Source organism: Sitophilus oryzae, unplaced genomic scaffold, assembly GCF_002938485.1.
Source record: "Sitophilus oryzae breed Bouriz unplaced genomic scaffold, Soryzae_2.0 scaffold_1245_pilon_pilon, whole genome shotgun sequence".
Taxonomy (NCBI): Eukaryota; Metazoa; Arthropoda; class Insecta; order Coleoptera; family Curculionidae; genus Sitophilus; species Sitophilus oryzae.
This window is the reverse complement of record NW_022145888.1, coordinates 246,946-319,034: the sequence shown is the minus strand read 5'-3', so window position 1 is coordinate 319,034 and position 72,089 is coordinate 246,946. Positions and strand designations below refer to the sequence as shown.

At 34.1% G+C, this 72,089-nt stretch overlaps 1 protein-coding gene and 2 long non-coding RNA genes across 3 annotated transcripts; 1 reads left to right on the top strand and 2 right to left on the bottom strand.

Annotated features, from left to right (window-relative positions):
* Positions 1-32,155: 32,155 nt before the first annotated feature.
* LOC115874225 lies at positions 32,156-32,833 on the top strand. Its single transcript, XR_004048799.1, has 2 exons — positions 32,156-32,315; positions 32,437-32,833. It is a non-coding gene; the product is annotated as an uncharacterized LOC115874225 (long non-coding RNA).
* Positions 32,834-33,196: 363 nt separating this feature from the next.
* LOC115874226 lies at positions 33,197-34,040 on the bottom strand. The gene is made up of 2 exons (XR_004048800.1): positions 33,862-34,040; positions 33,197-33,386 (listed from the first exon to the last, which is right to left on the bottom strand). It is a non-coding gene; the product is annotated as an uncharacterized LOC115874226 (long non-coding RNA).
* A 24,767-nt stretch (positions 34,041-58,807) lies between these two features.
* Positions 58,808-59,755, bottom strand: LOC115874224. Its single transcript, XM_030889318.1, has one exon. The coding sequence runs from the start codon at positions 59,753-59,755 to the stop codon at positions 58,808-58,810; it is 948 nt and encodes a 315-aa protein (XP_030745178.1).
* Positions 59,756-72,089: the final 12,334 nt, after the last annotated feature.

Below are 72,089 nucleotides of genomic sequence, written 5' to 3'. Positions count from 1 at the left end.
AAATTTTACATTTTCTTCTGAAGAATAATGCAATTGTAAATTAGAAATTACCACGGATGCAGTTAATATTAATACGCCCAGCTTCTTGTTCTCTACTGAATTAATTAATATTCGTCCTTCCGAGCCACTTCCTTAGTCTAGCTAAGTTATTTCATCTAATGACATTAGAGCGGTGTTCCATAATAGGTGTAATTACACAAGCGTCCATATTGCTTTGGTTCTATAGCTTTTCGCAACCTAGAATCGCTTTGATAATCAGTTCGATACAGCTGAATTATCGGCACATAAACCATCGCTATCATATTTTAACCGTTCTGAAGAAAAAAATCTGTATTACTGTCTAATTAATAAAATACATAAAATATTCCACCTAACAAGTGTGGTAAATCAGGTTTTCTAACCTAACCTAACACAGCACACAGGAAAGAAAAGCGACCCTTAATTAAGCTTAACACTCTTACAGACTATAAAAGAACATTTTTAAGATTTTATTTAAGATTTAAGGTAGTCATTTTAACAGAACGTCAACGGTTTTTGTAGACATATCTGTTTTAAAACACTAAAGTGTTCTCGAATAGTTGAATTTGAATATTTTCAATAGTTTTTTTCTTTATTCTTTGTATTTTTTTATTTTAATTTTTCCGAAACGTTAAGCATTTTTTTGTTCGTTAGGCACATTTGTATATCTGTAAACCTAACTTCTGACAAAACATGGATTTCGTATTAGCTATGTTTTCTATATGATAATTCCACTTCAAATGCTCATCTATTACTATACCCAGATATTTAACCTTTGGTGCTGACTGGATATTGATAATAACATTATTGTACGTCATTGTAAGTGTCTTGAAATTTGGTAGATGTTTACTGTATGAACAGAATGACAAAAATTTAGTCTTTTCATAGTTAATTGTGAGTTTTTTATTGGTTAACCAGTTAACAATTTTTTTCAATTCAGTTTCTACCTTTTTATGTTATTTGTTCCAGTCCGTATCAGAAAAGAAAACCGCAGTATCGTCTGCAAAACTTATGACACTACCATCAACATCCATGTTCAACAAATTATTTACATAAATAGAAAAAAGGACCGAACCCAACACAGTGTCCTGCGGAACACCACAGGTTACCGGTAATTGTTCACTGCTACAATCACCAATCTGAACTATTTGCGTTCGGTTTTCAAGGTAACTCAAATAAATTTAGTGGAATACCTCTAATCCCGATTCTTTCCAAAGTTTCTAAAAGCAGCGAATGGTCTACTGTCTCAAAAGCCTTCGACACATCCAGGAAAACACAAAGTGCAGGTTTCCTTTCATCAACTGACTGGTATATCTGTTTTGTTAGACAATGTATTGCATCCTGTGTGCTTTTGTTATTTTGGAATCCAAATTGTCTATTGCTTATTATATTAAATTTCTCCAAATATTTTACCAATCTATCCTTAATGATCTTTTCAAATATTTTAGTGAACACATTTATTAAAGATATGGAACGATAATTTTCTAATTGATATTTATTCCCGCTCTTATATATTGGTGTTACCAGTGCCAATTTAAACTCTTGAGGAGTAATCCCACTTGAAAAATAACAATTAACCACATGCGCGAAAGGCTCCGAAATGAGGTGTATCATGGATTTTAAAGTTTTACATGTGATATGATCATATCCTGGTGCCTTTTCTGTTTTAAAGGTTTTAACAATTTCTTCAATGTCCATTTTATTAGTTGGATTTAAAAAAAAGGTATGCGATTTGGGTAAATGCTCAATAATAGGAAGTTCAGATTTAGAAATTTTTTCCGATAATTCTGTACCTATGGTGGAGAAATATTGATTAAAACTATTTGCTATGTCTTTGCTATTATTCATTAATTTACCAAATTTATTTCTAATTTCAAAAATATGTGATTTCTTTTTAGCTTCGGTTATTGACTTTACGGTATTCCATAAATTTTTGGCACTAGTTTTATTTTTATTTATTAATGACTGAAAATATTCTATCTTAGCTTGTTTTATTACTTTTCCTAATTTATTTTTATATGTGTTATACTCATCTTTGAAAAGCTCAGGATTTCTTTTAAATTTTTTGTAAAGTTGTTCCTTTTCTCTGATCGAAATTATAATTCCTTTAGATATCCAGTTGTTTCGTGGTATATTATTTTTATTGATTTTATTTATTACAGTATTTTATTAATATAACCTGAAATAGTACTAAGGAAGTCAGTCGATATAACTTGTGTATTAACATTATTAAGCAATTTCTGCCAAGAATGTCTCTCTATGATGATCGATGACATTTCCCATATAAATTTACATATAAAATGATAACGATCTTTATTTCATAGCCATTGCTGAGGCCCTTTTTTTCGATTCTACTGTAAAATCCTACTCAAAGTATGAAGGCCTGAATGTGCAGTCTCTTACTGTCGTCTGAATTAATTAATATTTGTCCTTCCGAGACACTTTCTTAGTCCAGTCAAGGCATTTGATGTAATAGCTTATAGCGAGGCCTCGTAATAACTGTAATTACACAAGTTCCCATATCGCTTTGCTCCTCAGGCCCTTCGTAACCTGTACCTACATGGCTAATCAGGCCGATATATCTGAATTGCCGATGCTCAAACCTCTGTTATTGTACAATACCGTTCTGCGCGAAAATTCCTGCATTGATGTCCAATTAATATATGACGTAAGTATTCCACCTAACAATTGTGTGGGCGGCTTCTCTTGGTCAAGTACTTATCGTTACCGTTAGGAACGGACACTGAATGAGTGGATATGGTCAGCGTAAATCGAATAGTTAACAATGTTAATAATTAACCGCAGTTACCTTTGCAATCAATCAAGAGGCTCGGTTATTGGGAGCTGGGTGAAATATATTTCATGTATTAGTTAAATTGTGTCTTGAAAATATTTGTAGTATGATCAATATTTTTGCGATAAATAATCCTGTATTTTCTGTTTTAAATACATCATTTGTAGTTTATAAATATTTTTATTTGAAACAATGCATTCGATTTTTATTTTTATTTTTTATGATTTACAAATACATACAACCCAAAATGTTCACCCTTCTACCACCAACCACTATTTTTTAATGTTTTTTTTTTAATTTTTATTACCTTACTCCTCCGAAACGGCTTTATTTCATTATTACTTCACTGTTAGGCTGTTCGAAACTGATCGTGGTATGAACAAGAAATTTGTAACTATAAACATAAAATCCATAACCTTAGTTCATATAATATATGATTTATTTAATTTAATAACGCCAAAATTATAATGAAAGAAGCGATAGCCTCTAAAAGGAAAATAAAAGAGGCGTTTTTAATTCATTCTAATAAAAATAAATATATTGCTCATGCATCTGTAGATATTAGTAATGCATGACAATAGCTTCTTCTGATTTTAAAGAACATAACATACGTAAAATTTAAAATAATCATACAGAAGGTTTGGGGCTTTTTGGTTTTACCTTATTAAGTAATTGTTATCAGGTAGTAATTGTTAATTTTGAAGTTTAACTTGGATATAATGTCATTTTAACAGAACGTCAACGGTTTCTTGTAGACGTATCTGTTTTAAAAAAGTAAAGTGTTTTCGAATAGTTAAATTTAAATATTTTAAATAGTTTTTTTCTTTATTCTTTATATTTTCGGTGCTTCCGACGATGGAAAGAGATTAACTTTCCGAAACGTTAAGCATTTTTTCTTTGTTAGGCAAATTTGGTATTGTAAACATAACTTCTGACGAGCAGTGTCCGTTTAGGTTTAACGCAGAAGTGTTTACAAAAAATAATTATTTTATTTTGTAGATTTTCTTGCAGTGCAGTGGCGAAATACCCATAAAGGATTTTTTCGGAGAGATGAATCCGCCACATAGGAATAGACATTTTTTATGATTACTTAGGTTGCAATAGGTATGCTTTACGGTCTTGATAAATCATCTACTCGTACTTAAGTTATGGTATACATTAACGTACTCTGTTCAGAGTTCTATAGTTATTCAAACTTCACCGATAACATTGTGTTCTTCGACACCCGATGCCTAGCCGATTGTACTGTATTGACCACGCAGTCGTCGCGTAATTGTTAGTCGAGAACTTTACTTACTCCGTGCGTTAATTGGCTAGCAATGTGTCACTCGTTTGTATGAATTTCCGCTCAGAGCGGCATTAATATGTTGGTGACAATCTCAATGTCGATAATTCAGATGTATCGGCCGGATTAGATGATTGCTCCTGTGCTACAGTGGTTCCGGACCAGAGAAATATGGTCAACTCACCTGTACAGGGTGGCTCGAATTCGATGATCATCATTGGGATTTCGGAAACCGTAAGAGATACAGGATCGGTTAAATGGAGGCAAAGTTGCGCAATTTGATGCTCAATAAAATGCCGTATTGCATTTTTATTTTTTTGCATAAAATATTCTGGTGATGGAATTTTCTGTACGAAACGTCGGCAAATATCAAAGCGACCATATATAGTGTTTTAAGAGTGATGAAAGGATTTAATTAAATTGAAAAAAAATCAGGTCCGTATTTAAAAAAATTAAGTTGATGATGGTCGCCAGAAGCCGAAACGTCAGAGTCAATATTTAATTACACAGAGTTATGGAGCAGAAAAAGTGGCCATGAAAATGTGTTTTTCATTTTAAGTTATCTTAACAAATAAAGCCAGGAAGCAATAGAAAACAAAATTGAAAATTCCGTTTTTTTTTCGGAATTTTTCAAAATGCGGCATTTTATTGAGCATCAAATTGCGCAACTTTGCCTCCATTTAACCGATCCTGTATCTCTTACGGTTTCCGAAATCCCAATGATGAGCGTGGAATTTAAGCTACCCTGTACAGGGTGATCTAAAATTAATATCAGTGTCTGCAGCCCAATTTTTATCAAAAACATGGCAGTGAAAACCGCACATCGATATCTGTTACCGTTTCGGAGTTATGGGGTGTTTTTCAAAAATGTGCATTTTTAACAGATCGCTGTAACTTTTTTGCTAAGGAAAATTTTGAATTTTAATGAAAACATTTCCAAAGCACCTTTTTATTGCTGTATAATATCAAGTATGCTATAGTTTTGGAAAGGTATTTTTAAATTATTTTCAATGAAAGTGTCCCATATAAAAAATCAAATTTTCTGTTGATAATTTTTAAAATATTAATTTTGAAAAAAATATACTTAAACCATTAAATTCTACGTAAAAAGGTATTTTGGAAATGTTTTCATAAAAATACAAAATTTTCCTTAGCAAAAAAGTTACAGCGATATGCTAAAGATGCTACGTATAGATAAGCAGTCTCAATTTGCAAACCATATCATAGAGAAGGAATAAAACTACTAAAAAAAATTGACGAAAAATTTCACATGTCTGTTATAAGATGATATAACCAGACAGGCAATATTATAAAGGTAATTTAGATTTTCACAAAGGTGAATTTAGTAATACGAAACTAAAATACAGACCCGGTTCACCATTAAAATCTCGTTAATGTAACAAAGTAAATGCGGAAAATGAAACAATATTCGAGGAATGTCTTCCAAACCTACTTAATCTCAAGTATGAAACGAATTTCTCCTAACAAAGACCTTTGTGGTATTTCTTACTCTGTTTTGTCTTCCTGTGTCTGTCACTTTCGCTATTATTTTCAATTTTGGAATTTTAGAATCGCTAATGTAGAGCTGTACAAAGACTAACTATATTAGTTAGTTAGTCTTTGTTATAATATTGATAACAGTAATTGTCATTCAGTTAAATATATATCTAATGAAACAAATAAATTTTATTTTTTATCAAAAATTTATGAAACGAGTATTAAAAATGAATTGTGAGATTAGATTTACTACTTAGAATACGGTTCGTTCAATTGACTCGTGGCCAGCACGGTGTTGTATTATTGTTCAAAGACGCGGCTTGAGAATAAACCAGGAGTAAACGCAAAACTTTTATTGAAAAACGGCAAACACTATAAAAAGAACTTACAACTACAGATTATTATCGTTTTCACGGAATATACACATAATGCAGCCATCAATATATATACAGCCATTACTCGCTGACGAGTATTCGCCACACATCAGAGGATGATTACACAAGGCGTTTTCTTTCGTGAGCTTTTCTGTGACTGAAAAGCCCAATACGTGATGTTATCTGCCTACCGCACACCGAACATTCAAAAATCTCATTGCTTTGTTGCCTCTTTACTTTTTGGTTGTCGCTGTTAACTGAGTTTACAATTCTTCTCCATTGAGTTCTATTGTGAGCTGCTTCTTCCCAATCATTCTGCATGTTAATCCCCTTTAAGTTTTCGTGGAAAATGTCCTTGTACCTTTTCAGTTGTCCAACCGGCCTCTTCTTACCGTCTACAAGCTCACCGTAAAGCAGAGATTTTGGTATGCGGTTTTCGTGCATTCTGCATACGTGACCAGCCCATCTTAAGCGGGATTTTGTAACCATGGCTTCAATACTCTCGCAGTTAGCTTTTTCAAGGACCGATACGTTTGAGACATGATGGAACCACCGGATTCTTAAGAGTTGTCTAAGGTGCCTCTGTTGCAACTTGTTTAATGCGTTCATGTGTGGGCGGTACGGCACCCAGGTTTCGCTCCCTTATAACATAGTGGGGATTATAATTGCTCGGTACACTGCAAGTTTCGTTTTTGTACTTAAGTCATGATTATAGAAAACCCTGTCTTTTAATTTCCAGAATGCTCTTGAGGCGCTGCTAATCCTGTGCTGAATTTCATGAGTCAATATTGGCTTTTTCCGAAATGAAACTGCCACCCAATTGTCCCAATTGTAGATAACCAGACAATTGACCTAATTGTCTGGTTATCTACCCACGGATTCATAAAATTTGAAAGAACGATTTGTAAAAAGAGTCGCAAGAATTGAATTGGATCGCTATGCGATCGTTCATTTTTACGGCTCGTTCGTTCAAAGAGTCGTGAGAATTGATTCATTGCTTACAATATGGCTCGTTCAATTGAATCGTGGCCAGCACGGATCCATAAATCGTGGCCAGCACGGATCCATAAAATTCGAACGATGAGTCGTACAATAGAGTCGTAAGAATTGAATCGAATCACAATCGGACTAAAAGACGAAATCGAGTTTTTATGCACCGTATTCAAATGTACGAATCGTCGAAGTCGATTCAATATGAAAAATTCAATCGTGTGATTCGATTCACTAAAAAGAATCGTAGTACCTATCACAACAGTGTTGCTTACTTTAAATTATTCTTTTTCTTTCCCTAACGCGTCGCTATTCTGATATGCTACAACGATAACGACGATACTACAATAATTGCAAACGGCGTGAAAACAGTAATTAAGTGAACAATAACTCCCGTTCACGGACGCCGAAAAAAGGACGTCGTAAATTGCCTGCGGACTGATTACCCTCCAAATAGTAGTGTAGATTGTTTTCTAGTCGTAAATATAATCGGGGCAAAAACCCATTAAGAATTGATTTATGCGCCACAATAGACAACAACAAGCCTTACCACATCTAATTTGGTTATTGCGTGCGCGAGAGCGGCAAAATATGGTCTGAACCGAGGGAAAATCACTTGTAATTATTGGTAAGAGAAGACGGGGTTTTGTTACTTGCCTTCCATTTAATCAATCGATTTGTTTGCCCTTTGACAGCCCGTCGATTTGCTTGTTTTTCTTTTATTTTCATTTAGGTTCTATTTTTCTTTCATAAAATACTGACTTTATTACTTTTTTTTTGACAAACTGTGTACAGGGTGCTACAAATTCGAGGTACGAGCATTGGTATCTCGGAAACCATAATAGATACGAATATGGTTAAATTTGAGCAAAGTTGCGCCTTGGGATGTTCACCAAGACGCCATCAAAAAAGTTAAAAATTTCAAGGATTGCTGAGTTTTTTGGAAAAAAAGATTTTATTTTTCAAATCAATTTTATTTTTATCCAAAAAAATCCTTATGGGTTTTTCGCCACTGCACTGCAAGAAAAATCTACAAAATAAAATAGTTATTTTTTGTAAACACTTCTGCGTTAAACCTAAACGGACGCTGCTTGTCAGAAGTTGTGTTTACAGTAATAAAAATTTGCCTAACAAAGAAAAAAATGCTTAACGTTTCGGAAAGTTTTCTCTTTCCGTCGTCGGAAGCAAAAAATATAAAGAATCAAGAAAAAAAACTATTTAAAATATTTAAATTGAACTATTCGAGAACACTTTACTTTTTAAAACAGATACGTCTACAAGAAATCGTTGACGTTCTGTTAAAATGACATTATATTAAGTTAAACTTCAAAATTGACAATTACTACCTGATAATTACTTAATAAGGTAAAACCAAAAAGCCCAAACTTTCTGTATGATTATTTTTAAATTTTACGTATGTTACGTTTATTTATGTAATGTTCTTTAAAATCAAAGAAGCGATTGCCATACATTACTAACATCTACAGATGCATGAGCAATAAATTTATTTTTATTAGATTGAATTAAAAAGCCTCTTTTATTTTTCTTTTAGAGGCTATCGCTTATTTCATTATAATTTTGGCGTTATTAAAATTTATTCTGTGCCCTGTGTCCCATGAATGCTGACAAATCTTAGATTTGTGAAAATGCCCCTTTCTTCAATAATCTTTATGTTCTTTAATTCCAATATTTAAGGGTCTAGATGTTTCCCCTAATGTAAAATTTATCGCATTCACATGGTATTTGGAATATTAGATTTTTTGTTTGTTGTTCTGTATTCATTGGTTTAGTATGTGATAAAATGGATTTAAGTGTATTTTGTGTTTTGAAAGATGTTTGTATGTTATATTGTTTTCCTATCCTTCTTATTTTTTCCGAAACGCCTCGTATGTATGGAATTGTAAGTTGTATATATTGTGTATTGTTATCTTTGTGTCTATGATTTGGGGTTTGTATTTCGTTTAATGTTTTGTCAATAAAATATGGTGGATAGTCATTTTTATTAATGTATTTTTATGTGGTTTATATCTTTGTTTAGTGAAATGTCATCTGTACATATTATTTTTGCCCTATCATATAAACTTTTTATAACACCTTTTTTTACACTTAGACTGTGATTAGATGTGAAATTTAAGTATCTATCTGTGTTTGTGGGTTTTCTGTAAACATCTAAAATTAGTTTATTTTGAAATTTTGTCACTAAAACATCAAGAAATGGCAAACGATTACCTCTCCTACTTCTAAAGTAAATTTTATGGTAGGTTCGCGAGAATTTATATATTCCAAAAAAATGTCTATTTCAGAAACGTTATGTTGCCATATTGCAAAAATATCATCAACATAACGCAGCCATATTACAGGCTTTTTTGAAAAACTATTTATTGTATTATTTTCAAAATCTTCCATAAAAATATTACTTAACAAAGGAGAGAGAGGTGATCCCATTGCCATACCGAAATCTTGTTAAAAAAATTAATTATTTAATTGGAAATAAGTAGTTTTAACACAAAGTGTCAACAATTCCAAAATACTATCTATGTTTAATTTTGTTCTATCTATTAAATGTGTATCTTGTTCTAATCTATCCCTAACTATTTTAAGTGATTTATCTACCGGCATGTTAGTGAAAAGACTAACAATGTCAAAACTAACCATTAAACTGTTAGGTGTTATATTAATTTTTGAACATTGAATTAGGAAAATCGGGCAAATTGAAAGATTCAAATAAATAATATCCAGGTCAGCAATTTAAAGATATTATTTTTATTTGTTTTTATTGTGAATTTGAAATCTCAGTGTACGATCTAATAATAAGCATAATATTAATCGTACTTATTCTGAATAAATAAACGCCACCAAGCGATCACGTCATATTAGAAAATAACACCAAAAATGAATTTATTAACCAAGGCATGTGTAGACATAAATCAATAGACAAAATGCTCAGAAGACATGGTTCTGATCGAAAAATAATGTTTTAGAAAAAATTGTTGACGAAATTGTTGCACAGAGTGTTTTAACGATAGGGTAAAAAAACAACCCTTCGATTAACATCGTATAATAAGCCAAATACTGAAATTTGTAAAAAAAACTTATTTTACGAATTAAACTTAATATATTTATATGCATTATACATGGTGTCCCAGAAATGAGTGCAGATATTTTAAGGGGTGGTAGATCTGGTCAAAATAAACATATTTTTCTTTACCATTTTTAAAATAAATTGAAAATAACCGAGTTATTTAACTTTGAAAATTTAAAAAAATAATCGCAACATTTTGAGAACCGCCGGCAGATATCGCCAACTACATCCAATTACCCGGATCAAGCCCGGATTTCAGTTAATTCGACGCACTGTGTTGCCATAAGGACAAGAAAGTATATGTTAAAAGTAAGTCATAAAATCGCAACACCTGAGGAGTTTGCAGAGATGCATTACATTTTTAAGATTGTGATATTATTACATAAAATAAATTAAAAGTTAAATGTTTAATAATGTGTTAAAAAAGTTAAATTAAAACACTTACCCAACATTAAAAAAGATACTTATGACAGATTGATGTAACTGTGACAGTTCTCTTTTTCGATATACACTTAACTAAAATACACTTCACTGTGCTGCTTTACTTGTACATGCTATTATAATAACTACTAAAATAACAGTCCCCATTTTTAACACATTATTTTCATATAGGCCTCATCACAATTTGAACCACTGATTTACAAAACACCTTGAAAAGCACACATTACTTTGAATACCTTTGTGAATGAATAAATGTTGAGAATTATTATCTCTTACCGCCACTTTCCGAACTACTTTCAATCTAAGAAAATACATGTTTCACTCAACAATTTTAAATACGTATTTTGTTTTTTCGCTATTTTTTCTAAGTTTTTCGACACTTCCATCAACAGCCCAACCGTCGCGTCGGCCAAGAGACCAGCGCATGACTGGTAACTGCTCCTTTGTCGCGCCGCCGTGTCGAGCTTGCGTCATGCGAGGTTGCCGTAGTTTCAACAATTTCAAATTCAAGACACTCGAAGAAATCAAATTCTTATTAAATTTTAAAAATAAAACAGAAAAACATGAAAGTAAACAAACAAAACACAAATGAATTCGTTATTGATAAGGTCACGAAAAAGAAATTTTTAAAATGTTTATCGTAATTCAGAATTCAATACATCGAAAACAGCCCGACGAATAATCAATTCATTTTTGTTTTGTTTGTTTCCTTTCATGTTTTTCTGTTTTATTTTTAAAATTTAATATGAATTTGATTGCTTCGAATGTCTTGAATTTGAAATTGTTGTAACTACGGCAACGTTGCTTAACATCGTCGTCTGACGCAAGCCCGCCACGACGGCGCGGCGACCGTCGACTCAAAGGACCAGTTCACACGCGGCGCTCTTGGCTGACGGTTAGACTGTCGATGGAATTGTCGAAATACATCGAAAAAATAGCGAAAAAACAAAATACCTATTTAAAATTGTTGAGTGAAACATGTATTTTCTTAGATTGAAAGTAGTTCGTAAAGTGGCGAAAAGAGACAATAATTCTCAACATTTATTCATTCAGAAAGGTATTCAAAGTAACGTGCGCTTTTCAAGGTGTTTTGTAAAACAGTTGTAAAACAAAACAAAAATGAATCGATTATTCGTTGGGCTGTTTTGTAAATTTCGTGAATTGAATTCTAAATTACGATAAACATTTTAGGAATTTCTTCTTTGTGACCTGATTGTGAATAATATGAACCATTTTATTAAATTTATTCCAAAATAAAGTTATTTTGCAGCATAACAAAGATTTTCGTAAACGTCATAAACGTAATGTTTTAATTAATTTTCGGTTAATTATTAATAATGAGCACTGATAAAAGATTAAATTTACCATTCCTAATTTTTTGAGTAGAATTTTGTCTATGAATTTATAAATGTAGAACTATATTCCTCCGAACTATGTAGAATGTCGATAACATAGGAGGTTGCAACACTGCAAGGTTTAGATACACCGTAAGGAAATCTCAGGTGGATAAACAAGTGGCACTAAAAAGTTTTATCAAATTTCCCTGAAAATGTCAAGAAAAATTTTAAATTTTCAACATTTTTTTTGCAAAAAACCTCATAGGCGTGTTTCTGGGGTTGAACTATACTACCAGTTAAAATATTTGCACTTATTTCTGGGACACCCTGTATAAGTAAAAAATGAAACGTTAGAAACAATGAAAATATTTATTTATTATAAATCTTAAACAGAGTTGACGGCTTCAAGGTAGTGGATAACTTCAGGAAATAGGCTAGCAATACCTTTTCTGTGAAATTCTCAACATATGTTTTTCTTTGACTCAAGCTTCAAAGTTGTTGTAGGTGGACTCGTATAAGTTTTTCGACTTCTCGGGCACTAACGTGCATAGCGCAGATCCAGCAGGTTGTTGAATATCCAAAAACTCGTCATTATCACTCATTTTTTCGCAGAACTTTAGGAAATATGGTGACATTTGAACCTGACAGAACTTTGTCATTAAACAATGCCTTAGAAACCGATTACCAGAACATTTTAAAAAATGTTTAAAAATAAATAATAATAATAGCATGAAAATCTCAAATTATCCGCTTTCACAAAAAATCTTGTATGAAATTCGTTGCGAAAGGAGCGTTTTAAGCACTCGTTGGACAATTTTGCGTCCCGTGCTTAAAACACATTCATTTCGCAACTTGTTACATAAATAGCTATATCATGCAACATTTTCCAACATGTCGAGCTGTCGAGATAAGGCAATAAGTAGTTATTTACAGTACAAGTATGTTTTGTTTATGAACATGATTACAAGAACAAGTGTGAACGATTAGAACGACGAGGTCCTAGACCGAGTCGTTCTAATCACACGAGTGTTGTAATCATGTTTAAACGAACCTGTCATGTACAACGTTTTATCTATAACCGAAAAATAAGAAAATGCTGTTTTAATTTTCGTTTATTAGTCGCCCACCTTTAACACCTTTAACTATGACATTTGTCACATTTTTTTAAATATAATTGTGACAGACAGACCTTAGACCTTTCAGTTAGACCTTCACTATTATCATCGTCATCGTTATCAGCAGCAGGAATTGTCTTCAAGAAGTGTAAAAAATGTGTTATTAATATTTATAATAATTAGTAGTAGAAATTTGTATCAAAAATTAATATATTTAGATATTCGTAGTTGTTTTTCATTATTATAAAAACTAGTTGTGTTATAGATTCATAACGCCAGTAGTTGTGTTATGAATCTCATAACGTAACTGAAATACTAAAAAAATAGCGATGTAAATACGTTATAACTAAACGGTTGTAGATAAAAACCTTAAGATTTTAATTTTTTTTAAACATGATTTAAATTTTACCAGTCTCAGCCATTTAGTTTAATAACAATCAACCAAATACATCATGCGGACTATTGTTGTTGTTTTATTTTTATTACTTGTATTTATATTTGTTGAGGTGAAATCCATTTTCTGGATTGGTTGTGTGTTTAATTTACACAACAATGCTATTAGGGATATTGCGTTAACGTTAAAAATGCTTCTAAAAGAGATATTTCACCACCGAATTAATAAGTGTGATGTTTTATGTCTGATCTATGTGTATTTTTTTGTAGAAAAAAAATCATTTTCATCATCACATACAGGGTGTCCCAGGCTGAGCTTGCATTAGAAGTTTCTGGAGAACTACAACATCTAGCTCGGAGATTTTTTGCACATCATAGTTTCAAAACGGGATCTATCGATTAAAAGTATTTTCAATATGGCGGCACTTCCGGAAATACCGGAAATTGACAGCAACTTATTGACATTTTCTCGCTAAATATCTTCCAATTTGACGAGATATACTATTATGTTAATCAGTTTGCATGGTACTTCTGCTAAAATGTATTTTGATATATTATTCATTATGTTTTTTTCTTCCAGGTAAGTCAGCCGGATACATTATCGTTTACTTCGCTGACATTACTGGCTTAGTAAGGCTTATTAGTGGCTGTAAGTATGATCCTCATTTAAGTTCTAAAGTGATTTACGAATATAATTTTAAAAAAAACTTTTATTATGTAAATTCACAGAAAAAAATGTGGACGTAAGATTTATTTATAAAAATAATTATAAATTAAGAGTTTGGAACACCCTCATCCGTTACAATTGACAACTCACGTCACTTACTCTTATAGCACATTTGTAATAATTCCACTGCCAATCCGTGGCATACTAGAAATTATAGAATACAAATACGATGAAAAATAATAATATATCAGAATAAAAGCATTTTTGAAAAAATGGATACTTAGGATATAAGAAGCGCATCATGTAATTTCAATAAAATCTAAAATAGTTTTTGCTGGAGCCAGCAATAACATGTTATTGCAGTATTACTGTGGCAAGTTCTACAATTATACGAAAGTTACACCGACTCTTACAGGTAATTTCATTTTTTAAATGCAACGAATCTCTAACAGGGCCCCATAACCGCAATCGGTTTCATAATTGTCTTATTGTAGGGACGAACGTTTAATATAAATCTAATGTGCGAAAACCAATATCATTTTATGGTTTCCAACGATTATAGAACTTCTTACAAAGTTTCGAAATTCGAAAAACGCCTAGAAAATTTTTCTAATCCAAACCAAGCCACTTAAATCGTATAATTATTGTTTTCAGCTTTCTTTATCTTCTAATTTACATCTTTGAATTGATTGATTTTTAGAGTAAACGGTCTATCTATTACAGCTATTACTTTTATTGTATTTATAGGTAATCAATCAACATAATCCATGATTTAGATATAAGCTTTTTTTATTGAAAAAGTAAAGTAAAGTAAAGATTTCAGTTAACGTCTCCTTTTTGCTGCCAGGGCTAATCTGGACGGGGCCTACTTTTGTTTACGCGGAATCCGAACCGCGGTCCTCGCCCATATCACGGTCAATGGCTTACCGACTTGGCAAGTGTCTAAATCGACTCTTACTCATGAGATATCCGATCTCATCCGGCCTAGAACCGGCGTGAATGAGCAGTGTCAATATATTTTACACTTTTGCCTTTTTTTGGACAACAGAACGATACAATCAGCACGATACAACAACACGATACACGATACACGATGGACAATAGCACGATATACGATTTATAATCTTAGTATTTGATATTTCAATAAAGCTTGAAATTAACACTTGATTTATACTTCAGATATTGGCTCTCTTAAATAAGTCAAAAAAATACCGAAGGTGTTTAAAAATCAAGTTCCAGTTTCAACAGGAACAAGGAACAACACAGCACAAGCTGCGCTAGAAGTAATTCTGAGCTTGCAATTAATCGATTGGCTCGTGAAGAATCTGATCGTTAAGGGTGCCCTAAGATTAAGGAAATTCAATCTGTGGAACCAGATCAACTACGGTCACTCGAGGATATTGCCAATGATAGGGAAAATCATGGCGGACACGAATTCACATCTGCTAGATCAGAAAACGGACTCTCCAAACATGATTTTGGAGAAAATATAAGGATTCGCATCCCGATAAGAGTAGAATGGGAAAGCAACCGAGTAATGAACACTCAAGAGATAGCACTCTACACAACTGCTTCCGTAATTTCAGGTAGCACAGGTATAGGCATCAGAGGAACTAGACGTCCGACGATCTGACGATCTTTAAGGCTATCGGATGGCTGTAATGTTCTACAAGCAGAGGTTTATGCTATAAAAAAAAATGTCAGTTGTATACGAGAGAAAATCGCTGATAGACCAATAGGAGATATCGTGATATACTCATGACTCGTGACTCGTGACATTTTCACCATGCAATCAGTTAGATCGAAAACTGTGATAGATTGCCAAGAAGCACTGTCCTGGCTGCGGTCAAGATGGGACCACAGTGAGGGATCAACAGGGTTCCAAACCCCAGCAACCTGACCTAACCTAACCTTAAATAATAACGCTAACATTTGCCTATAAAGTAATGTCGCTATCTTAATTTCCATGAAAATTGTATCTGGTTTTTCCTATGTAATCTTCAAATGGTCTAAAAATCAGCAGGAATTACCCATTATGCAGTAAAGACACTATTGTTGAATCATTGGTAGGTCTTTTGTGGGCATTTCACAAATAAAATCAATTGTCTCATCAAAAACTGAAAATGCAAAACAGATAGTAAGCTTTATAAATATCTATACAAATAACCACAATCACACACGGGCCACGGGTCATTCTGCCACCGAATTAGTAAGGGGTTTTGTTTTAATATATCGATAACATATTTTTCTAACAGAGAAAAATGCAATTACGCGGGCTACTCTCTTTTTTCCCCTGTATGGCAAGATAACTAAGCTGTAACATCTCTGGGACTATGCGTATATTGCTTTCTTTAATGGTGCCTCGAATAACGTTAACATTTGCCTACAAAGTTATGTCGCTATCTTAATTTCTATGAAATGTTTAATAAAATTTAAAAAAAAAATTATCTATACTAATATATAAAATCCTTAAGTGACTGACATACTGATTAATCACGATCCTGTTCAAACCACTCAACGTAAGAAGCTCAATTTTGGCATACAGGTTGATTCTAGGGTGTAGAGGTTCGATAAGAAGGGATTTTTTGAAATTCCAGTTCCAAGAGGGTGAAACCACCCCTCAAATCTTACAATATTTTTTATTTAAAAAACGGTCAAGTTTCCGAAAAAACGCTTAAACACGCATATTTTATTTTGTTTTTTTACATATTTTAAGATGTTTTAAAAATCAAATCAGGGTGTTTCGAAAAATCTGGCCTGATTAATCACGATCCTGCTTAAAGCGCTTGACGTAAAAAGCTGATTTTTGGAAAACAGATTGACTTTAGGGTGTAGAGGTTCGATAAGAAGGGATTTTTCAAAACTTGGATTCTAAGGGGGTGAAACTATCCCTCAAATATTAAAATATTTGGTGAGTTTTTCCGAAAAACTCTTAAACACGTATATTTTATTTTGTTGATTTACATATTTTAAGATTTTTTATAAATTTATACAGGGTGTTTCATAAAATATGACCATTGAGTAATCACGATTTTGCTTAAACTGCTTGACGTTTAAAGTTGATTTTTGGCAAACGGATTGACTGTGGGGTGTAGAGGGATTAGGAGGGGTTTCTCGAATCACAAGTTCCAAGAGGGTGAAAACGCCCCTCAAATATTCCAATATTTGTTATTTAAAAAACGGTTAGTCTTTCGGGGAAACGCTTGGACAAGCATAATTTATTTGGTTTTTTTACATATTTTGAAATTTTAAAAAAATCATACAGGGTGTTCCAAAAAGTTGGGTAATTTCTTAACCACGATTCTCTGCTTTAACTGATTGACGTAAAAAGCTTATTTTTGGCAAACGGATTTTTCGAATGTCAAATTCCAACGAGATGAAACTACCCCTCAAATATTACCAAGTTATATAATAATATCGCCATATTGTTTTTTCTTATGTTGATATAAATGTGAGAAAATTTTATCCAGTTTGTATGTTTTACCACCATTACAAATGATTAATTCGACGCGAACGAAGACGCTGGTACACGCTAGTTAAAGTATAAAGCTAGAATATTATACAGTACTATATTAACTCTAATTTTTTTGAAGTTTGTAAAAAGTATTCATAAAAAATATATATCCCTGAAATCCATCAATTTAATAGTTGTTATTAAGAAGTTTCACTTCAAATATGCGCACATAGTGCGCACACTGTTTTTTTTTTCTGAAAAAACAAGAAATTACATTGGAAAACACCCGGTCTAATAGGATTTCAAGTAGCTTTAAAAATTCCATAAAATTTGAAGTTCCAAATGTTAAAATCCCTTTTCCAATAAAAATCTTTATTGTAATTCTATCGCAATCGGTGGGTCGATGTAATTATCGAATAATTACGTAGAGATTTAATAACTCACAATTAAATCGAATTAGGGGGTAATTCCGTTTTTTAAATGCATCGAACCGGGACGAAAAACCGATAAAGAGCCGCGCCGCGTTTTATAATTGTCTCGCAACCGGGACGTGCTCGCCATTCGGGATGGTAAAATGGGCTTTTCACCGTCCCTAGGGCTGCTGAATGGAAAATATACCGTCGTCGTGTTGATATTTCTACGAAAAATATTACGTTTTGTAGACAATGTTGTCAATAGTCGAATTAAATGATGTTTGATAACATTAGAATACATTTATAATTTATTGATGGTATTGGACTAGATCTGTAGGGCAATCAAATTAGGGGGTTCACTTGGAAAAAAGTATTGGAAAGCTAATTATGGTCTTGATCTGTTCAGTTGACATGAAAGATACGTATCCTAGTTTTGTACGGTTGCTCGACCGCCGCTCAACTCAGGAGAGCCAAAAGATAAAAATTAAAAAAGGGGTAAAATTCCTGAACTTTTTTTTCAGATTTTCGCCTATAGTTCCGAAATGTTGCGTTCTAGCCAATATTTCATGAGTGCACATGACTTTAGTTTTATCGATGTTCAGCTTAAGGCCCACAGTCTCTTATGCCCAGGTATATGTGTTCAGCGTTTCCTGTAATTGCTGTAACGTATTTGCAACTAGAGCGCAGTCATCAGCGTATTGGAGTTCTGTGATGAATTTTATACGTGTTTTTGCCCTGGGTCTTTTTATGTTGAACAGACCGCCGTCATACCTGTATCTAACACCCATTCCTCTTTCCTGCAGTTTGCTCTCCACTATAATAGAGAGCCCTACCATGAATATGTTGAATAGGAAAGGAGCTAGGACAGATTCCTGCCTAACTCCTTTATTTGTCAGGAAGGGATCTCTCAGTGATCCATGATGTGACACTCTCGACTTGTTGTTGTTATGGAGGCTTTTGCATAATTGCCCTAATGCATCTCTGTTTACAGAGTCGAAGGCTTTCGTTAGGTCGATGAATGCAACATAAAGTTTACTCTGCTGTTCCTTTACTTTTTCCTGTAGCTGGCAGACGGAGAATATGGAATCAACGGTACCGCGGTTGGTGCGAAAGCCCGTTTGCTATTCTGGGAGGATTTTTTCTATATGTGGGTGAAGGCGGTTTGACATAATTTTTCCGAGAATTTTTCCTCCGCTAGTCAGTAGTTTAAATTCCTCTAAATTCCCCTAAATTCCTCCTTCCTAACCGCTTTCCCATATGACATCGAAGAGACCCTTAAGGTGACCAATAAGTTCTTTACTTGCACACTTATAGATTTCCGCTGGAATCGCGTCACAGGCAGCCGATTTGTTGTTTTTAAGTTGTTTTATTGTTTCTTGTTTTTAAGTCTCACCCAGGTTTCGCTTCCATATAACATGGTGGGGATTATTACTGCTCGATACACTGCAAGTTTCGTTTTTGTGCTCAAGTCATGATTGTAGAAAACCCTGTCTTTTAATTTCCAGAATGCTCTTGAGGCGCTGCTAATTCTGAATTTCAGAGTCGATATCCAGTGGTAGCTTTGAATTGAGGATCGCTGTCTATATGTAAAATAATATAGGAAATATCATAGATCGTCATTTTCAAGCTATGTGGACGCCGTTTTTTATGATGCGGTATATTGAACAAAGCGGTATATTGAGCTTGAAAATATATGAATTTTTTATTGTATTCATTCTTCGTGTCGGTCAGTACACTAAGGGTTGGCAAATGTTAGTCTTGGGTCGAGATTTCCGTATGTAAGAAGAGTACAATGCGTTTATAATGTACTGAACAAAGAGAGGACAGTAAACACGTTGTCAAACGTATGAAATAAACCGAGAAACTGCTTACATCGCCGTGCACATCGCTAAGAGACGTGGAAGGGGTATAGCAAATTTCTTGTAAAGATTGTATCAGAAATATGTTGGGCAAACTAGAAGATCAATATTAACTAGATTTAAAGAACATTTAGCTCAGATAAGATATGGTAGACCGGATAAATCTTGCGTTGCCCAACATATTGTTGATAATGAACATTGTATAGATCTTAATATTTTAAAATTAATTAAACAAGTCTCAAATTACAGGCAATTAGATGCATATGAAAGCATCAGAATTAATAAATGTAAAGATAGTATGAACAGAGTCAACGGTCCAATTCATTCAAGTTCTTTGTTCCTACTACCCTAGTGGCGGAAATCTAACTGTTACGCTCAGTTGGCTCTGACTCGGTTGGCTAGATTTTGCCACGCCCACTCGGTGCCCACTGAGCGAGTATATAAACGCTCAACTTGTAGATTGTACTTTAGTTTATAATCATCTGCTGATGATGCTAACATGGTTAGCGAAACGCACGTCCAGTGTAAAAGTAAAAGTGTTTTGGTGTATTGTGGTGATTTAGTGTTTTTATTTTGCTGTGTAACACCAAAGGTTCCAACCCTCAACTGTAATGAGAATACATTTATAAATTATTGATGGAATTGGACTAGATCTAGTCCTACAGTAAAAACTAAAGTTGGGCTATAACCTGAATTTAGAAAAAACTGCAATTTTTTTTTAAAAACTACAAAGAGAGAATTACATTTACTAACACACGGGGAATAAAGTAAGACTGAATTTATTTTGATTATCTGACATGAACATTTTTCTTACTACCTGTTACTTAATGCCATTACTCGCTGACGAGCATTTGACACGCATTAGAAGATGGGATTTTCCGGAGGTGTGCACATGATTTTAGTTTTATCGATGTTCAGTTTAAGGCCCAAAGTCTCGTATGCCCAGGTATATGTGTTCAGCATTTCCTGTAATTGCTGTAACGTATTTGCAACTAAAGCGCAGTCATCAGCGTATCGGAGTTCTGTGATGAATTTTATACGTGTTTTTGCCCTGAGTCTTTTTATGTTGAACAGACCGCCGCCGCCGTCATACCTGTATCAAACACCCATTCCTCTTTCCTGCAGTTTACTGTCCACTATAATAGAGAGCGCTGGGTACTCCGAACTTTTGCATAATTGCCTAAAGTGCATCTCTGTTTACAGAGTCGAAGGCTTTCATTAGATCGATGAATGCAACATAAAGTTTACTCTGCTGTTTCTTTACTTTTTTCTATAGTTGGCAGTCGGAGAATATGGAATCAACGGTATCGCGGTTGGTGCGAAAGCCCGTTTGTGATTCTGGGAGGATTTTTTTTATATGTGGGTGAAGGCGGTTTGACGTAATTTTTGCCAGAACTTTTCCTCCGATAGTCAGTAGTGAAATTCCTCGGTATAGTTTCCGCAATCTGATGCACTTCCTTTGTTCTGAAATATATTCACAATATTATATATATATATATATGTTCTGAAATATATTCACAAAGTCCTGAGGTACCTCTCCGCTGTCCCATATGACATCGAAGAGAGCCTTAAGGTGACCAATAAGTTCTTTGCTTGCACACTTATAGATTTCCGCTGGAATCGTGTCACAGCCAGCCGATTTGTTGTTTTTAAGTTGTTTTATTGTTTCTTATTTTTAAGTCTCACCCAGTTTTCGCTTCCATATAACATGGTGGGGATTATTACTGATCGATACACTGCAAGTTTCGTTTTTGTGCTCAAGTCATGATTGTAGAAAACCCTGTCTTTTAATTTTCAGAATGCTCTTGAGGCGCTGCTAATTCTGTGTTGAATTTCAGAGTCAATATTTGCCTTTTCCGAAATTGGCTCCAGTGATAGCTTTGAATTGGGGATCGCTATCTATATATAAAATGATATAGGAAATATCATAGATCGTAATTTTCAAGCTAAGTAGACGCCGTTTTTTTATGATGCGGTATATTGAACAAAGCGGTATATTGAGCCTGAAAATATATGAATTTTTTATTGTATTCGTTCTTCGTGTCGGTCAGTATACTAAGGGTTGGCAAATGTTAGTCTTGGGTCGAGATTTCCGTATGTAAGAAGAGTACAATGCGTTTATAATGTACTGAACAAAGAGAGGACAGTAAACACGTTGTCAAACGTATGAAATAAACCGAGAAACTGCTTACATCGCCGTGCACATCGCTAAGAGACGTGGAAGGGGTATAGCAGATTTGTCGCAGTGGACCGGTCGACCCAATCAATACCTCTGTCAGTACTTAAAGTTCTAGGGAAAGGTGTACGTCATGCGTTCAGCTTCACGATTTAATTACGTCTTGTGATACTTAATTTGTTTATTTATTAACGAGTCGTTGTAATTTTCGCTATGGCTTGAATTTTTTTAAGTGCAAGCTAGAAACACTTGCACAATATTTTTGGTAAAAATAAGTGGAGTTGAGTGGGTGTTCGATAGTGGCCGCGCTATTAGAACTCTGAATTCAAAAATCGATATCTCGAAATCTATTAGAAATAATAGATTGCAGTTTTTTCACGAACTTTGTTAATATTTCTGCTGTATTTTCTTTGTAGACCGTATGTTGAATATCTTTCCCAATAAAGAAATTAAACGATTGCTGAAAATTGCTATGTTCTAAAAGTAAATGGATGGATTGTTTACAATTTTTGAATGGAAAACACAACCTTATCGAATTTTTCTTATGTAAACATATTGTAAAATATCCGATCTTGAAAATAAAAAAAAGTTTTTATATCTAAAGTGGTTCTTGAGTTACCGAGTTACCGAGTTACTTGAGTTCTTCAGTTACAAATATAGAATCTATATTTATATTTTATGTGAATTATATGCACCAATTAGTATAAAAACCAAATACAAAAAAAACAGATTACCATATATTTTGCTCGAAACAATATAACTGACTGAGCCATTATAATTCTCCAAAGGAACGTGCTTTCCATTTGGATTACCAACCTTAATTTTACTTTTTTGGAAATGCTGCGAACGAAGAAAAACGATTGCTTTTTTTTAATGAAACTTAGGTTGGTGTGTAACGGCGTAAAGGTTCTTGTGACATGTAGGGATAAATTTATGGGTCTCTTTTCCTGCCCTTAACTTGGTTTCCTGACTTTCAGCAGGAAAAAAGGGAAAAAGGTAAAGATACTTTTGTTTTTTTTACCCACTTGATATATCTCATTTGATGGAGCATTATATCAGAATTAAGGGTTTTCTTTTTCGGTATATAAAAAGCTAGATATTTAATAATATTTTCTCGGTTTTTGGGAGGTTAATATTTTTTCCTTTCCGGAAGTGTACATCAAGTCTATTCGCGTCGAATTAATCATTTGTAATGGTGATGATAAAGCAAAGCAAGTATTTCCATTAACATACAAACTGGATAAAATTTTCTCACATTTATGTCAGCATGAGAAAAAACAATATGGCGATATTATTATATAACTTGGTAATATTTGATTGGATTGGTAGTTTCATCTCGTTGGAATTTGACTTTCGCAAAATCCGTTTGCCAAAAATAAGCTTTTTACGTCAAGCAGTTAAAGCAGAAATTACCCAACTTTTTGGAACACCCTATATGATTTTTTAAAAAATTTCAAAATATGTAAAAAAACCAAATAAATTATGCTCATCCAAGCGTTTTCCCGAAAGGCTAACCGTTTTTTAAATAACAAATATTGTAATATTTGAGGGGCATTTTCACCCGGAATTTCATCTCGAATTTTTTTTCTCGAATCTCAAATTCCGAACTTCATTTCGGAATTTGAGATTCGAGAAACCCCTCCTCATCAAACCTCTACTCCCCACAGTCAATCCGTTTGCCAAACATCAGCTTTAAACGTCAAGAAGCAGAATCGTGATTACTCAATGGTCATATTTTATGAAACACCCTGTATAAATTTATAAAAAATCTTGAAATATGTAAAACAACGAAATAAAATATACGTGTTTAAGAGTTTTTCCGAAAAACTCACCGGTTTTTAAATAAAAAATATTTTAATATTTGAGGGATAGTTTCACCCCCTTAGAATTCGAGTTTCGAAAAATCTCTTCTTATCGAACCTCTACACCCTAAAGTCAATCTGTTTTCCAAAAATCAGCTTTTTACGTCAAGCGCTTTAAGCAAGATCCTGATTAATCAGTGACCAGATTTTTCGAAACACCCTGTATACATTTTTAAAAAATCTTAAAATATGTAAAAAACAAAATAAATTATACGTGTTTAAGCGTTTTTTTCGGAAACTTGACCTTTTTTTAAATAAAAAATATTGTAATATTTGAGGGGTGGTTTCACCCTCTTGGAACTGGAATTTCGAAAAATCCCTTCTTATCGAACCTCTACACCCTATAATCAACCTGTATGCCAAAATTGAGCTTCTTACGTTGAGTGGTTTGAGCAGGATCGTGATTAATAAGTATGTCAGTCACTTAAGGATTTTATATATTAGTATAGATATAAAAAATATAAAAAATAAAATATAAAAAGCTATACCATCTGTTTAAGGAGAAAACATTACCACAAGACAGGTATACAGGCCCGGCAATGGATCTCTAGGCATAGGAATTACATGCATTGGAATGAAACGCCTATAAAAAGTCTATGCTTAAACAGAGATGGACAACAACTTTCCCGTTTCCACTTCATCCACTCATGATACCCATCTCCCTGCCCTTTATTTATCGCCATTATTTTATTTCCCTTCCCGCGCCTCCGCACTTCGCTATTCCGACTCCCGTCAGTTCATCACAGAGTTGCCAGGTCTACCGGTTTCGTCTGTAAGCTACCGATCTACCGATTTATAGAAAAATCAACGATATATTCAACTGCGTCTTTAGTTTTTACAATAGAAGCTCTTTTAAAAGCTGACTTATTTGACTAAAAATTAAGCGACTGCCGCGTTGGAATCTGTATAATCTGACTTTATTATTGTTTCATTAAATTTTATTTAGTAATAACACACATACAGGTCATCGTTCTGTCTAGTTGCAGAGTTACAGAGATATTCCTAAAAATCCTTATTACTCCTTATTAGGCGCGGTATTGGCGACATGCCCGAAGAAGTTGATATCTTTTGAAAAGATTTTATTTCATTCATCTACTAAAGTTGAACCCATATTTTCCCCAAAAAATGTAAACAAAAAACAAAATTTAAGTTAAGAAACAACCTAAATTCGGACAAATATTTTAGTGATTTTCCCGTCAAAAAATATATTAATATGAAAAAGAGTTGAGTGTGCTACAGCTTTCCCATTGAAATGAAATTAATTTTAGATATCACTGATCAAAATTTGTACAAAGGTAAAAAGTGACTGCTACACTAATTTGTGACTGCTATCCCTACTTGTTATAGTTTTATATGTTTTTATTAATATATTAATATTATTTAATTCAATATTTTTTTTAATATCAAATAATATACCTAGCTATTTCTAATTCTTGTTATATTTATTATATTTGTATTTTATTTGAGTGATCTATTATTACGACACATAGGAATGCTAATTTTGGACTTAAATATTATATTTTATTTCGTTTCTGTACTTTTAATTTTTGTTGAAGATCTACCGAGAATTTTGTTCTCGTATGGAATTATAATCTAACCAACCCGGCAACCCTGTTCGGCTACTCCTTATAAAGTTTTTTTCGGCCTAATTCCTTTGTCACAGCCGCGGCTTTGTCAAGCGCCGCCGCCGACCGACTGTGTCGGGGCGACTGCTAGGAAGATCGTACAGTATTGCCATTTCATAGAATTGCACTTGCTATTTTAGAAATGATTTCAAAGTTTTGCATGTTACTTTTCGTTTTAGAAAGAAGTTATGTGCCTAGAGAAAACATTCTTAAAATTGTTTCGTACTTTATTTAATATTTCATTAAGTAGGCAAGATAATGGGATTAGAAGATTTAGGATTTTGACAAGCCAACATAATTTCGATTTAATTGAATGGCAACACTGTCCGTCCTGTTTCTATTTTTTCGATTCTGTTCTATTAGTAGGCGGTAGCCCCTCACAAGCAGCTTAAAGAATATTGCCCGGCGCCCCTCTCGCAGGGGGCTATCGTAGTATTTCTATGATCACTTCCCTATACAATCACGGGAAAGACATTAGTCTCTGTTGCACTGCAGCCTGTAGCCTTACCATTTTTATTATTGAAAACCTCCTATTGCTAATATTCCTTTGCCAGCAGTGTATAACACAACACTGGATATAGTGAAAGAATATACACTACTGGCAAAGGAATATTAGCAATAGGAGGTTTTCAATGCGATAAAAAAAGATGGTAAGGTTGCAAAATACACCGCAGTGCAACAGAGACGGATAAAGTGTCTTTTCCCTACCATCGTATAGGGAAGTGATCATAGAAGTGATACGACGAGAGAGCCCCTGCGAGAGGGGGCCGCCGCGGGTCTTTAAGACGTCAAATAAGTCAGCTTTTAAAAGTGCTTCTATTGTAAAAACTAAAGACGCAGTTGAATATATCGTTGGATTTTTCTTTAAATCGGTAGATCGGTAGCTTACAGACGAAACCGGTAGACCTGGCAACTATGTGATGAACTGACGGGAGTCGGAATAGCGAGGTGCGGAGGCGCGGGAAGGGAAATAAGATAATGGCGATAAATAAAGGGCAGGGAGATGGGTATCATGAGTGGTTGGGAGGTGGCGGAATTTCCAGAATTTGTTATCTTATTGGAGTTTGTCTAAGTAGACAGTCGTAGTGGAAGTAGAAACGGGGAAGTTGTTGTCCATCTCTGTTTAAGCATAGACTTTTTATAGGCGTTTCATTCCAATGCATGTAATTCCTATGCCTAGAGATCCATTGCCGGCCTGTATATATATATATATATATATATATATATATATATATATATATATATATATATATATATATATATATATATTTTTGGGACAACTAATAAAGTAAATTTCATGTCTTGGTTTGCTAATAATTTTTATTGTTATTGATATAGTTTAATTGTGTTGATGTTGTTAAATATAGTTTAAATTGTTATAAAATTCTGCATTACCCATTGCAAATAATATGGTTTTCGTGGTAATTGCTGTTCACAGCTAGAAGTTTTTTTTTGCATTACAGCCAGCGCCGTTCAAAGCCTACTTATTCAAAGTGGGCGAATTTTAAAAAAATCTATATCTCAAAGAGAAATCGAGCAAAATATCAAGTATGCTGTATATTTAGAAAGGTATTTTTAAATTCTTTTCAATGAATTAAAAATATACAGGGTGTCCCATTTAAAAAATCAAATTTTCTGTTGATAATTCTGAAATTAGTTAATACTACGTAAAAAGATGCTTTGGAAATGTTTTCATAAAAATACAAATTTTTCCATTGTAAAAAAGTCACAGCTATTTATTAAAAATGCATATTTTTGAAAAACTTCGAAACGGTAACAGATGTCGATGTGCGGTTTTCACCATCATATATTTGATAAAAATTGAACTCCAGACACCGATGTTAGTTTTCGTCTATCTCCTATAGAAAAGGGTGTTTTCCTATAAAAGTGTCTAATTTTACCCACCCTGTACAAAAACATGTTCGAATTATCAATATTTTACATTCAATCTGTTACACGCAACAGCCGTAGTTATTTTAATGCGTATTATAAACTTTTCCTTTTGTTTGCCCCTCATAAATAGGGTTTGCGCGCCCGTCCAAAATCTAATTTAGTCGAAGGGTGCATAAGCACGGCAATTGCCGATCGACTATGGTCTTAATGAAATTGGCGAGGATCAAAGGGGCAACGTTTTAACGCAAACTGGAGCACGTTCTTCAAATATCATCGATGGGCCATCATCGTTCGATGGAGTTATGCCGCTCTCGAAATATATACGTCGTAGCAGTAAACATCTTCTCGACGAGACGCTAACGAAATTACGAGGATGCTACCGAAACTGGAACGCAAATTGAGGCTGAACGATAGTTTCGAGGTACTTAAAATAGCCGGAGGAATAGCGGATCGATATTTTTGCGTAGCATTTTACGAGAAATGTTCTATCCGAGCTTATTAAAGCTTTTAAATGCTTAAAGTTTAAGGAATGTATAAATTTTCTACAATAAAAGGTATTAATAATCAACACATATGTATAGGTAGTAGATTAAATTTACACACACCGGAAAAGTCTAGGGATATTAAAATTTTATCCAGCCATCGTCAGTAATTTTATTATTTGCATTTCTGATATAATAAAATTAAAATAAACAAATAGTTTACAGGACGTATTGAAAATAAAAATGCGAAATTTACCGAATTTTTCAAATTTACCTTGATTTTTATTGTACTCAAAAAAATAGACACATTTTTTTTTATTCTAAACTGTAAAATTAAAAAAAAAAGATAAAACCATTTTTAATTAATAAAGGGTATGGCCTCCTCTACTGTTCATTACAGCTCTACATCGTCTCTTCATGCTCCTGATCAGGTTGTCGATCTCTTCTTGAGGTACAGCCTGCCACGCTGCATTCACGACCCGAATCAGATCCCTACGAGTTTCACGAGGCACACCCATTCTCAAAATTCTTCTTTGGACAGCGTCCCATACGTGCTCGATGGGGTTGAGGTCAGGAGATTGTGCCGGCCAGGGTAAGATGTTTAATTGATGAGCATTGATAAACTCACTTACCACTCTGGCTGTATGAGGCCGTGCATTGTCATGCATGAGAATGAAGTTTCTCCCAAAATCATTGGCATATGGTAACACGACAGGGTCAAGAATTAAATCACGATATGTGATTCCTGTTAGAAACCTTTCAAGAAAAACGAGATCGGTTTTTCGGCCGAACTGGACTCCTCCCCAGACCATAACTATTCCACCTTGATAAGGGTGCACTTCCTGAATATGATCCAACCGAATAAGATTTCCCGTTTCTCTCCATACCCTAAGCCTTCTCGAATCCGGATGAATTCCAAAGCGTGACTCATCCGTGAAAAGAACGTTGGCCCATTGTTCATTCGACCACTGAACATGATCTTGAGCCCACAAATATCGTACCTCTCGATTTCCTCTCGTTAAGGGTTGAGCTCTCCAGGGCTGCTTCTTAAGTTGACCTCTCTTAATCTATTGCGAATTGTGTCAGGACTAACGGTTACATTATGTTTCCTGGAGAATTAAACTAAGCTCTGGTGCTGTAAGAGTCGGTCGGCGTCGAGCCTTTAGTTGTAAAAAATGTTCTTGCTGAGGGGTAGTAATGCGATGTCGCCCTGTGTGCCTTTCAGCAACATCACCACTTTCACGGTAGCGTGCACTTAATCGCGATATTACACTTTGCGTTGTATTTAACGCTCTAGCTACGTCGATTTGGCGCATTCCAGCTTCGAGCATATCCATGGCCCTTAGCATTTCGTCTCTGTTAAGATGTCTACGCTCCATAATGTCGTTTAATACTAAACAGAATTATTTGAATGAATTCTGGCCAGCTATCATAAAAACATAGCCAGTACAGGTTAAATTCGTACAATTGATACTAGGTGCTTTTTATACAGTTGACAAAAAATGCACAAACACTTCTGCAAATATCCCAAATTTAGAAATAACTAGTGTGACTTCAGTCGAAGTAGAAAGAATCGGCCTACCAATATGTGGTTGTTTATTCAAAGCATTTATTTTTAACTTTAATAAAATGATATCCCTAGATTTTTCCGGTGTGACAAGAAAGCAAACCCAGAAAAGGTCCAGTGGTTTGGTTTCAACAATATTTTTTTTAATTTTCAAAGTAAAATATCCCGGTTATTTTGGACTTATTTGAAAAACGGCAAGGAAGAAATATAAATTTATGTTTCTTTTATCGAGATCTACCAACACTGAAAATTTTGCACTTATTTAAGACTCACCCTATATAAAAACGGTTTAAAACCTCCAAGACAATCTTTATTACTATAAGGGCATTCTAATAGTTTATGATGGGTTGAAGTTAAAATAAAGCGGGAACTTTGGACTGCTTTAGTAACACTTCAGTGATGTGAAAATAGCGTAATGAATTTAAATATATACGACAGTCGGTTTTATAATCGTAATAATAATAAATTCTCTGACGGGGTCTAAAACTGGAAACCTTAACGGTTAGACTGTTAATTAAGATTTTGCATTAATGTGGGGACCTACGAGTAGATTGACGTATACTTTGACATTCAATGTGGAAATCGACGTACTTAGAAGTTTATGTTTTCGTATAAACCCTCTGAATTTACAATTATGTGACGAGACAAAGCTCCAGATTTACACCACTATGTTTTTTTCTAAATTAGTACTACTATGATTAATTGTATGAACTAATATTTTTTGATTTGAATTTTTGGTTAAGTTAAATCATTTAAAAATTTAATCAATCGTATTTTTAAAGAGGTAGAGAATATTTCAATTGATGTAACACCTTTATGTTAAAAAAATACCTACCTGTCGTATTCATCTCTACAAAAAAATCCTTTATGGGTATTTCGCCACTGTACTGCAAGAAAATCTACAAAATAAAATAGTTATTTTTTGTAAACACTTCTGCGTTAAACCTAAACGGACGCTGCTTGTCAGAAGTTATGTTTATAGTTATCAGTGGCGTATCCAGGATTCATGCTTGGGGGGGTCAATAACTCAGTATTATACCTAAATATATATTTTTTTACATTAACAAGTAAGTACCTACCTAATTACAGCTAGGTACTATGATAAATAGTAGATATAAATAAAGAACAAATATTTTTCTTAGGAAAATGGTTTAATAATTTTTCTATACTTTCCTAAACTGTTGACCGAAGAAAGGGCCGAATACCAACAAACATTGCAGCCACAATCCGACATTCAAATAAGAACCGCAGCCTCTCCAGAGGATCAATATCAAAGAAGTAAGACAAATTTGCCAAACCCTGAAAAATAGAAAATCCCCTTGTTCCGGGTGAAATTCCTCCAGAATTACTCAAGTACGGCACGGATAAATTATATAAGCAGCTCGCTAGTTTTTTCCAAAAATGCCTTAATGGTGAAAATATACCGAAAGAATGGAAGACATCATATATAACAACAATACACAAGAAAGGAAGTAAAGACGATTGCGATAATTATCGAGGAATCTCCGTGCTGAGCTCTGTTTCAAGGGTCTATGGAAAATTGGACAAAAAGAGAATTGAGGAAGAATACCGGGATATGGAGGCTGAAGAACAAGCGGGGTTTAGAGCTGGTAGATCCACGGTCGACCATTTATTTACACTGACACAGATAATTGAGAAAAAGATGGCAAGAAATCAAGAAATACATCTCCTCTATGTAGACCTCAAGAAAGCATAAGTGTACCCCAGTCTAAATTGTGGGAAGCCCTCGAGAAAACGAATATCAGCATAACATTAATTAAGGCTGTCCAAGAACTTTATAAGAACAACACTAGCCAAGTAAAGAAAGGACAAACAGTATCAAAGGGATTCAGCATAAACAAAGGTCTTAAACAGGGCTGCTGTCTATCGCCGACACTGTGTAAAATCTATTTGGAACAAGCTCTAAAAACGTGGAAAAGGAAGTGCGAACAGATGGGGATACCACTAAACGACTCGATACTTTACACTCTTTGTTTGGCTGATGATCAAATAATACTGGCTCAAGACTACTAAGTAACATTACATCACAAAAAAAATAATCATTAACACAAAAATTAACTAAAAATTAAAGAAACAAATAACAAAATAAGAAGAAACAAACAAAAGGCCAAGTGAATAAAGTAAAAGCACAGATACAAATAAAATTAAATAACAATATCCAGGCTTTTTGGCTTTTGCCTGCATTTCATTAAGTACCTCCTCTGTACTAACAGATATTTCTGGATACATATACAAAAGGGATAAGCCATTTAGTCTGTCTTTACTTACGGTGTTACTTACGTAGGACCAAGGATATATAGAAGAAGGATATTCAACTCCCTATAGCGGGCTATGTAGGAAAATATGCCGTATTTTGTCGAGGAAGACGATTTCGTCACGACCAATGAGCGTCGAGTATTTGAAATTGAAAACATATAAATTGACGGTAACCTATGTTTTTTGACTCATTTCACTGACAGATGTGATGAGATTATTATTGTAATTTATAGATCCAAACGTTTTTTGAAAAAATAATGTATTTTAAAGTTATTTCCTAGAGTTTAGTTTGGCCTTCTATATTTTGGTATTTGTCTACTAATAAATAATATCTTATTTTGTATTTCGATGTATGGAAATCCGCAAGTTTTGTATCTGAAGCCGCAAAGAAATTTCGCTCTATAGTGAGAAAACTGTTATTATATCTTTTTAGACGTGTAGAATTACAAAATTTCTTATTTCAGATGTTCTAAATGTGAGTGCATGTCAAAAATTTAAATATATACTTGATATATTATTTCAAGTTATATGCTTTGACATTTTTTGAAAGTAAACAAATATTGAAGAAAGTGTTGTGCCTTCACAGAATTTAAATTGGCATTAGGAATAGATTTCCTTGATTTAGTAATGATATTGCTCATAGAAATTGATAATGTGAAGAATAACAATACAGGAACATAGAATAACAAGAAAGAAATTCTAGCAGCAAGTTAGGTTATGAGATAAATTTTATTTATATAGTTTGTTTAAAGAGTTTAGTTTGAAAAAAAGTTAAAACAATTATTATTGTCCAGGTCATATTTGATAACTGTTGTTAATTGATAACATATTACAGGGACACAGTAAAAAGACAAAACATTTAGACCCTTTGAAAGAGAAATGTTTGCAATGGATATTAATAAATTCTAGCCAATTTGTATGATGTACAATGCAGGCAATATTTCTGCCTCCTAACGCAATATTCGCGTAAAAGAAGATGTGGGTATTGTATTTATACCTAGGTAGTTAATGATACATGGAATATATTTCTATATTATTGCAATAACGATGTCTTTATGTTGTATTTTTTTAGAACAGATTTATTATTAGTTGGCTAGTGTGTTAGTAGGATAGCCATTGGTAGTTATAAAGTCGTCAGGTATTAATAATAGGAATTGATCAAAGCTTATACATTTATTGTGAATTTAAGTAGTTAGAGTTTTGGTTGTTTAATAAACGAATTAATGTGCTTATTGTGTATCTAATTAAAAGAACAATGAAAAGTTGAATACCATAGGGGTACGTATGTTATACAAAGAATTTGCATCAACATTTTTTTGGTTATATACTTGTACTGATATTTGTTTCTTGAACTAAAGAATTATACAGTACCTACTACACAATATAATAATCTGCAGCTACATAGGTAGGTAGCTGTTGGTAATTAAATTTTTTATCTAATATAATATCTAACATCAGAAATATTGTTAATTATCAACTATAAACAACTAAGAACTAGAATTATCAACTATAAACACAATATAATATACTGTATCTTAAGCAATATGTAATTATTTAACAATTATTTTTTTTGGGAAATAAAAACTGGTACTAAATTCTTTTTGACTATTTAATTTCTAAGTCACAAATAATGGTGGACAAATAGCAAGAAAATTATACAAGTAAAACATAATTTTAACTTATTTCTCTAATGGAATTTTGGTATTGATCTACTTAGTAGGATATGCAGTTTATCATATTTTTGAATATTTATATTCAATATTGTTCAGGAACAGCCCAATTACTCTGAAAAAAAAATATATGGTCAAATTCTTTGAAAAGAAACTTTTAAAATCAGTAATGATAAAAAAATATATAATTGTTGTATAGCAGAACCAGGGGACACAGAATTAGGGGAATTAACAATAGATTATTAAAAACTGCCTTCTCTTAAAAAAGTAGTATTATATGCACTTAGAAAGACTATAAAGGATATAAGTACGCATAGAAAGAAAGTAAGTATCTATACTACTGATATATATATATATATATAACTATATATGAATACGATACCTACACTATACAATATTACTAGTATAAAAATAACAGCACAGTCGGCACACTTTAAAATAAAAAAGCAGCATAATATTCAGGTATGTATATAAGTAAAATTTTCTCAAAAATATTAGAATATGAAATAAATTGCAACTAAATTTTAATTAATAAACATAAACAAATAAAATTGTCAGTGTTATTAAAACTTTATGCAAATATATGTTACCTTAATACTTTGTCTTTAATCCTACTCTTCTGACATGGCTTTTCAAACTAATATTTATGAACTTTTGTTTCCATATTAATTTCAATATATTTGAATAAAACTGGAAAAATAATCAATATTGGCACTTGAAATTTTAATTTCTTATGTCCTTAAATTATTTATATCGTGTTATACATAATACTTACATAAATATTCAACTTAAAAATAGATCAACACTTGAACGAATGAATATAAAATAGTATATTATCAATTTCTATGAGCAATATCATTACTAAATCAAGGAAATCTATTCCTAATGCCAATTTAAATTCTGTGAAGGCACAACACTTTCTTCAATATTTGTTTACTTCCAAAGGGCAAAGGGTATAACTTGAAATATTTCAAGTATATATTTTAATTTTTGACATTAAGCACTCACATTTAGAACATCTGAAATAAGAAATTTTGTTATTCTACGCGTCTAAAAAAATATAACATTTTTCTCACTATAGAGCGAAATTTCTTTGCGGCTTCAGATACAAAACTTGCGGATTTCCATACATCGAAATACAAAATATGATATTATTTATTAGTAGACAAATACTAGAATATAGAAGGCCAAACCAAACCTCTAGGAAATAACTTTAAAATACATTATTTATTCAAAAAACGTTTGGATTTTGGATCTATAAATTACAATAACAATCTCATCACATTTGTCAGTGAAATGAGTCAAAATACATAGGTTACCGTCAATTTATATGTTTTCAATTTCAAATACTCGACGCCCATTGGTCGTGACGAAATCGTCTTCCTCGACAAAATACGGCACGTTTTTTTTGGACCAGTCGAATATCCTTATTCTATATATCCTTGGGTAGGACTTTAACAATTTTAGGGTTGAAAATTTCCTTTCAGGTGTTGCCGTACAAACGGGTAAAGTGCAATTTTTTTTAATAAAATAAATATGTTAGGAAGTAGTTCTTAGTCAAATATTAACAGGGCATCGAGTGCGGAACTTGGGTAGTCTTCTGGTGTAGCCGAAACTACAGAAAATGAAGAGTTTTCTAAGTCGTTTTTATAAAAACCTATAGCATATATTTTAGATGCGATACTTCATAATCGGATTTTTTATTTAGGGAGGGAATATAAGAGAGCTAAATGACCGTAGTATGTCTTTGTATTTAACAAATCGTTCTTCCAAATGGAATACTACGTAATCTAAAAAAGGAATTTTATAATCTGTAATAATCTTGAGCAGTTTCAGTTTTAAAATTCGGCCTGTTTTTTTGTCTACTAGTTATTCGGTTTTTTTTCTATTTCCTGTCCAAACAATTCGTTCATGTTTCTGTTTGCTTCTGTAAAAATATCTGCGAAGTTGGTATTTAAATTATTGTTTAAAATATAAATAGGACCGGCGCGCGTCGTGTCTGGAGGAGGCAATTGCCCCCTTTGCCCCCCCACTGGATACGCCACTGATAGTTATACAAATTTGCCTAAGAATGAAAAAGATGCTTAACGTTTCGGAAAGTTTATCTCTTTCCCTCGTCGGAAACAAAAAATATACAAAGAATAAAGAAAAAAACCTATTTAAAATATTTAAATTCAACTCGAGAACACTTTACTTTTTTAAAACAGATACGTCTACAAGAAACCGTTGACGTTCTGTTACATTATGACATTAATCAAGTTAACCTTCAAAATTAACTCTTACTACCTGATAACAATTACTTAATAAGGTAAAACCAAAAAGCCCCAAACTTTCTGTATGATTATTTTTAAATTTTACGTATGTTATGTTTATTTATGTTATGTTCTTTAAAATCAAAGAAGCGATTGCCATACATTACTAACATCTACAGATGCAAGAGCAACACATTTATTTTTATTAGATTGAATTAAAAAAGCCTCTTTTATTTTTCTTTTAGAGGCTATCGCTTCTTTCAATATAATTTTGGCGTTATTAAAATTTATTCTGTGCCCTGTGTCCCATGAATGCTGACAAATCTTAGATTTGTGAAAATCTCCCTTTCTTAAATAATCTTTATGTTCTTTAATTCTAACATTTAAGGGTCTAGAAGTTTCACCAATGTAAAATGTATCGCATTCACAGGGTATTTGGTATATTACATTTTTTGTTTGTTGTTCTGTATTCATTGGTTTAGTGTGTGATAAAATGGATCTAAGTTAACCTTTATGTTGAGATTTGTCGATTTAGACAATTTAGAGAATTATGACTGCAGCTACAAAGATGCGGTTTTCTAACAAACAGTTCTAGCTAGTTTATTTTTATTCATTCTGACGATATCAAAACATATTTTTAAAAAAAAAGACCATTTTTAAAGTTACACGTTTACTAATACTTTTAGTTTAAGAAAGGTTTAAACCAATAATAAGATTGAAGTAAAACAAACTTTAAACAATAAAACTAGAAACAAACAAAATTAAATTAAAAAGTTAACTTGCGAATTAACAGGTGCAAAAAGCACCTTTTATTACGTTGGAATAAAAACTTAACTTTGAACAAAGTCGAACATTTATTAAAAGAAAGTTTAAAATTGGAAACAAACCAGTCACGTCAGCTATGGATTAGACGTTAAATATTTATTGCAAAAATTGTCTTTATGCGATGTGTCTTTTTATTCGATGAAATATGAATGAAATTCTGTATTGGTATTATTTGAATTTATTATTTATCAAAAAGGTAATAAAGTCATAACGGAAAATAATATTATTTAATCTACGACAATGTCATAATAACAGATTTAACATTGTCATTTGGATGTCATTATGGCTTTTATAATACCACTAGTGCTATTATGAATTCATAATAACACGCAAATTTTAAAATAAGAAACTAGCAAAAAAAGGTACCTAAATAGGTTTATTTATTGTAAACATTAATTATAATATCAGTACAATGGGTTAAATTAATTCCAGACGATGAGAGGTGAGTTAAATTTTTAGAAAGTAAATTTATTTCCTGAGTGCTTGAACTTGTTGAAGACCCATCATTGCCAGAACTGTTACCCAAAATATTACATGACACTTTTTTCTTATTTTCTTTGGAATTTTCTATATAGCTTTCTGCCACTGTGTTAGAGCGCCAACCACCATGTCCTTTAACAGTTTAACAGTTAATAAATCCACTCCTGAATCTGCAAGCAATGACTCTACGGAAACAATGTCCAGTATATTGTTGTGGATTTGGAAGACTTAGGAACAATGCTATTTTATACGGCATTTTCCCTAAAGTATTAATGCCAACGGGTTGCTTAATACATTTTCCATTTCTGTACCCCACAAAAATTCGAGTATGCTTTGTGTTGCTTGGCCGCATAGCTATATATCTTCGAACCATTTCCACCATATTTATTCCTTCAACATTCCCTTTCGTTATAAAAAAAAATCTCGTGATATCTTTTGTTTTCGTAAATGGAATAATGATATGAATGCATTGTCCTTCATCTTTAACATTTTGCAGCTGCAGATTTGTCAACTCGATACGCCGGCAGGCTCCCGCAAGTCCCACTATCAATGAAACTTTTGTCAGGAAATAAGTTTTATTATCGGCTTCCAACAAAACACGAGTTATGTCTTCTTTTCTTAAAATTCTCGATATTTTTGACCAAAATCCTTCCGATTTTCTTTTTAGAAATGCAATTAAATGGACGTACTTTAATACATATCTGTATTTTTTTTTCACTGTTATAACTGAACGTAGCATGGAATAATATACCCAAAGTGATGAAGCCTTCCTATGTTTTGAAAGATGTTCAAAATATTCCAGGAGAACCTTTTCGTTACTACTATTCTTGATTCTTTTCCCTTTACACCAATCTTCAAGTTTTACATAAGCTTCCTCATACGTTTGTCTTGATTTTTCGGGAAGTAGGGAATCGACAACGTTTTGCGCAATGCCTTCAATATCCGAAGGGACACTTTCAGAATCAGAGTCACCCATATTAATATTATTTTTTGCTTTTTGCTAAAACTGAAACTTTAACACAAAATTGAACATCAATAATTGAGTTGTCAAAGTCAAAATGGAAACAATCAACAAGCACGATTACCACGGCGTCGACTAATATGGGGCACCTGATAATTTTGAATTTTAATTTTTATGAGGATATCTCTGATATTTTAAATTAAATCAAATCTCTTTGGATCGTCTCTCGTGTCGCGTCGTAGTTTAAATTTTGAATGATACACGTTCGATACGAACTTTTTAATGAAACTTGTGTAACTAAACCAAACTTAACGTTACACGCATTTCATTATGATGTTCGTATCGAACTTGTATCATTAATAACTATAATAGACATGCAGGTATAAGTCTTTATCATTATAGTCCGGGAGGCAAGGGCTTTATCTTTGAGGATTTTCATCTCGACTGAGTTTAATACTGTAGGGTATGAAAATGCCACGAACGTAATAGACAAAACGATCACCTTCTCTCTTGATTCTAATCAAGGACGCGCCAGTGCAAGCGAGACAAACGATGCGTGTGACACTTTCTTTGTTATTGATACTAAAAGAATCTCGAGTTTCCATTGTCTTATTTATTTTTAAATTAACACAGCGTTTCGGTCAAAAGAATCATTGACCGTTATCAAGTAACTACAAAACGAATTCCTAAAACTACTGAGCTTTTATACTACAGAAGTTGGGTGTAGTCAAACATAGGGATATTCACTTGAATTCCTACATGGGTGCCTTTTATGGGTTGTGGCCATATCATAAATATTTCCGTACTAGGATTGCTAAAATGTTGTTATTGTTTAGAATAAAAATGGCCATTTTTGATCAAATATGGTCCGCAATACCTGACTTCATTACCCATATGTTCTTACCCTAGTATCCTACAGGCAGAAATCTACGCTATCGAAAGATGCGTACAACTTATCTCAGATAGGAACTATCGGAAACAAGAAATAGCCATCTTGTCTGATAGTCAAGCAGCGTTAAAAGCGATCAACTCAGTATCAATCAATTCGAAATTGGTCAAAGAATGCATAGAGAAGCTGAATAAATTAGGCAAAGAAAACAAAGTCCTCCTACACTGGGTGCCTGCTCACCAAGGGATAGAAGGCAACGAAAAGCAAATAATCTAGCTAGGAAAGGAGCGAACACTCCACTAACTGGACCAGAACCGTTCTGCTTTCCAAGTGGTAACCAACTCAAGGCGGAACTCAAGAACTTGGAAGATTCCATCCGCAACCTGGAATGGAAATCTTGCAACGGTCTAAGACACTCGAAGAAGTTTCTGAGGGCTTATGATCAAGAAAAATCACAGATCTTCCTGGGTTTAAGTAAGAACAATCTTCGGATTGTCACGGGGTTTTTAACAGGACACTGTCTCCTCAATGAACACCTCAGTAGATGGAAACTAAGAAGAAACGGCGAATGCAGATTCTGTGGGGAAGATGGGGAAACACCAGTACACCTTATCACTAAGTGCGCCGAGACGACAACCATTCGTGCCATGAATTTTGGTACGACTGATATTGGAGAAGGAGAACTACCCTCTATAAAACCGTCCCAGATACTGGCTTTTGTCAAAGCCCTGGGCCTGTATGATGAGTTATGACTCAAGAAAGGGGGACACAATGGATCTGTAAGGTCGCAGTGATTAACCCCCCTCCCACTCATTCTAATTCTAATTCTACCCATATGTTTTTGTGCCCGCTAAGTCGTACATTAAATGTCGGCCTTGGTCCAATCTATCGACATACTAAATTTTGTCTAAACCGGACGTTTTTTTCGCAATTGATGATGGAGTTTCATAGTGCACGAAACGTCGTCAAAATATCATGAGAAGCTGGTGTTCTTCGAGCTTTTCTTTTTCTTTGGTAGTAAAATCAACCAAACCAACGGCACTCTACACATTATATGAAGAGTATACTCTATTTCTTTTCTCAGGTAAGATTTCGACAGACGATGACAGAAGAAAAGCAGATGACGTCCCATACCAATCTATTTATTTTACTAAAAAAAAGTTTTTAATATTTTTTAAGTTAACTATGGATGAGTTTAAATATAATTCCGGCATGCGTCTTCTCTTGTTGTTTTTAACCAGTTTTGTTGGTTTATTTTAAGAATGTTAGATCATATTTCAATTTTAATGGTTTGAGGGAACGATGAACGAGAAACGGACGCCGATGCGTATGAACTCGCCTTTAGATTTTTGAGGTTTTTCAAAGTCTTGCCAAATTATAGGTTATAATTTTGTGTCAACTTATGTCAAATATCTGCGTTTTGGAAGATGATGCATTTTGATTCGTGTTATTACGTGTGTTTTGTGTCTTTTCAAGTCAAATAGAGGAAAAATCGAGGGAAAATTAACTGTAGACCCAGATCACAGTTTATAGTTAATACTCGCTACCCAGGCAGAAATTCTTACACATCAATAAAGTTACCATCAATAAAGTTTGTATACCATCTCGTCGTAGATAAGTGCATCTCCTATATGATATTTACACAAATATTTTGGAAAATATTTGTTTATGTGTTGAAATTGTATTTATATTCTTTTTAACATTGCTGAATTGTCTTGCAGACGCTTTGTTCTGTGCGCTGGGGTTTCTTTTTGCTTTGCCGTGGTCCTCTGTTTTTCTTAAGTTTATTTGTTGTAGGTATATTATTGTATTAAAAATGAAATTCTATTTTAGTTATTCTATTAGTTATAAAAATGAAATTCTATTTCTATAATTCTATTAGTTATTTTTTACAGGGAGTGTGTCACACTAATTCCTTTGGCAATCAGTGAATCGGTCTTATAATCGCGGTGCACTCCTTATTAGGCTATTAGGAGGCTATTAGGCTATTAGTCAGCCAAAGTATGGTTTGTATTTTGTGGCCTATAAAAAGATTTGATTTGATTTGCCTAATAAAAGGGCCTAATAAAAAGATTTGATTTGATTTGATTTGATGATACAAGTATCGTACTAAACATATACTAAAAAAGTAAGAAATAGTTCTTTTTTATATTTTTGGGTATGTGGTGTTTTGTTCTTGCTTGTTTTGTATTAACACATACCGGTTTCTTGAATAAAATAACTCGATTACATTTTTTCAGTTTTATACAGTTTTTTTTTTCACAATATTTTGAAGTAATCACTTATCAGTCAAATATATTAATATCCTGCTATGCGTTCCAGTTGTACCAACTTATTCCTTTGTAAAATAAAATAAACTACTTTGAAATTAAAATGACAGACACATCTATCACTGTCAAGGATCTTGTTGTTGGACAGACTATACAGACAATCGCCAACGTGCAGCTAAGCACAAGGCACATGAAGAAGAAGAAGTAGTAAAATATATTTAATTTTATTTTTAGGCTTCTTAGTATATATTTTTTATTATATTTTATACCATAATATATTATATACCAAACCAAATGAAAAGACTTCTGTGTTAGACACCCTGTATACGATTTCAACCCCCGGTACACTTTCATTTCTCAAATTCCGCAGATTTTGCCCCAACTTAGTTACGCCGTTTCTAGGAAACATTAATTTTATGCACTTAATATCAACATATCAAACGGCGTTTTGATTCTCATTCACTTGCCGTCGTCACACCTGCTAGTCCATTTACTGCGAACCGAGGGAGTTCTAAAATATGTGCAGCGGAACGGGTGACGCTAATTAATATTAATCTATGAATTTTAACTAGAAGACATCTTTAACTGGGGAGCAAAAACGGTACGGGAATGTGTACCGGGGTTACGTTTAGAGCAAGCAGCTATAAAGGCGAGGACGGATTATTTTAAGTTATTATTAAACCCTTATAAGGATATTTTCAGTCTTATTGATATATTTTATTTAATTAAAGAAATTATATAACTTAAGATTATCTAAAAAATGACTCGGCTGACGGATTTATCTTTCCAAGAAAAAACCTATGGGTATTTCGCCACTGTAAGTAAATCTACAAAATATTTTTACCAATAAACACTAATTGTCAGCAGTGGCTTACTAACAAACAAATTTGCCTAACGAACAAAAAAATATGTTTAACGTCTCGGAAAGTATATCTCTTTCCGTCGTCAGAAGCAAAAAAAATACAAAGAAAAAAACTATTTAAAATATCTAAAAGCAACTATTCGAGAACACTTTAGTTTTTTTTAAACAGATACCTCTACAAAAACGGTTGACGTTCTGTTAAAATGATATTATATCCCCAAGTTAAACTTCAAAATTAACAATTACTACCTGATAACAATTACTTAATAAGGTAATACCAAAAAGCTTCAAACTTTCTGTATGATTATACTATTTATTTGTTTTTAATTTTTACGTATGTTATGTTCTTTAAAATCAAAGAACCGATTGCCATAGATCTCTAGTTTACAGATGCATAAGCAATACATTTATTTTTATTAGATTGTATTTTAAAAAAACCTCTTTTATTTTTCTTTTAGTGGCTATCGCTTCTTTCATTATAGAATGTAGAATGAGGAAGGGGGGGGGGGTTAATCACTGCGACCTTAGAGATCTATCGTTCCCCCCTTCCTTGAGTCATCACATAGTCTATAACCCATCATACCCCTGTTGTAGAGGGAACAGGGTATTTTCCATCCTCCTCTGATAACAGTTCTTCCTCCGAGAGTACACACCCTTTCACGGTTCGAGTTTAGCCCTCCGTGCCGCTCTTTACAGTCGAGGAGCTTGCCTCCGGCCGAGGAACCAGTGAGGTGGAGGCTGGAGGATCTGTCTCCATTTTCTCCACCTCTTTAACTTGGTCTCTCCTTAGACCTGATACCGGTGTTGTCCCGTATGCCGTATCTATAATAGAGGATATGTCCCTCTTCCTCTATTGCCTCCTTGGATTTGAGGTCAATTCCTATTGTGAGGACCTGACCATGACCCTCCTCCCTCGAGTTGATGACTCGCCAACTCGATATCGTTATATTGAAGTTCTGACTTTGGATAAGGCTCAGCAGGTAGGTGGTGTCTTCCCCCTTGCTCCTCGTCAGAAAGACTGTGATGTTAGGGATGTTTTCTCCCTTCACTGCAACCAGTTCCGGCCCTTGCCAATTTTTAAGCTTAGGTGCGATTTCCACCAACCAATTCGCCGATTCTTGAGATACACATTCTATGAGGATCATGCCCACCCGAAAGTGTATCCCCGCAAAACGCAGCTCACCCACATTTTGTAGATCGTTGTGTTGCGATCCGCTCGCCACTATTTCGTCCACTTCGCCTCTTCTAGAGACGTTTGCTGGTCGGTGGTCAGAGCAACCTCTGGGAAATCCTTTGGCAGCACCGCCATTTTCACTTGTCCAGCAATAGCGGCAAAGCTGGTGCTGGTCCTTGCTTGCCTCCCGGTGTTGGACGGTTTTTCATCCTGGCTTTTTTCTCTCCCTGCCGGAGAAAAGGTAAGAGCTTCTCGCTCCCTTCTTGCCCTTTGATGGAGATGAGTCAGGTTGTTTCTTGGTTTCATTGCTTTCCCCTTTTCGGAAGAGTGTTTTCGCTTTTGCTTCCTCTGGAGCAAGTCCTTCGTGGAGCAGTCGGAGGTATCTCCGTGCTTCTGCTCCGCTAAGACCTACTCTCAGTGGATCGTCTAGCCCGCCTGGTTGACCCAGGCCGGGTAGACGAAACGGTAGCTTGTGTCGCTTATTGGGTCTAGAGGTAGGTTCCCGACCCTTATTGGAGAAGGTGGTAGCTTGTGTGCCACTTGTGGAGGATGATTCCAAGCAAGTGTCAGCCGCCCCTCTTGTAGTTTCCTTTGGATTTGGTCCCTTGGAATTTTCATTTGTAATATTCCCAGTGTCGCTAGGGGACTTCCCCACAGTTTCACCGGTGTTGTTTTAGGTACTTTTATCGAGATCTACCATCCTTGAAAATAGTTGCATTTATTTAAGACTCACTCTGTAAATTAAAAGGTAGATTTTTTTTATTTCATTAGACTGCCATTTTACTGAAATTATTTGTCAAAAATCATTTCATTTCCTGTTAAAGTTCTTTCATTCCAATTGCAAAATTGCTGCATGTAGTAAGTTAAGGATCTAGTTCCATAGATTAATATTAATTATCGTCACCCGTTACGCTGCACATATATCGAAGTTGGCTCAGTTCGGATTAGATAGTGTCGCAGGTGTGAGAGTAAATGAATGAAAATCAAAACACCGTTTGATATACTGCTATTAAGTGCATAAAATTAACGTTTTCTTGGAAGGGTGTAAATAAGAACGAGGAAATCTGCCGAGTTTGGAAAATGGAAGCGCGCCAAACGTTGGTGATACATAAATTTCAGAGAATTTGAAGTCAGTTAATTTAGTTCATGTACTTTATATATAAGAAGTGAATTATGATGGGAGAGAGAGAGAGAGACTGCATCTATACTCTACCATAGTCATTACTTAGAAATACGGCAATCCTAATATTTTTATACATAATAATAATAATAGCTGCCTTATATGGCCTGTATCACTTTAGAAGTAGCAAGGTACAGCTGGCCATGCTAGAGCCGTTCGGTATGTAGAATGTAAAATGAGTAAGAGGGGGGGGGTTAATCACTGCGAATTTAAGGATCTATTGTGCCCCCTTCCTTGAGTGAGTCACTACACTATAACCCATCATAACCCTTTTGTAGAGGGGACAGGGTATATCCCATCCTCCTCTGACAACAGTTCTTCCTCCGAGGATACACACCCTTCCACGGTTGGAGTTTGGCCCTCCCTGCCGCTCTTCACAGTCGAGGAGCTTGCCTCCGGCTGAACCCGTGACCTGGAGGCTGAAGGATCTGTCTCCATTTTCTCCACCTCTTTAACTTGGTCTCTCCTTACACCTGATACCGGTGTTGTCCCGTATTTATAATAGAGGATATGTCCCTCTTTCTCTATTGCCTCCTTGGATTTAAGGTCAATTCCTATTGTGAGGACCTGACCATGACCCTCCTCCCTCGAGTTGATGACTCGCCAACTCGATGTCCTTACATTGAAGTTCTGACCTTGAATAAGGCTCAGCAGGTAGGTGGTGTCTTTCCCCTTGCTCCTCTGCAGAAAGACCGTTAAGGCCGCCCCTTTAGGGATGTTTTCTCCCTTCACTGCAACCAGTTCCAACCCTTGCCAATTTTTAAGCTTTAGTTGCGATTTCTACCAACCAATTCGCCTATTCTTGAGATACACAATCTATGAGGATCATGCCCACCCGAAAGTGTATCCCCGCAAAACGCAGCTGCTTTTAACAGCAGTTTGATCTGCAACTTTACGAAGGGACGTAGTGGGAGCCATAGCAACTTCAGCAAGAACGTCAATCTGAGCGGCTTCGTTGAGCAGTCTTGACTCATTCGTTCTTATTGCAAACAGATCCTGTTTCCTGAAATTTAGCTACTAACTCACGAATGTACTTGTGTCCAACATTTCTTTCACGATGTCTTTCGTTCAAGGCGGCCGCCGTTCTTGCAAAGCAGCGATTTTCAGCTCCGTAAATGAAAATCTTTTCTATGCGTTCAGCAAATAGTGTAAACCATTTTAAGAAACAACACTAATAATTGAAAACTACTGAAATTGATTATGAAATTAACTTTCACAGCTTATTTCACTGATTCTGGAAGAACATGAAATAAATAATGAACACCAGGAGTCGGAAAATAAAGAACAAGTATCTTCAAGAACTTATCATTTGTTCGAAATATATCAATATAAATATATCAGTATCAAATGAAGTTCTGACAATTTTGACAAAATAATAATGCAGTTTATGTAGAATTTTATAAGGAACACAAAAATGGTAAAAGAAATAGGGGTTGCCATTTAAAATTTTAGGGGTAGGTGCCCTGGGGGTCAAAGGGTTGAAAGTAACACGACAGCAAATGCCTCAAAAATTGTTCTCCTTGATATGTAAATTGACGTATTTCGCCAAATTTTCATGCTATCATCGGTAGAGGTAATATTAAATACTGTTCTTTTTCAAATTGTCACCCAGTGTTACTATTATATTGAGAGTTTTTTGCGATAAATGCGATAAAACCCACTTCATGAGACATTATCACAATACAATTTTGAGAAAAGCCGGCCATTTCTAAACGGCTCTAGCAATCCATTTCCTTGTCTCGTTTCATCAACGACACCTTTCCCCACATATATTAAGTCGTAGGAGTTGAAGAACTGGAGCGAAATATGACAAAAGTTGTATAAAATAACGCTTAAATTGAGGCGAAATGGTTGTCGTTAAGCGCACGTGTGACCCACCGCCGAGATATACAAGTAAACCGCATTATTTCTAATAATGTAGCCCAGGAAAGGGCGATGTTTTTGGCTCTTTATCAATGGCTGTCGTAAAAAGTAACAAAGTTGAAATTTAAATAATTTTAATTTGGGACATGGTTTTCAAAATTTTTACGAATTTTGTATTTACGACTTACAATTAGTGAGGGGAAATAAAAAAGTAATCTTTAAACGCAAATATCTTGAAAACCGTTCACTGTTTCGAATTAAACGAAGAGCAACTTTTTCACATAAAAGTCCTTAATTTTTGTGACTGTTTTTGCAACGCAGAAGTGTTCTGGGCCTATGAATGGCTTTGGTGAACCTTGTTTGGCCATTATACCCTGTATAATACGGCCAAAGTGGATTACCTGAGAGAGAGAAAGGGAGAGAGACCCACTCATGAGTAAAACATAGTGGAGTGCTTTAGCCCTTATGGGATACAAACCTCGGAACTCATTTACTGTCAACACATTTTTATAAAACTTTTTGCATTGTATTGTTAATAAGATATATTACAAAGTTTACCCATTTAAATTCGTTGCTTTCACGTTAGTATTTAAATAAACACACATATACAAATGCATACATATAAGATGGCTCCTTATTCCGTTTTAGTTTTTCAAATTAAATGCTTTATATCTGTGCAGTGAATTTGCTATAAAATTCCGGTTCTAAAAATATATTAATTGATGAGGACGCCAACCTAGACGTCCAGGAGAACCTTCGTATGAGAACTTCTAATCGAGACGATCGACTTATTGTAAGTTTATCGCTAAGAAACCGCCGTTTACCAGCTTTTCAAATTTATAATAAATTGCACCTAAGGAACGTACATGTTAACTAACGGACTATAAGAAGAAAACTAAATAAAGCAAATCTTATGATAAGACGGTCTGCTTTGGGACCAGAACTTACTAGATCTATTGACTAGGACTAAAAGCAAAGGCATGGTTTTAATGTAAAAATTACGAAAAAATGTTAGGGTCTTCTTCAAAAGCGAATATTTCCAATAAAAATAAACCTAACGAGATGAACCGAAAAACAAACTATCGAGAAAGGATGTATCTAGACGATAAATTGATTTTTAAATTCCTTGCTGTTTTAACATATTCCACAGGGTGTTTCAAACTTTCACCAAAATATCAACATTTTGTTTTTCCTCGTATAATTAACAGATGGGAAGTTTCATTTTTAATTTAGATAGATTAACTAAAAAGTCAGATAATTTGGCTACATACTGCTTAAAAAATCATCAAAATCGGTCCACTAGAACAAAATATATTAAACTTTAAAATACCTCAAAGTTTTAAGGTTCCCATTTTTCGTACCGCTGAATGTATTTCAAAAACTATTCATTTAAGTCATATACTTTTCTAATGAAACTAGCCTTTATTTTTTTACTAGTATCCGAAAATCAATTAATAGGGTGTTCCATTACAAAAAACACAACTTTGATGTGTAACTTTTTTTGGGGACACCCTGTAGAACTCTATGTAATTTTAGAAAATGCTTTAAATTGACTTACATAAACCCACAAAATTTTACTTTAATACACACTTTCGTTCTCCTTGCAAAAACCGCGTCGTATATGATGCGCCTCCCTGTACAATTCGTTTTCAATCAAAATTTCAATGTTTAGAATATAAGCAGAATAGGTATAGCTTATAAATTAGATTCACTTATTTCATTAAATTTACTTAGGAAAAAATAAATAAAAAATCAAAAAATTAAGAAGAAAATACCTAACAATTGACTAAAGTTACTAAAATAAAAAATTAAAAGCAACGAAAAAAAATGGGTAAACATTTTAGTATTTTATCTATAAAGCACAATACAGAAGGTTTCACATTAATACATTCCCAGTAACTGAATTCCGAGGTAAAAGTCTCTGGGCACTCCACTAATACAACAATTTTCTGAAAATAGGTACTAGTATATTTTATTTAATAGATTTTGATTTATAAAATATTTCAAAAGATTTACTGACAGCTCAATTCTCAATTATATTAAATAGCCCTGCCAATTTCATATTTTTTATCACTAAAATATAAATAAAGTTATTGTTTTTTACTTTACCGATACGGCCAGTCGATACAAAAATAATTAATTTCGCCGTTATTATCAATGGAAACTGTACGAAATGATTTTAAAGCCGAAATTGTTTAAGCGACATTGCGAAAAATAAATATTAATAAAACCAATTTTCGTTTCAATAATAAATAAACGGGCAGAAATGGAATAGATTCTGCTCTATGGAGATTGTGCCACGCTAATATTGCCTCGGTTAATTAATTTTATAAATTTGCTGTAAAATAACAATATTATATACGCCACGATAAAAATATTGTTTCTGACAAATTAAATGAAATTTTATTCGCCGAAAGCGTTCGAACGGACCGAAACGTTCGATCCGAACAAAAGGATAAATATTAATTTAAAATAACAAAAATTATAAATTCCACGTTGTGAAAGGGTCGTAGAAATGTAAATTTTTTGAAATGTAACGTTTATTTTACGGATAAATACGTTATTAGATAATACTGACAAATTATAGGGTTTGTGGATTTTTATCATTATTGCGGTATTAAGCTGTACGCACACTGTTGCGATCACGGCCGCGATAACGATCTCCACGCGGCCACGGCCAAAAGTTGCTGAAGAATACATATGAGCCGTTTCACATTGGCGCGATCGAGTTTTTGAGACGAGGCTGCCTGGCGGCGCACGGTGGGGTATTAGCATGAGAAAGTTGATTGAAATTTAAAAAAGCAAATGTGTTTAAGATTTCCCAAAAAAAGATAAATAATAAGTTAAATCATGTCTGCCACGAATGGCGTTGCTATGGGTGTGTTTAGTTGCATTCATTTGTTTCAACGAAACGTCAAAGTTGTTACTTCTCACAGATAAGAGGTAAATGGCTAAATTTTATGTTTAAAATTATAAATTGTTGTTGTTCTTGTGCTCTTTTTACGTTTATATTATTGTTTTGATTGAAAATGGCTCAGCAAGCTGCAGGTATGCATTCTACAAAAACGTATTATTTATTTTGATATTCTCTTATACTAACGATTTTTTTGCAACTAAAAGTTAGGCGTTCAGAAAATTTGATTAAATTTGTGACATTTTTATTATACTTAGAGATTTAGTTGCGCATTTCGAAGAATTCAGCATATTGTCTATATACGTTTTACTTAGTAAACGTTGGGCTTTCATACAGTAAAATAAAATACTGCGACTTTTTGCGACTTTGCTGATAAAATGAGAAAAACAATCTTGGTTTCTTCTAATTTGCCAATCAGTGATATACTAATGCGAGGTGTAAACCGCGATGGCATTGTTGTGTACAAAGCGATCGCATTAGTGCCATTAGCAGTTACAATTTGGCATTAGTAGCAACTTTAGTGGTATGGGCATTGCTCGCGGATCAGTCGTAGCACTAGTAGTATTAGTTGCGATATTACTACTGGCATTAGTGGCATTGACCGTGGAAACACTGGAACAGTGATTTTTCTTTCTTTTTTTTAGAATCGACGAATTATCCTTTATTTTGTTCATATTATTTCCTCTTTAATTGAAAATAGCAATAATTTATATAAGGTCTACATAAAAAATTTTTGATTAACTGTCTGTGTCAAAAACCCCACTGTGCGGCGTTCTATTCTGCGGTGGCGATCAGTTTCAACAAAGTCGACAATTTGATCGCGTGATCGCGACCCAACTGATATGAATTTTCCGTTATTTTGTGTGTTTTTTATTGTTGCAATTTAGAAATGGAGTGAACAGAGCAGCTAATTAAGGCTGTAAAAATGCACAAAATTCTATATGATTTATCCGATCCAAGTTACAAAAATAATAGAATTAAAAATAAAAAGTTTGAGACAAAATTGGAGTTGCAATTGGATTGGATAGTACATAATATGTATACATTTTTGTTTAAGTTTAAATATTGTAGGTCAATATTTAATAATATTTTTTTTCGATATACATAATTCACATTTTTAATTTGTATCTTTGCAAAGTACATATAGGTACAACGGTGAACGTGAACGCGTTGGTGTGTGCTAGAATGATCGCTCATGTTATCGCTATCCTGATCGTGATCGTGATCGCGGCCGTGATCGCACCAGTGTGCGTGTAGCTTTAAAGTCAACGGCGAAGTCATTAACAATAGATTTGCCGATGACACAGTTCTTATTGCTGATTCTGATACTGGACTCCAGAGTTTAATTGAGCGACTTGAAGGCTCATGTAAGAAATACGTGATAAAGTCAATTCCTCTAAAACTAAAGTCATGGTATTTGGAAAGAACCAAAATGTACCAATTCCTATTAAAATAGAGGGCAATACCTTAGAGCAGGTATACAAGTTTAAATATTTGGGGTCCTGGATAATTAACACCTTGAACAACGACGTGAAAATAAAAACCAGAATAGAACAAGCGAGAAATGCATTTTTTAAAATGAAGAACGTGAGTTGAGAACTAGGCTCGTCCGGTGTTATGTTTCGTCAATCCTATTATACGGACCAGAAACATAGATACTGAAAGTTCAAGAGATGAACCACCTTGAATCGTTTGAAACATGGATATATCGAAGAATGCTTAGAATTCCATGGACAGAGTAGGCATATAAAGAGAATTGCCCAATATAATAAAAATAATTAGGAAAACATCATACTGGCATATATTGAGAAATGAAAAATATCAGGTCTTACCATTAATAGTTAAGGGTAAAATTGAAGGAAAAAGCGGTCTCGGCAGGAATCTGGGTTGAGAAACATCAGAAATTGGACTCACCTAACTTTTAAAGAACTCATAAGGAAAGCCAAGAATCGCGAAGATTTTGCCTATGCGATCGCCAACCTCCACGAAAGAGACGGCACGTAAAGAAGAAAAAGAGGATTTTAACCGATATTTAAAATTCCCCTTTAATTAATACAGATATACTCGAGGTTGACAGTAACTTGTTTATTTTTAAATTAAGTACAAGTTTTACCACATATGATAAAGAATCTCGAAATGGCTAACACTTCCGTGATTTTATCTATAAATCCAGTTTGCAGTTACGAACATAATTTGTTATTATACTATTTGCACTTTGTAATTTTACAGATTATTTGACACTCTTTAGGAAAACTGTCCAGTGCTCTAGTTCATTAGTAAAGTAATAACATAATTTTTGGGAAAAAGACTGGTTATATTGTTTCTTCTTTTAACTTGTAAACAAATTTGTCTAACCAACGTAAACTTTTAACTCAAAATTTCCAAAACATTCCAAATTTTCAATTTTTTCCAAAAAATAGCCTGTATCTCAAAAGTTAAAATATTTGGGACAGGAATCATCCCATTAAATATTAGCATGTCATTCAGGAATACCCTGTATATGAAACGTTTTAATAGTTTTTTTCCTTATTTTTTTCCCTTCCGATTGCATGAACAGTGGCATTTTACAAAAATTAAATTTTTATTTTTCAGATTTCTGTTTAAGTGGCAAAATAACCCAGTCAGATATTATTTATGAATAAAGAGATGCTTTTTAATTGCTTTTTGTATATTTTAATGTTTGCAGACCATTGCAGATACTACATTGAGATGTTGGAAAATGTTACGATTAGTTACTGTATGATTATTTTTAATTTTTACGTAATATTGTTTTTTGTTTTATTTTATTTTAAAGAACTTAACATAAATAAACATAACATAGGTAAAAATTAAAAATAATCATACAGAAAGTTTGAGGCTTTTTGATTTTACCTTATTAAGTAATTGTTACCACAGGATTATTATTAAGGATTATTAAGTAATTGTTACCATACAGGATTTTATTGAGATATTTCATTGTGACATATTAATGCGCACTTTCTTCTTCGCTGGTTTGAAATGTGAGCTTAAATTAGGACAAATTCATCGACCTGTCGGTGTATTTTATTACTCCTTTTCCCCAGAAGATGGTAGGTCTGAGGGTTGTATAAGGTTATACCGCCTATACTCGGACGTCAGAGCCTCGTTTGTGTAAACAGGGTGCACCACGTGAAGGTGAGGTTGACTTTTGGGTAAGCTAGGCTATATGTATCGCTTCAATACCCCTTGCACCCCAAGCTTAACAACATGCTGAAACTTGTTGACTGACATGTTGACTGCTTAACAACATGCTGAACGGCAGAATATTTCAAGTCGTAATGGAATCTGACACAAGCTCTCCAAATAAACTTAAGAACGGTCTACCTCAAGGAGCGGTGCTCGCGCCGCTTTTGTTCAGCTTGTACATCTCAGATATGCCGACGATTGGGGACTTACTATAAGATGCGTCTCATTCGAAGAACAAGAGGAAATTTTAATGGCTGATCTTGAGAAGTTAGGGAAATATTTCAGGAAGTGGAGACTCCAACCAAACGCTAGCAAAACAGAAGTATTCTGCTTTCACCTGAATAACAATATCGCAAATAGGGAACTGAATGACCAGTTTGAAAACACTACTCTCAAACATAATAAAAACCCAAAAGGTGTTATCACTCAAAGAGCACTTATCAAAAGCAGCAGAGAAGTTGAAAACAAGAAACAATATAATACAAAAATTGTGCGGGACATCTTGAAGTGCTTCATCTTCTACTCTGCGCTCGTCAGCTATGTAATACAATGAGAATGATTGCTGGTGTTATTAAATCCACACCCACAGAATGGCTTCCAGTACTGAGTCACATCCCACCCCCAAATCTGAGCCACATAAACGCTTTGTACAGAGAGTTTAACAAGATACTAGACAACAGTTAGACTTAGTTGCACGTGGTAGGAATACAGATTTACTTTAATAGTTATGAATTTTCTACTAGTGGTTCCATGTACTTTTAGTGCCACTCCACACTTGTCAAACATCAACGTCTAAATGACAGTATACGTACGTTCGTCGTAAAGATTGCTCGTTTCGTAAAGAACTAGTTTGACTGAGTTGAACTTTCCGGAAAATAATGAGATCGGAGCTACGCTTTGTTGGGCACATCTCGAACTCCAACGAGACGAGACTAAGTATATGAAAGAGGTGAATATTTTACCTTTGGCAAGGGAGAGAAGTCTCCTTAATACTCGGAGAGTTCTAAAACCGTGGATGGGAGAACGATTTTTAAACTTTAACGGGGGTAACTTTAAGCGTATAACATTATCTCGGAGAAATTAAATACTTTGTATATGCACCTTGGCAAAACGTTAAGAGAATATATAGGGCATGTTAAGCAGACTAAAATATTAGTCGGGGATAAATTCTGTTTTGTTTTACGAATATGCCTTTATCTAAAAATAGACCTACGAATTTATGATTTAGCAAGTTTTGTCGTTCGTGCTTTTAACATGTTTTTTAACATGAAAAAACAGTTTCGTATTGTTTTTTAATTTCTAGATAAATTTACTTTCTATATAATGTTACATTTTGAAGTACAAATTTAAATGTTTGCATCGTATAATATCGGGATAAAATTGAAATAAAGATACAAAAAACGCCCATGAGCATGTAATGCATCATAATCCGTTGTTCAACTGATTTAAGTTATTTATTTAGGTAGTAGTTTGTTACTTAATCATTAGGTAACCTAATCATCGCTTACCCTAAGAGATGCAAGACCTTAATTTCCTCTGGCACTTTGGCCGGGTCTAAGGAACATTACTATCTTGACTATTGATGGGATCACTCGAGTGAAAAATACTCGGTCATCCGAGTAATCATATCCTCGGTATGTCTCGAGTATTTTTGTCGATCCTCTAGGATTACTCGGCAGGCAACTAACATCAGGTGTGGCGTATCGTCCTCGCTGCTCGCGACGATATAGGCGATTTACGATTTATGCTGAAACATTAATATAGAGGACATAGGATAACCGTTTAATCACTTACTCGCATATTGCTCGCAATTATAGTCGGTCTTCAGAGTAGTAACTTGCATTTTTGAACAGAAATACATTACTTATTTTTGTTTTGTTTTGTTTAGATATTTAGATATATTAATTATAATATTTACCTAAATTATAAAGAGTTTTTCTCCATACTTTATATTTTAAGATTTATAGTTTTTTAACCATTGATATAATAATAAAATGTTGTTTTTTTCTTTCAAAATTCCATTTGACAAAACCACAGTTGTTTATTTGGGTTAAGGTTTTGGAGATTTTGCTTTATTTGCATTTTTAATTTCCAATTTACGTGTTTTCTTGTAAAAAAACCTTTGCTTGTAGTTGTACGTTGGGAGACTATATTCTAATGAAAGTATAATCGAAATTTAGTGTGATGGAACGTAGATATAAAGTGAATGATTTGCGGAATTTGCCAACAAGAACAATAACAATATTGCTGTATATTTTATTTCATTTTTTTTCAAAGAGTTTTTAAAGCAACAGCTGACTCGTTGTAAACCTTAAGCTCGGCTTTAAGTAAAATTTTATTAGCTAATATTTTACTATTATGAGGGTTCACAAGAGAAAGAGGTTGAAAATCCGAAACAATCATCATTAACAATTTTTTTTCGATTATTAGTTAAGCTGTGCCCAAACAATACAGTTGGTAAATTCAATTTTAAAGCTGGATATTATGTCGCACAAAAACTTAAAATATGCACAATAACACAATACTACTACAATTTATTAGGTACTACAGTTTATTTTCGGTGAAAGTACGCTATTAAAAAGTAAAACAAAATATATTTTTTATCTCAATGACCGACCGCTGACAAATAAACAATAAATAACGAGCCCTTTTTAAAAAGCCGTACGCATTTCCTAGAATTACTGGTTTCATTTGGCCTGAAAGTGTGCTGAAAGTTGCCAGATTATCCTCTAAGTCGGAGTTAAAGAAACAAAATCAGCACAATTTAAAGCAAAATTTATGAAAATTTTATTTCCCACATGAAATTATACACGAACATATCAAAATTTATTAAAAAAGTGTTTAAAATAATTAGTATTTATTTTTATTACAATATTATTTAAGTCATTTAAGTACATGACAACAGTGTGTTACAAACAGCAAGCAAAATCACTCACACCCAGCGCACAGTGCTTCGAACATATGGCTCTAGAGGACAAAAATGCAAAACTTTTCTTTTATTGTAGGCAATTTATTCAAACTAGGTTTATTTGACACAAATGATGAGTACCCTCATTGTACTAAATGATGATGTTCTTAGTCCCACGTTTAAAAAAAAATTCTTATAAATAATAAAAATGTTGGAGCTGTGTTCCATCTAAGGAAATAATAATTTATAGTATGAAAACGGTGTAAGTATTAAATAAATACCTGTAATAAAAAAGAATTAGAATAATATTAGGACATGATTCCTACAATATAAACCTTAATTGTAGGAAAAGAAACATTAATGCTATATTTAATTAAAAAAAAACTTAAGATACTATAAATTTACTTTAGGACAACAAAATGCATAGATCGTAACTACTCTGATTCAGAAGAATCATTGCTGACAGAATCTTCCAAATTTATAGTATCCAAATCACAGGTAGATGAAATATCCTCATATATAAGATATTTCTGTACATCATTTTCTAACATATTACTTTTTCGCGTTGTTACTGTTCTTTTTGTTGGTATGAGGGGTTCGGATGTTAATAGTTACCTCTTTAATAGACCATATCCATATATTATTTTTTCGTTTTCTTGGGTATGAGGTTTTATAATAAATTGAAAGATGGAAACATGTTTTATGCCACGTTTCGCGCCAACATAGTGGGCTCAGGCACAAGTGGTTATCTCATTGGACTGGAAGGTTCACCAATATCTAATAAAGAACACATTCTTTGAAATACAAATAATTTTGAGTTCTTGTCCTTGTGATCAAGCCAAGTATTAACCAGATCGGCATTGCTTATCAATTTTACTCCATCTGAAAAGTATTATAAAATAAAGTTCGTCGCAAGCAGACGCAGGTGAACTATACAAAATTTAAAAGTGTATGAATATGGCAACAAAAATATTCAATAAATACGATATGTTTTGATATGTTTTTTTTAATGCCTTTTTGAAGTTTGAAAACGTAAAATTTTTATACACATTTAAGAAACATCTTAAAAATAAATAAAAACTAAACAATAACGAACTTGTTTAGAAATAAATTTAAAGTACTTACCTTGTTTAACAATATCCATAGTGGCTTTCAATTCAGTACGTACCGTTTAACTCCATACACAAAATTATTATGAATGCTATTCTTTTCACTGATATAAGATATTGATCGCAAAATTTATTTTTAGTGAAAATATTTGCTGTTTATGAAAAATAATATACAGGATGGTTGAACATTGCTATAAGTATAAAATTACATATTCAGATATTAGTAAATTTTAACTTTATTTTCGATTTTTGTCCATGGGACGAAGCACTGTGCAGCGGCGAGTATTCACGATTCGATCGAGATATTATACAGAGAAAATTTTATGCCCGAGGATTCCTCGGATGATCATCCGATTTTTCCCAACACTAATCTTGACCCTGGCTGTAGTGCCGTAGCCAGAAAATTGCATCAAGACATATAACGATGCCGGATGGAACTAACATGTCCGTCATACCAGGCACAATACCTCAATTGTCTGAGGTGATGTCACATAGGCATAGGATGTGGGGGGTCTTGACTTAACCGCTCGGATTAAGAGGAGACAATTTCACCAAAAACGGTTATTAGTAATTTTTAGAATGTGAAGGAGGAGGGGTAGTAACCGCAACCTTACAGATTTATTGTGTATTTCCCTTTCTCTTTGGCACCACTGATATTTGGAGATTGAGAACTAACCTCTGCAAAATCGTCTCAGATACTGGCTTTTGTCGAAGCCCTGAGGTTATATGATGAGTTGTAACTCAAGGAAGGGAACACAATAGATCTATAAGGTCATGGTGATTAAACTCTCCCCTCCCATAGAATGTAGAATGTTTAGGAGGAGAGTTAATCCAACCCTCCAATAAAATATACACTTTATACTTAATCTTGCTGTTGTTTTGTATATGTAAACCAGTAGATTTTTATATTTATTTACATAAAAAGAAGAAATATTTTCAAGTATACTTGATACTAATCGAATAAAATCCCTTTTTACTGTGTTTAAATTATTTTTTTTTATTCTTCTTGAAGAACCTAGACTAATTTACGACTTTTATTTTCAATAAATATACTGAATTACTTAGCAAAACCCTTTCAACCCCAATCTTTAACAATCTAGGCTTTCGAGGTAATCCGAGCGACTTACCTCTCCGCCTACCTGGAACAAACCAACGACGACGTCTCGCAAAATCCAAATCTGTCCCGCGTTCGGAATTAAGTCTTTCCAGACATATTGTGCCCGTCCTTCACAATGGAAAGAGCCGGGCATCTCGCATTAAAGATTAGGGAATCGGCGCCGGGACGAAGAGAGGCCTAGCTCTTTCGATAACGTCTTAGGACTTTAAAATGGAGGGATGAAAGGTCGAAGGCGGGCTAAGGCAGACGATAATATATTGATATTTAATGAACTCCTGTTTATACCGGCTTGTACTAATAATTTTAAGCACCATAATCATGATAAGCTCTATAAATTTGATTTAAATTTACACGAGAGTATATTATTAAATGTTATTTCGTGGCGGGTCTGTTACTATAAAATTAGTGTTGTTGGAAAATAGTATATTGGTTTATTAGGAGTAAAGAAGTAAGTTTTTAAACAATTTCAAAAGTTCCATATAATCGCAAAAAAATATTAATTTTTGCGACGTTTGAATAATTTTTTTCTGTTATTTTAATATAAAATAACGACCCCACTTCGCTGTGCATAAAAATTTGGAACGATATATTTCTTTAACATAATATTGCAATTTTGGTATACAGTGTGTCTTCAAAGTGGAACAAATTCTTTATATCAAATACAGAAATTAAACAGAATGCTTGAACACGTCAATTATTATTTTAAGTTGCTCTATTTTCACGTAAAAATATTTCTACAAAAATGTTTCTAAAAAGGGGATCAGGGAACAAAATTCTAATCAAAATGCTATTAAGATCGGCAAAAAAAAGTTTTTTTAATTTCACTCAAAATTAGTTATTTGGGTCGTAAATGACCTAAATACAAAATATTTTCATGGTGTCTGTCTGTCTGTCTGTCCGTCTGTCTGTAACACGATAACTCAAAAACCGCGAAACCGATTTTAACCAAATTTGGCACAAAAATACTGTGGCACCCGAGAATCTGGCCATTAGATTTTGGTGGGGGTGGGGGGTTGGTAATGGGGTATGGGAGGATGTTAGAAATTTAAAAAAATCGTAACTCCAAAATTACAGTAGCTAGTGAGACCCGGTTTTCAATTTAAGATTAGGAACAATATTTGCAACAAAATTTGTAATAACATCAAAATCCGTCAAAGTAGCAGTTTTTGAGATATTCCGTGTTTCCGTAGTCCGTTTTTGAGAAAATCCGTGTGGAGAACTCCAAACTCCCATCGGACGCGACCCCAGGTGGCGGATAGGGGAAATAACCGCGGACCAAAATTGGAAAAATTCCTTTACTTTGAAACTAAAATTGGCAACTAAAGTTGGCCTACTAACTTTTTATTAACATATTTTAGTATGTGCGGCTATACGTGCCTCCCGGCGCCAATTTTTTTAAATACATCTTAATGTGCGCTAACGTTAAATTTGATAAATTTAACGTGATTAAAGATATAAGTAGACAACAAACTTAATAACATATCTCAAAAAAAAATTAGTATAACACACATAACATGGAACGAATCAGTTAGTCACTGTCAGAGCGATCAGATTCACAATTTATGCACCAATAAAAAATACTGTTTCGGCCATTAGTGCATTTCAAGTGAGCCCATTTTTTACATGAGGTGCATCGAATCCATTCTTCCCCTGGAATGGACTGTGAAAATGGATATATACAAACAATGCAAAGACTATCTTCGTTGTCAGATTCACTTGACGATTCCTGCGGCCGAAGCAAAGGTCGGTGCCTTTTACGAGTCTTTTGCGCTGACGCAGATGATTTTCCTTTCGTGGTTCCCTTTGCGGAGGAAAATACACTTCGAATAGTTTTAGAACGAACCACCTTTTTACGTTGTTCTTCAAGGTTCTCCTTGTATGGAGTGCTGGTTAGTAATGCAGTACCATTAGAAGTGACTGTGCGTGTCTTTCGGCGCAAAACTGGCATAGGAGATATTTCGGACACAGATTTAAATTTTTGTAGGGATGATGTGGAACATTCTGCCTCCACTGATTCTTCCAAGGTAGAGGTAGATGGGCTTTCCAAGCGGCTATTGACGCTAGTAGAAACTTCTTGTGCAACTGCTTGTGTTTTAGGTTCTATTTGGTCCTTTAGGGTATTTATGCAATCCATGTTATCACTGGGAAGACTAACAAACTCACTATCGTCAAAAACATTGGGATCTAAAGGCCATTTTGCAAAGCCGCTAACGGCGTTTCCAACCGATGCTGCTATAGCATACGCTTCTCCAAGTAGTCTTGATACTTGAAATTGTGTAATATATTGGCTGTGATTGGCACGAAGCCACTTATCAGCTGCTTGGTTGTAATATGAGCTAAGGGGCTTAAAAAATGAAATATCACACGGTTGCATCCCATCTGTGGTGTGAGCTGGTAATGACATCATAATTATTCCATTCTCTCTAGCTAGAGTTATGGCTTCCAGATTTTTGGTGTGTGTTGTGTGACCGTCCATAATTAAAAGCACGTTTTTATTTTTTGACGGTTTTACGAAATTAATAAAATGCTTTAGCCATTTTACAAATAATTCGCTGGTTATCCATCCCGATTCCGAACAAGCAAATGTTGTTCCTGGAGGTGCGCCTTCTTTGAGTTCATCTTTGAATCTGATGCGTTTGAAAATTAACATCGGTGGAATTAACATCGGTGGAATTATAACATTCCGGCAGCATTAAAACAGCAAACGCACGTGGTATTTACGCCTCGTTCGCTACTTGTTAAAGATCCTATTTGATGCTTGCCCTTTCGTCCAATAATTTTCTGTGGTCTCTGGACTGTAGAAAGACCAGTCTTGTCGACATTATATATCTCCGATGGACCAAAGTTATGCTTATCAAAAAGAGCAGTAAGACAATCAAAAAAAAAGTTTAACTTTTTCCTTGGTAAATCCTAGAGCCCTGGCCGATGAAGTACGTTCTGGCTGACGAAGCGATAACTTTTTGTGTCGCGACATAAAGCAATAATACCACTTATTACCGGCTTGTCCATTCTTCAATCTATGTCGAATCCCATTTGCTTCAGCGACGTCGTAAGCCAGCTTTCTTAAATCACTACGGGTTATTCCAAACAGCCTCCGTTCAAGCTCCAGAACATGTGTAACTATCTCCTCCTCTAATTCTGGTGGAAGATCTGCAGCACGACCAAATTTTTTTTCGCTTCCATGAACATTCTTATTCGTATCATCAATTCTTCGTTTCAGCGTTGCCTTTGGTACCTTATATCTCCTAGCTATTTCATTTAACCCAGCAGCACCATTCTGAAATGCGATTAACGCTTCATTCATATTTTGTTCACTCCATTTCCCATATTTTGCACATTCTGTCATATTAACTTGAAATAAAACACAGTTGTTTAATTTGGACCGGTCCGATATAAGAACCTTCAAACAGTTCAATTTAGGAAACTATAACCTTGAATAATATTTATAACTTCAAAAAGGTGTTATTACAACTATCTGTTAAATTATATGTCTAAACAATAGCTAATAGCCTGCTTAAACTGTATGTCCATTAAAAATGGAATATAAACTTACCAGTACCGGAGCAAAAACATGAAACATACGACTCTGTGGTTAATAAGAAAACTACTAACGGGCGCCTCCTTACTGGTGCTAAATAAGATGTAAGCTACAAATATCGGTCAACAGAGGCCGCTTTAGTCCGTTAATATAAAAATAAAAGTGGTGGTTCAATTTAGGATGCGGTCCAACTTAGGAGGCTTTCCCCTATACATAGAAGTTTCTGCATACATAGTACTCAGTGAAATTTGGTGCACTATTTTAATACACCCTGTATGTAACATAAAACAAATAATTTGAAGTACGACAAAACGATTTCAAAAAGTTAAACGACAATTTTTAAATGGGTTTTATTTTAAAAACACAATACAATATCTTCAAAATAACCTTGCAACAAATAACCTGAAATAATACCAACTACCGTTCAGGAACTAAATCGTTCCATTGTGTAAGACGACTTTTTATTTTTTTAAGTTTAAGCCTCTTACATCTAATCCTGACCATTGTCGTCTAAGACTTTGATGGGGGAAAGTATCTTGCAGTAATATTGTTTTGTAACTCTTTGCTTCTCTGTTGTCCCCTATATAGCCTCATTTTGTATCATTCTTAAATTCGTCTTGAAAAGGAATATTCTTGGATAAGATATGTTCTTTTTTTTAAATTTACTAAAAATAAGAAAAATTTATTCCACAAATTAAAATATAGACCATATAATATCTAAATGTTACAAAAATAAATATTTTTAATTTTTTGTTTTATGTTTCAGTTGTTATAAAGTAACAAGATATTATTTTCCGCATCCTTTATATGAAAAATTAATTTTTCTTTACGATTTTAGTATCCTAGGTATATACCGGGTGATTTATAGGGAAATGTCAATACTTCAAGTACGCATTTACGCCACAGAAATTTACAAAAAAGTCTATATAAATATGTGTGCGCAACATCTTAGAATAAGTTAGACACAGCAATAAAAGTACTCGATAAAAAGTTAACAATAAAAAAGACAGGGCAAGGCAACGGATTCTCATACATTGTTACCAACATGATGGTAGTAATTAGCTGTTATCTGACGGGAAACACAAGTATAGCTAACCTAGAGCAATCGCTATTTGAAATCGAGAATGTCTTTCAGGCAAGCACCCAGCCTGTAATAATTGGAGCTGACTTCAATGCAAAGTCGCCCCAGTGGGGTATGTCCTTTACAGACAAGAGAGGTCATGTATAAGTGAATGGATAGCAGCTAACGGCCTGATTATCGCAAACAAAGGCGAAAATCCTACTTTTCAGCGGCAGTCATATCACTCAATCTTGGATCTGACAATTTCTACAGAAAACGTCAATATTAAAAACTGGGAAGTCAGTGAAAGGGAAACTCTCAGCGATCATAATTACGTATTGTTTGAAATTGAGAGCACTCAAACCATAAAAAATCGTAATGACATTTATAAAAAATGGCAGCATAGGAAAATAGACCAAAATAAATTACAAGAAGCCATGAATGATATAGATCTGAGTGCCAATGCCACCACGTTAAAAGGTTTCTCTTTTAACTTAAATAAAACTTGTGACAAATCGATGCCAAAGAAAAAAACCCTGTAAGAGAGGTCCTCCTGCTTACTGGTGGAGCGAAGAAATCGCCAATCTCCGCACTACCTGTATTAAGAGAAGACGCGCTTATACTAGGCAGTGCTCTGCCGATCTGATTATACGTAATAGGCTGTGGGAGGAATATCTGGAAACTAAGAAGATACTCAGAGACTCCATAAAAGAGGCGAAAAGACAGAAGTGGAAAGCATTATGTGACACAATAAACTGTGATATTTTTGGAAACGGGTACAAAATTGCTATGAAGTGCATAAATGGGTTTCCTTCTAAATCAAAGCTGAGCGTTGAAGCAATGGCAGAGGAAGCTAAAAAGCTATTCCCTGTTCATCCAAACGTGATATTTAACTGTAATATTAGAGATAGTTTTGTAGATTTTAGTGTAAATGAATTGAAACAAGCCTGTGATAAATTAAAAACGGAAAAGCCCCTGGACCTGGAAACGTGCCTGTCGAAATACTTAAGCAATTAATAGACAAAAAACCAGAGTATATTTTGAAGGTTTATAATCGCCTAGCAAGAGACTTGCTCTTTCCTCCCGAGTGGAAGAAAGCCGCACTGGTACTGATTCCTAAAAACTCTAACTCAGAAGACGGATCAGCGGCATACCGACCGATATGTCTTTTAGATATAGAAGGAAAACTATATGAACACCTTATCCTTATTAGACTAAATGAAGAACTCGACCGAATAGGAACTCTTTCAGCGCGCCAATATGGTTTTCGAAAAGGTAGACAAACAATACATGCGATCGAACATGTACTTCTTATTGCCAGACAAGCAGCAGATTATGCACCAAATAATAGAAAATTATGCGCAGTAATTACTCTAGATGTGCAAAATGCGTTCAACAGTGCTTCGTGGCAGATCATTCTGAACGAAATGCAAAAATGGGGTATAAGTTCGTCTCTGACTAACATGGTGGCATCTTATCTCTCTGAAAGGACAATTTTAATTGAAGACGATACTGCTAAAATGCAGATTAACGTAACCAGTGGAGTGCCACAGGGGTCAGTACTTGGCCCAACACTATGGAATATCCAGTACAACGACCTACTGGAAACGGCAATGCCCGAAGGAGTAACACTAATCGGCTTTGCCGATGACGTAGCGATGGTGGTAACGGCCAAAAACGAAAAGACACTCATGAGTGTTGCTAATGCAGGGCTACAAAGAGTGGCCAACTGGATCGAGCGCAAAGGTTTAAAACTAGCAGCTACTACTAGCTAACAAAACTGAAGCGGTTTTATTAACTACCAAGAGGAAACTCTCTCATATATCATTTGAGCTTCTCGGTACAACAATTTCACCAAAGAATGCAATAAGATATCTTGGAGTTTGGCTTGATTCAAAGCTTACATTCGGCGAGCATATAAATCAAGTTATACGAAAGGCGAAACGAACTTTGACCGCACTGGGTAGGCTGATGCCTAATATAGGAGGGCCACTTGCTTCCAAACGTAGAATCCTAGCCTGGCGTTGCGTTTTCGCTTTTATATGCTAACTGTCAAAAATTTTACTTGTGTGCTTCCGTACGGTATCTCATATTTAATTAAATAAATATTTACACCGTAATTCTAACCTCAAGATCTGCAGTGCATATAACAACCGCGCAAGCTGCGCTGAAGCATTAAATGTCATATCCGGGGTGCCGCCTATTCACCTACTTGTAGAGGAGAGAAGAGACAGATACAAAGGGACATCAAAACTGGAGGCAAGAAGCATACTGATGATTGAATGGCAAAAGAAGTGGGATCTAGATAGATATGGTAGATGGACACATGATCTCATACCAGACATTAATATCTGGTTAGACAGAAGCTTTGGAGAGACGGACTATTTCCTAACTCAGGCATTGACAGGGCACGGATGCTTTAACAACTATTTGCATAAAAGGGAGAGATCCACCTCAAATTTGTGTATGTATTGCAAGGAAGTTGACAGTGTCGAACACACACTATTCCTCTGCAGTGAATGGAAGCAGTTTAGAGAGTCATTCCAACGGGACAGTGGTGGACAAGTCTTTAATGCCAAAATATGATGCAAGGGCTACTAAGTGGTGAAACATCATGGAAAACCAAAGGAAATAGAATGCGGGGCCTAACCGCATAGACAGCCTCCCAGCTGAAGAGCTGCGCAAGCGGTTTCCAGCTGGATAGAGCGATGGAATGCGAGGAGGGTTTTAGTCGGTAGGAATCCGACACTACCCAACGGTGTCTTATGCAAGATTTTTCCCCTGCTCCTCAAAAAAAAAAAAAACATCTTAGAGAGAAACTAGATAATTGTGAAACCCTAGCCGTTGTAAAATTGAGAAGAATTGAAACTGTCTAATAACACAGAATTGAAACTGTCTAATAAAACACGCCTAATAACGACATTTCACCTAATACACTAGTACAAACGTTACGTTGAGACATTATGGTCCTCTTGATCTTCATTCTATCTACTATCTGTGTAGAACTGCTTTTAGACACTACTCCAATATCCTCTAAAACAGCATTTGCGATTATAGCGGCAGCGTGATCTGAAACTCCAGTTTTGTCACAGGCAAGTGCCACGTGCCACGGATGGTAGTTTATCATGCAGGTGGACAAGTTTCAAATATATTCCGGAAAACAATAATTTAAGTGATTTAGTTTGGATAACATTATTGGGTTATATTTTATACTCATATTAAGCAGTGTGTTACAGGTAAAAGATAAATAATTATCAAATATGTTGACGGGCAAAAAAACAAATACCTATTTTTTAAAATATCTCAGGTTTTAAGGCCCGTGAGGAACCTGAAGATACAAAGGAAGGGCGCTCAGCTTTTGAGAGAAAAAAATTACTTATCTAAAGGCACATTTTGAGGCTTGTGTGAAAATATTTTGGAAAAATTTTTTTTTTCGTTCCACCCTAGTATACAAGATAGCTTAATAGCCGTAAAAAAACTCATCGCAACTTTATTAGAATATTTTGAACGGGAAAGCGATAGTAATAGCCCTTTACGTCTATTAAGTGTTGTTCAGAAGGTGAGTTTTGTTGATTTAAATAATAACGTTTATACAGACTCGCTAAAGACGGGGCCTGGGGAGAGGCCGTGGCAGAAGACCCACCACTTGTGATGATCAACACACTGAAGCAAGCTATAGGAACTGCCATCAAAGCCAAGCAGCAAGAGACGTGGCAACACCGTGAAGACTGCGCTACAGCTCGAAGACTATCGCCAGTGGTAGATGGTAGATAGCAAAAAGTCAACACAACTACTAGAGCAAGTACATAATACGCATAATTGTAGGTGTCGTCACTGGAAACTGTCCCACGGAGGTAAACTTCGTGAGATGGAAAGTTTCAGACGACGACTACTGCAGAGAATGCGGAGAGGAAGAAGAAACCATAGAGCACCTGCTGTGCCACTGTCCGGCACTGGAATACCGACGCTTTAAAACTTTAGGGTAAGGTTTTTTGGAGGGACTAGAGGAAGCAGCAGAAGCCAACATCAGCGACATCGGGAACTTTGCAAAGAGCTGGAAGTGCTTTAACGCAAAGAAAGAATGAGAGGAAGGTTTAGTACAACAATAAACAGGGGTATCGCAATAGGCCCAAGGCCTCCGAGTGAGGGATCAAACATGATCCCAAACCGCAGGAACTTAACCTAAATTAAAAGTATATATAAAAAGTAATTTTAAAATTTATAGATTTTATTAAAAAATAGAAACATTAAATTAAAGCATTAACACCCTGAATCCTAAAAACGAAGGTCTTGCAACATATTTATATAGATTTTTATGTCTATTTTTGGGCCCTGAATATGCCCCTGAAGTATAGACATTTCCTCATGAATTACCTTGCATATTGAAAAATATATGACCTACATTGAAAGGTTTTACAGAACTCTGAGATGAATATAAACGGAATTATTAATCCTACTCTCAAAAAAATGACTTGCCGTCTACTCAATTTCCAATACGAAATACGATCGCTTAAAGATACCGTACAATAAAAAGAGTCCGGAAAGTCGGTTCCATATCCTGGACTCTGGAAGCCCCATTAAATCCCGGCCTTGTATCATGAAATAAATATGTTGAAAAGTCCAGACCGTCGCTTTGCAGACCATTCAATGGCCGTAATCAAAAGAAGTCCCATTTTCTTCGGCCTCGGAGAGAGGTTTTACGTTGTGCAGGAGAAAAGGTTGGATTTGGCTGAAAATATTAATATATTTTTTTATCCGTCATTTCAATATTTCGTAGTTCTGAGAGCTTTTTTACTCAGAGAATAAATTATACACTCGATCATTTTAGATATTTCATTATGGGTATCGAGACATTTTTTTAGGGTTCCGTACCCAAAGGGTAAAAACGGAAACCCTATTACTAAGACTTCGCTATCCGTCCGTCCGTCCGTCTGTCACAAAGGTCTATCTTATGAACCGTTACAGCTAGACAGTTGAAATTTTTACAGATAATGTATTTATGTTACCGCTATAAGAACAAATACTAAAAACAGAATTAAATAAATGTTTATAAATAAAAAAGGACTTTCACTAAACATTATCTTTTAAGTAAGTATAAAGTCCTTGGTGGTCGCGTGGTTGAAGCGTTAGGACTTTACGCTGCTATGACGTTGGAGCCGTAGTAAGGCAGGTTCGAATCCTAGTCAAAGCGACTTTTTTTAATGTTTTTTTTAATTTTACATATTTTTACATATTTATTTTTACTTTTTACATATTTATTATTGATTAATACAATTTTTTGTAATGTGTTTCTTCATTTTTCTAAATCGAAAAAAAGTTTATAATACTATAGTGTATAATGTTGTAGGTATAGATAATGAATGGTATGGAACAACGGAACACTTTGTGCGCGAGTCCGACTCGCACATGACCAATTTTTTTTTGTGTATTTGTTCATAATAATAATAATAATAGTAATAGCTCCCGTATGTAGCGTTTAACACCTTGGGAGTAGCAAGATACAGCTTGCCATACTAGACCGTTCGGTATACAAGGAAGGTAATGTGGCTAGCACTACGCTTCAACCGCCTATTATTACCTCAGGATTGTGAATCCCAAGTACTCATTTAAGGCTGAGTCGACCTAGGTACACAAGCTATTTTTATTTTAATAAAAAATAGTCGGCTGATGAAATGCCGGGTGTGGGAATCGAACCCACTACCTTCAGATTGGTAGACGAGAGCCTGTACATCTACGCCACCGGGCACCTTGTGTGTATTTGTTCATACTTCGTATTATTTTCTATATCTTGTTCTTTTCCTTTATCTATGTTTCTTTTTCTTTATCTATGTTTTTTTTTATTTTTTATACTGAGTTTGGATACGAGTAAATAAATAAATAAATAAAATTAGAATGCTAAATCAATAAGACAAAAGTCGCTATTCAGTTTCTACAAGAAAATCATAAAAACCGTCCTTAAAGTAGAGCAGAAAAAGCTTTAAAATTGGCCTCGACGACGCGCGACGGTGCTACCGCGGTAACCCGATTTTTCCCTTCGAAGTGGAAAGGCGACGCCAAGACGGTTAAAGCCCGACGAATGCGAATAGGATCTTTTATTGCTTCGGTTGCATAATAATAAAACGAAAATCGAGAAAGAAACTGGACGAAGAAAAAGTTTAAGAGACATTTTTGGTGTATTGTTGCGGCAAGAGCAGCGGATTTGGGAATGATTCGAAAAAGATGATGGGCGAGTCGATATCAAAGAATTATAAAAAGATGTTGAGACTTGATCCGTTTAAGACGGTTTTTTGAAGGACTGTATTCTTGAATGGTCAGAATTCAATTAATAAAGGGATATCTATTTGATAAAAAGAGGTATAATTTCAATATAAAAAGGAGTGTTTTAGTACAAAAGCTCACTAATTTACCACTTTACACCAAAACTTTTTTTTCGTTAATTTGAATGTGGTAGACAATGCTTCGATATTGAAAATAAAGGAATTTCAGACTTCCATTGTTTCCTATTTTTTCCATTTCCTATTTATTTTGCTTACACAACGTTTCGTTCAGGAGTATCACTGACAGTTATCAAGTGCGAACGAATCTAAATCCTAAAACTACTGAACTTATACCGGGTGTTGCATCGTCGGACGGGACATAGGAAATCCCATGTAAATTTTAATGGGGTCAATTATTGGCTTCCCTAATTATTTTAGAGAATAATTCTATTTAGGTTTATTGAAGAGTACTAAAACCCACATTCGAAAGAATAACTTTAGATATTTTTGATTAGCTCGTTTACGAGTTATCGCCGATTTCTTTTTAAATATTTCTCCTTTCTTATGGCCCTGTATTTACTTATGAGCATCAGTCAAGGTAAAAGATAACTGTCAAATGAAGTTGTCATTTCAGAAATTTACCTATTTTGTGCTTTATTATTATTGAAAACTCATTCCTACATCGGAAATCTTAAAGATGCATTTATAAATACAAATTAATATGAATTAAAGTAAAATAAAGTAATCAATTACAAGGTTAATTATAGTATTATTTCAATATTCAATAACTTATTAATTTAGGTACTATTAAATTGTTAGAACTTTAGGATTTAAGAAGATGTTCAAATATTCCTCCATCGACTGCTAGACAATAACCCAGGCGATCATAAAATACTCTTCTTACATTCGCTAGTTGGTAAACTGAAATTCTATTGCATTCGGCATAAATAGCATTTTTAACTCGTCTAGATTTGGGTATTTTTTTATCTTATATATCCTGTTTTTTAAATGGCCCCAGAGAAAGAAATCATTTGGCGAAATATCAGGTATATATATATAAATATCAAGTACGAAAATATATTATTAAACTGACATGAAGTGTCAAATTCAACAAGCGTAACCATAGTTCCTCGATAAATAATTACATACAAGGTATGCCTTTTAAATCTTTTTATATTATTTGGAACGTTTGAAAAAAATAGCATGTTCTATTCGTGGTAAAATGACTTTTTGTCTCGCCTGTGTGTCAACGTACAGCCTCGCCACAAGAAGTGTCATTTTTACTCCTAATAAAACAATAGACTAGTATGATCGAAAAAAAACGGCGTCCAGTTGGCTGGGAAATGACGATCGATGACATTTCCCATATAAATTTACATATAAAATGACAGCGATCTTCATTTCATAGCCAACGTAGACGCCGTTTATTTTGACGCGAATATTTTTATTAAATATATTTTCAGAGCTGAAAAACATAATAATTTTCTCATCAGGGATATAAGACTTGGTTGCAACATCGCATTTTTGTTTGTTGACATTCTTACCGACCAATTCCAACCTGCTCGAAGTGTAAACCACTTCATGTCTTTTCCCGAAATGTTATTAGATTTAGAGGCGATTGAGAGTAAAGCTTATTACATTTTGACTTCTTCAACCGATATGAACATGAACAACTTTTATTATGTTATTTTTCTCTAATATTAAACATGTACAGTAATCATAAAAAAGTACTCACTTGGTTACAGACAAATTTTAAATACCGGATGTTGCATCGTCGGACGGGACATAGGAAATCCCATGTAAATTTTAATAATTTTATTTAGGTTTATTGAAGAGCACTAAAACCCATATTCAAAAGAGTAACTTTAGATATTTTTGATTAGCTCGTTTACGAGTTATCGCCGATTTCTTTTTAAATATTTCTCCTTTCTTATGGCCCTGTATTTACTTATGAGCACCAGTCAAGGTAAAAGATAACTGTCAAATGAAGTTGTCATTTCAGAAATTTGCCTATTTAGGGCTTTGTTATTATTGAAAACTCATTCCTACATCGGATAAATCTTAAAGATGTATTTATAAATACAAATTAATATGAATAAAAGTAAAATAAAGTAATCAATTACAAGGTTAATTATAGTATTATTACAATATTCAATAACTTATTAATTTAGGTACTATTAAATTGTTAGAACTTTAGGATTTAAGAAGGTTCAAATATTCCTTCATCGACTGCTAGACAATAACCCAGGCCATCATAACATTCTCTTCTTACATTCGCTAGTTGGTAAACTGAAATTCTATTGCATTCGGAAGAAATAGCATTTTTTAACTCGTCTAGATTTGGGTATTTTTTATCCTTGTATATCCTGTTTTTTAAATGGCCCCAGAGAAAGAAATCATTTGCCGAAATATCAGGAGACCTTGCTAGCCAATTTACTGTATGATTTAGGCCAATAGCGTTTCCGTTAAAACTATTGTCTAAATATTCCCGAACAGCCGGGGTACTATGTGCCGAGCAGCCATCCATTTGGTACCAAATTTCCTGATTTTCCCTAGCGGTATCATGTAAAGTAGATTAAATATGATTTTCGAGTAGTTCCAATAATATTCTGCATTTAAATTTCGCGTAAGAAATAATGGCCCGATAATACTGTGTCCGAATATCCCTGCCCAAACATTTACTTTCTGTGGATATTGCGTCCTTGTTTCGACAAACCTGTGTTGGTTTTCTTTGTTCCAATATCAATAATTTTGAACATTGGGTTCATTATTTAAGGTAAACGTGCATTCGTCAGTAAAACATATGTTTTTTAAAAATTCCCTATCCGTGTTTGCTCTTTCCATCATATCAAAACAAAACGCCTGCCGCCGTATTTCGTCCCCATCTCGTTGCTCTTGGTGCTTTTCATATTTGAAGGAATAGTATTTATGTCGTTTCAAAATTCGAAACGTTGTAGTGTGATCTATTCCTATTTCATCCTCAAGTTTTCTTGTGCTGATCTTTCCATCGTTCTCTTCCACGCACAATAAAACTTCGGTATCATTAAAAGTCGGTATCATTTCTTGCATCTTCTCTTTGTTCCTGCCTTGTTTCAGATCTGCAGTTATTTATTAGAGTACCTTTGGTCTCAAATCTCTGGATATTCCTTGGGATTGTAGATTTTCCAGGTGTCGGTCTATTCGGATACAGAGCAGCAAACATGTCCGACACCTTTTGATAACTATTTCCTTGATAATACCATTTAATCATCAATACTTTTTCTTTGGTAGTGTATTTCATGACTAATATTTTCTATGTAGGTATGAGTTTTTAATAATAATAATAAAGCACTAAATAGATATATTCATAGGATATATTTCTGAAATGACAACTACATTTGACAGTTATCTTTTACCTTGACTGTGCTCATAAGTAAATACAGGGCCATAAGAAAGGAGAAATATTTAAAAAGAAATCGGCGATAACTCGTAAACGGGCTAATCAAAAATATCTAAAGTTATTCTTTTGAATGTGGGTTTTAGTGCTCTTCAATAAACCTAAATAGAATTATTCTCTAAAATAATTAGGGAAGCCAATAATTGACCCCATTAAAATTTACATGGGATTTTTTATGTCCCGCTCGACGATGCAACACCCGGTATACTAGAGTCGAGCATTCACCCGTAGTGAATTAGAATTTTATTTTATTAGGCATTATTTTTTATTATTTTATTCACGACTCGTCTATAATTTGATTATTTTACATGAGTTTATCAAATAATATTCATTATTCACCAGTGAATAATGGTTTCATTATTCACTGCTTCAACGGATATCTCGATCCAAACTCCAAACAAGAGCTGTCAAACATTACCATTAACGTAAATAAATAATTTTTGTTTTAATTAGTTAAAGCTAAATTAGTTAGCTACCTAGTTAAAGAAAATTTCAATATTTTGTTTCCATGTTACTTAC

Bases quoted from the DNA above. Each gene is read 5' to 3' on its own strand.
- LOC115874224 (XM_030889318.1), bottom strand. From the start codon at position 59,755: ATGGACGGTCACACAACACACACCAAAAATCTGGAAGCCATAACTCTA.